This window comes from Hemiscyllium ocellatum, chromosome 46, assembly GCF_020745735.1.
Source record: "Hemiscyllium ocellatum isolate sHemOce1 chromosome 46, sHemOce1.pat.X.cur, whole genome shotgun sequence".
In the NCBI taxonomy this organism is placed as follows: Eukaryota; Metazoa; Chordata; class Chondrichthyes; order Orectolobiformes; family Hemiscylliidae; genus Hemiscyllium; species Hemiscyllium ocellatum.
This window is the reverse complement of record NC_083446.1, coordinates 926,692-998,780: the sequence shown is the minus strand read 5'-3', so window position 1 is coordinate 998,780 and position 72,089 is coordinate 926,692. Positions and strand designations below refer to the sequence as shown.

The window sequence follows — 72,089 nt, the reverse complement described above, 5'->3', positions numbered from 1 at the left end:
ATGTGTTCTTTCTTATAATGCAGCACTCAGAACCACACATAATACTCCAGCTGAGGTCTAAGCAGTGCTCATATAGGTTCACTGACATCATCCTGCTCCATGCCCCTGTTAATAAAGATTAGAATACCGTATGGTCCATTAACAGCTCTCTCTATCTTTCACCTTTGTACAAATACACTCAGGTCTTGCTGCTCTTGCACACCCTTCAGAATAATACCCTTTATTTTATACTGTCGCCCAATGTTCCTGTGAACAAAGTGCATCACCTCACACTCCTCCACATTTGAAGTAACTGCGTAGAGGCCAGTATTCCATCATCAAGTCACCTTTTATTTACTTGTGCACAGTACACGAACTGTGACTGGCCAGCCTGGAGTCAGTCCTCAACTGAGTAGATTCTAAATCCCCTGTTGATAGTTCTTTTCTTTTTCAAATTCCTTATGCTTCCCCTATACTATTGCCATACAGCTCCCCGGGTTATATGTTATTTTGTTTTTTTCCCCTCTGTCACCAAATCATCCTTTATTTTCTTGTGGCCAGTCAGCTCAGAGTCAGTTGCCTGAACTGAGGAGAACTAAACTCCTGGTAATACTTTCTTTTTTCCTCCAAATTTTTTTTTGTTTTTTTTAAAACTGAGATTCTAAATCTCCATGTTTTATTTATATATATATATCCTCACACTACCACCAAACAGTGGCAGTGCTTATTTTTCCCAGCACCTAAGTTGTGTAAGTGTAGGACACAGTGAAAAAACGAGTTCGGAAATCTATATTCATATTCCACCACCAGGAAGTGTGGAAACACCAGAGTAGCCAGTGACAGGCAGAGCCCTTCTCAACAAAGGGCAATGTTGCGTGATTAAAGGTGAAGGGAGGGCAGGGACTAAATCAAAATACAGCTGGAGGGGGAAATAAAACACTCCACTCCCCACGGTGCCCACCTCTCCCTGAAAACATCGAGGGTGGCCCAGAACTGAGGACATTCTAAATCCCCTATACATATATATATAATTTTTTTTCCTCTTTTCTTTCTTCTCCTGTTTATATGTTTTTTTTGTAAATCCCCAGTTATATTTTTACGCATTTTTTTGATTTTCCTCATTATATTTTTTTCTTTGTAAATCCCATGGTTATAGGTTTTTTTTCCTGTCACCGAATCACCCTTAATTTTCACATTCATAGTAGTTGACACTGGTCCAGGTTCCTCAGAATTAACAGCATGTCTGACACTCCTATTTATTTTATTTTTTCTTGTTTTTCTCCTTACTTCTGCCTAACAGCAGTAGTGGTTATTTTCCCCCAGTACCCATGCCGTATGTGTAACCGGTGTAGGACACAGTGAGGAACAAGTGCGCAAATCTTTATTTATATTCCACCACCAGGAAGAAAGGAAACACCTGAGAGGTCAGTGACAAGCAGTGCCCGTCTCGACAAAGGGCAATGCTACGTGATCAAAACAAGTGAAGGGAAGGACAGGGATTAAATCAAAATAGAGTAGGAGGCGAGATAAAACACTCCACCCCTGCGATGCCCATTCTCCCTAAAAGCTTCGAGGGTGTTGGTGGACACTGCACGCTCCTTCTCCAGGGACATTCCTTGGGTTATATATTTTTTTCTTTTCTTTCTTTTCCTGGTTATATATATTTCCTTGTAAATTCCCTGTTATAACAGTCAGCGAAGGTGTTCCTGATTGGCCCAATTTAACAACCCTAATCAAGGATCTCATAGTCAACAAGATTCGGCTGGTCGCTATAACGCTGAACTTCATCTGCCATCTCTCTGCCTACTCAACAACCTTTCTATGTCCCTTTGTATGTTTACACTGCTCTTCTCATGTCTGTCAATGCTTCATCCACAAACGCTGAAATTGTCCCCTGCACAGCAAGATCTGATGATTTCTATTTATCAGGAAAACTAAAAGTCACAATACTGACCCCCAGGTAACACCACTACAAACCTTCCTTCAGCCTGAAAAACAGCCATTGACCATTACTCTGTTAGTGATCCCTTAGCCAATGTTGCATCCATGTTCCTACTGACCCTTTTATTCCATGACACAGGTCTGGGGTGTGTGTGTGTGTGTGTGTCATAATTCTCTATGTTACCTCTCCAAACATCCGCAGCAAATTAGTTAGACAACATCTTAGATACAAATCCATGCTGACTCATCTGAATCAACTCACATTTTTACAGGTGACTATCGAAAATTAATTTCTAGAGGTTTGTCCGTGACCAAAGTTGAAGTGAATGGTAAGTAAATGCTGATCGTTGCCAGTGCTCCTGCAATTTCCATTCTCACTTCTTTCAATGTCCTTTGATGCATCTCTTGTGGTCCTAGTTCCTTATAACTTTAAGCAGCACCAGCTTATCAGTTTTAAACCTTTCTAATGATTGAGGTCCCTCCGCTGTTACCATAGACTGGACAGTATCTGCCTTGTACCCCAACAGCAGAGTCATAGAGCTTTGGATCATCCAATCCATGCTGGCCTATCTACACTAACCCTACTTTCCAACACTACTGCCAGTTGCCTTGAATGTCATTGAATGATGTAATCGAAACAATTTGGAAATTTACTCAGGTATGTCCTTGACACAAGAACCTGGACAAATTTAACTAGCCAATTACTACCTCACTAATCTTCTTAGGAGTTCTGGAAGAGCCATGGGGTTCAGATTAGGGACAGGTTTGGGACTGACAGAGTATAAGAGGCCGTGGGTATGGACTGGAGATGTGGAAGCAGACACGATGAATACACGATGGTGATACAGATAAGAGGAACTCATTATTCAGGATTCAGAAGGCATGGCTTTTCACTGTTATCAGAAGTTAGTGTAATTTAGGATTTGTCTGTTTCTGAAACAGCTGGAGCTGATGGGACAGAATATTTTTGACTTCGTTCATCCCTATGACCAGAGGGAACTTCAGGAGGCGCTGGGGTTTAAACAAGGTGAGAATGTCCTGTCAAACCCCTTTAAAATGAGGTGTGCCACACTGTCAGAGAGTCAGTGCTTAGGGAGCACTGCACTATCAGAGGGTTAATGCTTTGGAGTGCAGCACTGTCAGAGGCTCAGGGCTGAGGGAGTGCCACACTGTCACAGGGTCAGCGCTTAGGGAGCACCACACCGTCAGAGGGTCAATGCTTATGGAATGCAGCACTGTCAGAGGGTCAGCACTGAGGGAGTGCAGCACTGTCAAAGGGTCAGTGCTGAGGGAGTGCAGCACTGTCAGAGGCTCAGGGCTGAGGGAGTGCCACACTGTCAGAGAGCCAGTGCTTAGGTCAATGCTTATGGAATGCAGTACTGTCAGAGGGTCAGTGCTGAGGGAGTACAGCACTGTCAAAAGGTCAGTGCTTAGAGAGTGCCACACTGTCAGAGGGTCAATGCTCAGGGAGTGCAGCACTGTCAGAAGGTCAGCATTGAGGGAGTGCAGCACTGTCAAAGGGTCAGTGCTTAGACAGTGCCACACTGTTAGAGGGTCAATGCTTAGGGAGGACTGCACTGTCAGAGGGTCAATGCTTAGGAAGTGCAGCACTGTCAGAGGGTCAGTGCTTAGGGAGCACTGCATTGTCAGAGGGTCAGTGCTTAGGGAACACCACACTGTCAGAGATCAAGCTGTGTCACCTTTCCTGCTAACTTGGAGACATACTGCTATACGTAATTCCCCTGAATATAACCTCAGAAGATCTGTTCCTCACTGTCCCCTGCGCTAACACTATTCCGGTCCATATATAGGTACTTAATGTTTCCCATTATAATTACTCCATGGTGGTTACATCTGTCTGTAATTTCCTTTCAGATTTGTTCCTGTACATCCTTCCCACTAGTTGTTCGTCTCTAGATTACACTGAGCAATGTAACTACATTCTTCTTATTCCCTTTCTCGAAGCAAATTGATTCTGTACTTGAATCCTTGAAAACATCCTCTTCCTCGAGTACTCAACATTTTCCTTATCCAAAAACATCATTCCTCCTCCTTTCTCTTTACTCGCCCATCTTTTTGAGCATCTGGCGACCAGGAATATGAACTCCCAGACCAGTCTCTGTTATTGTCACAGCATCATAATCGCACAGGACAATCTGTGCCTGTAACTCCCCCATCTTATTAATTACACGCTTTGCATTCACAGCCATGCAGTGTAACTGTGATCGAATTTCAAAAAAAATGGGAGGGTAGGCAATGACCTTGCGGTATTATTACTGGACTGTTGATCCTAGACCCAGGTAATGTTCTGAGGACCTGGGTTCGAATCCTGCTGTGGCAGATGGTGGAATTTGAACTCAATCTTTTAAAAAAAATCTGGAATTAAGAGTCTAGTGATGACCATGAATTCATTACTGGTTGTCGGAAAAACTGATCTGGTTCAATAATGCCCTTCAGGGAAGGAAACTGCCACCCTTACCTGGTCTGGCCTCCATGTGACTCCAGACCACAGCAATGTGGTTGACTCTTAACCGCCCACTGAGCCAGTAGGGATGGGTAATAAATGCATGACTCTTCCACAAGACTGTTCTGAGTGGTTCTGCATTGTTGGAGGGTCAGTTCTAAAGAAGTGCTGCACTGTCGGAGGGTCAGTACTGAAAGGGTGCTACAATGTTGGAGTTGTTACAATGAGGATGAGCTGTATTGTCAAGGGGGCAGCAGTGAAGAGTGTTGCATTGTCACAGTTGTCATCTTTCAGGTGAAGTGTTAAGTTGAGGCCTCATGTGCCCTACATGTAGTTGTCACCATTACTGGATGAAGGGTAAGGGTGCTTTCCTTCTTGGAATCCTGATGAAGGGCTTTTGCCTGAAACATTGATTTTCCTGCTCCTCGGATGCTGCCTGACCTGCTGTGCTTTTCCAGCACCATTCTAATCCTGGGCTCAGTACTGAATCTGGCAGCAGCATGGTAATGATCACCAGGCTGTCATGGTAATGATCACCAGGCTGTCATGGTAATGATCACCAGGCTGTCTCTGGAACTTTGCTCTGTCACCGATTACATCCCTGATTTCACTTTGTAAGACTGAATTGGCTGGGATTGCCTTGACTGTGTCATAATTCACATGATTACTTTCTTCACGGGGTGTTTTTGCTTTTTCACCTGCTGTATAGATTTCTCAAAAGACTCGTCCATCTCTGGATAAAGCAGCACTCTCTAATGTCTGCTCCAAATGTATTTTCCACTTGTTTGAATCTACCACAGGAGGCCTGAATCTGAACCCTAACCCTCTCCGATGGGTTTTAACAAACATTTCCCCTTCACTGAGAGCACGCTTTGTGCCCTCCTCTGCACCACATCTCTGAAATCTGATTGTGGAATGGTGCAGAATAGCATATTCTCCAAGGTAGCTAGCTCTGAATGTGGTCAGTGCATCGCTCAATCTACGTTCATTCTCATTTGCCTCGTTATCCAGACAGACTGCTGGGAAGCAGCCTATCCTCAGCGCTGTTGCTTCACGTGGATTCTGCTCCCTGAGTCGCTCACACTGAGCCTTCCTTGCTCAGCAGAGCAGCAAGGATCTCTCAGGGCAGCACCCAGTCCATCCCATACTGCGCAGCCTCTGGTTTAGGGAGAATCAGAAACATAAGTTGATGATCCATCATTAACAATCAAACTCTTCCGGTCTCATGCTCAAAGCCGTTATTTTATAGACAAAAGTTTTTCATTGTCTATTGAAATGCCTCAGCCATTTAAAGCAAACATTGTCATTGGATTTTCAAAACAGTGCAGCCACATAAAACAACAAGGAGATTATTGTTGTTTTAAATCCATGTTCACAAGGATATTTTATCATGGATGTACATTTTTAATGTTACTTCATCAATATGACTATAGATTATGGATTAATTTAAAAGTTTGCAAGTTACACAAAACTTGCAGTGAACGGTGAGGAGGATAGTAAGAGAGCAGGACAGCAGAGGAGTCGGGGAAATGGGCTGATTGCAGAATAGGTTTACCAAAAGAAATGCAGTACGGTGCAAACTGGGAGGATGACTGAGGACAGGAAAACAAGCAAAAAGGTCCGACATTAAAGGCGTGAGAATTGGAATGGCCTGGAGTTGTTTCTACATAAATCAGGGAAAAGTGCATACAAGGTGTGGTGCACTTTGGTCTGAAGAACATTAATAGACAATTAGAAGATATAATTCTAAAGTGGGTGCAGGATCATTGAAGGTGACAGGACGTGGGGAAAGAATACATTGTTCTTGGTTTTATTAGTAGACTACAAGAGCAGGGAGGTGATGCTGAACCTGTATAAGACACTTGTTAGACCTCAGTTGGAGTATTGTGTACAGCCACAGGAGCCATAAAACAGGAAAGATGTGAATGCACTGGTGAGAGAAAGAGGAGAGATTTACAAGAATGGTTTCAGGAATGAGAAACTTCACTTATGAGCACAAATTTTAAAAGTTGAGTCTGTTCTCCTTGGAGAGAAGAAAACTGCAAGAAGATCTAATTGAAGTTCCCAAACTCACGTGTGGGTTGGAAACAGCAGATAGAGAGGAACTGTTCCCACTTGTAAAAGGAATAAGGACAAGAATAAAGTGATTTGCACAAGGAGCAAATGCTATGTGAAAGAAACCTATTTCCGCCCAGTGAGTAATTAGGATCTGGAATGCATAACCTGAAAATGTAACAGAGATAGATTCAAGGGAGATATGCTAGAAGGCAGTAGGTAATTATTTGGATGGAAATAATGTAGAAGGCTATGGGGAGAAAGCAGGAGACTGGCACTAAGGCATAATCTTCATTTGAAGAGCTGGAGCAGACACCATGGGCTGAATAGCTTCCCACTTCTGTGATTCTTTAAAGGGGCAAGACATATCAACACTGTTAAAAAAAAGGAGGATATAGAAGTAAGGGCATGATGACGAACCTTTCTCAATTAATGGTTTGATCTTATTTCTGGGCTCCCACTTTAGGGAATAAGTCAAGGGCAGAGATTCAGTCACCAAGAGGACACAAATTTCAGAAAGTTGTCCAAACCTCTCAAGGGTAGATGGTGGCGGTGGGGGGGGGGGGGGGGGGGGGGGGGAGTTGTTTTTGACACAATGAATTGTTCTGGGTGCCTCTTGAAAGAATCAGACTGAACCAACCTTCAAAAGGGGATCAGATAAAAATACAGCACTTGAAAAATAAATACATGTGGGATTGTGGTGCAAAGGTGACAGTACTTTCAAAGAGCCATTGCAGGAACAAAAAGCCCAATGAGCTCCTTGTGCACTGTAAGTTTCTACCCTGCAACCCCCTGGCTATACCCTGCTGTTCATAAACTAAATGTAAGTCTTTGCACAGATCCCCTCTTACTCACTGACCAACACTGACCAATCCCAACAGCTCCAAATAAAAATTCTCATCTCTGTGTTCATACCTAATCTGTAACTTCCTTCATCTCAAGCTCTGACTTCTCCCATCCCGCCAACCCTCTGAAATCTCTGCACTCCTGAACTCTCACTCAACTGCCCAATTACATCACCTTTCCAATGGCAGCCCTGCCTGCAGCCTGCAGTTGGAACTCCCTCCCTAAACTCATTTGCCTGTCTGTCCTCCTTAAAACTGTTCAACTGGACCCAATGTACCTTCACGTGTCCTGAACGTGACTGAGTGCCGAGCAGTACTGCTCGTACTCCTGTGAAACCCTTTGGGAAACTGACCCACCATTTGAAATGGAAGCTGCTGTACAGAGATCAGAATACCTCAGTTTCCTGTTTATAAGACTCTCACTTTGTGTGGTTGTTCTGTCAGGAGCAGGATCAGTCTCAGATCTGGCTGAACACGATTTTCTCTCTCAATAGAAGATGGTGAAAACACGCAGCAGAATCAGACAGCTTTGTGTACAGTGACACAGAGATTACATTTCAGGTTGATGATTCTTTTCATCAGAAATCTTCACTGCTCACTTGTCTCCCTCACTTTGCACTACCTGACTAAATTAAACTTCTCAAACATGTTCTCTTTTCATTTCTGACATCCAGAAATTCCGGTGCTCTCCTTTATGTTCTTCTGTTTGATTCATTTCATTTACAATTTTTTTGTTTCTAGAATTCAGTGATTAAATTGTGACCAATCCATTTGACTATTTGGTACAAGGTCACATTAGCAAGGGTGACAATACTGAGGGAGTGCTGCACTGTCGGAGGGTCAGTGTTGAGGGAGAACCGCACTGTTACAGGGTCAGAAGGTCAGCATTGAAGGAGCACTGCACTGTCGGACAGTCAGTGCTGAGGGAGTGCCATATTATCAGAGGGTCAGTGCTGCAGGAGTGCTGCACTGTTGGAGGGTCAGTGCTGAGAGAGTGCCACACTGTCAGAGGGTCAGTACTGAAAGAGTGGGCACCATAGGAGGGTCAGTGGTGATGGAGTGCCATACTGTTGGAGGGTCAGTGCTGAGGGAATACTGCACTGTCGGAGGTCAGTGCTGCAGGTGTGCTACATTGTTGGAGGGTCAGTGCTGAGGGAGTGCCACACTGTCAGAGGGTCAGTACTGAGGGAGCGACGCACTGTCAGAGGGTCAGTATTGAGGGAGTGACGCACTGTCAAAGGGTCAGCGCTAAGGAAGTGTGCACTGTTGGAGAGTCAGCACTGAGGGACCGCCATACTGTTGGAGGGTCAGTGATGAGGGAGTGCCACACTGTCAGAGGGTCAGCATTAAATGAGTGCTGCACTGTCAGAGAGTCAGTGCTGAGGGCGTGCTGCACTGTTGAAGGGTCAGTCTGAGGGAGCAGGCACTGTCTGAGTTGCCATCTTTCAGTTGAGGCATTATATTGTGACCCAGTCTGCTCTCTCAGGGTCGGCAGAGGGGGAAAGTTAGGCAGGATGAAGACGGGCTAGGGGTGATAGATCACACAGCTATTATGGGAAGAAAAGCAGGAATGTCATACAATCACACATTCATACAGAACAGAAGAGGCCCTTCAGCCCATTGAGTCTGTACCAATCCCAGTTTTCAGCCTTGGCTCATGGTCATGAATGTGATGATACTTCTTTACACAGCGGGTTGTGAGTTCATGGAATGCCCTGCCAGTAGCAGTGGTGAACTCTCCTTCTTTATGGTCATTTAAGCGGGCATTGGATAGGCATTTGGAAGTTATTGGGCTAGTGTAGGTTAGGTAGGATTCGGTCGGCGCAACATCGAGGGCCGAAGGGCCTGTACTGTGCTGTATCTTTCTATGTTCTATGTTCTATGTTCACCCAGCTCCTTGCGTTTAAAGGCTGGGAGGTTTTGTCCCTCCCAAGCAGTGTGTTCCAGTTTCCCATGATCCTCTAAGTGAAAAAAACCCTTTCCTTAAAATTCTACCGAATCTCCTATTCTCCACCTTATCATGGTAGCTCCTCATTACTGACAGCCCAACTCAAGGCAATAGCTGCTTCCTGTTCACCCTGTCTATATCCCACATAATTATACACGCCTCAATCAGGGCATGCCTCAGGCTCTGCTGTTCTGAAGAAAACGATTTGATCTGGTCCAGCCTCTCTTGATTAAGAATATGCTCCAGACCGGAATCAAGAATGTGGTGCTGGAAAAGCACAGCTGGTCAGGTAGCATCCAAGAAGCAGGAGAATCGACGTTTTGAGCATAAGTTCTTCATCAGGAAGCTTAATTGAGCTTACGCTCAAAACATCGATTCTCCTGTGCCTGAGATGCTGCCTGACCTGCTGTGCTTTTCCAGCACCACACTCTCAACTCTGATCTCCAGCATCTTCTGTCCTCACTTTCTTCCAAACCAGGAATCACTTCTGCTGTCCCTCCTGTTCTATCGCACCCCATAGTGGGCCTAGGGCCAATCATTTTCCCTCATCCATCATCACTAAAAACAGCTGATCGAGGTCGTTCTGACATTGCTGTGTTTGTGAGACAATGGGCTGATGTTTTTCTCTGATATAGCAATGACTACACTTCATAAGTAATTGGCTGCCAGTAGAGAGCCGAGGGACATGCTGGGGTGTTGTGTTAACAATTCAAATCCCTTTGCCTTTTGCCTGACTTTCTGCAGGCAGTGCCCTTTCTGGGTTGGTTGATGAGTTAATCTCTAACACTATCATTTTTGACTGTTTCTGAGTTGCAATTTGAGCTTTCAGTTTGTCGGTGCGGGAACTAACGAAAAGGTCTCACCACCTTGAATCAGGTTAACAGGTGGTTTTACTGAAAGACTCTCACTATTCCCTCAGAGAGACATAGTAGCCAGGCTGAATTAAAGGTCAGCTTGAGGCATGGTTAGTCAAACTGAAATGTTACTGCCAAAACTCTGAGTAGGACTGACGTCAGAGCTTGTGTCAGAGATACAGCAGCGGGGAGAGATCGTTTGGGCACTGACTCAGCAGAAATGCATCCAACAAATAAATACCTGAAACAGGGAACTCCAGGAAGCTCACAATCAGAACCATTCTAGCAGCTACATACTGTGACAAAACATGTTTCCACCAGGCTCACAGGGAGGAACACATTCCTTCTTTAAAAGTCACTCATCCAGTAACTCAGGGTCAGAACCATCACCATCTTCACATCAGAGATCTATTGTCAACAGCACATTTTCTAGGGAGATGACAGAAAGATTTTGTGCTTATGCAACATTTAACAACCACAGGACGTCTCAGATTATTTCACAGCCACTGAAGTTCTTCTTGAATGTAGTCTCGACTTTAAAGCAGGAAATGTGACAATTTGAGTACAGCAAGCTCACAGAAACAGATCCACAGAGTTTATTTTCTCACTGACATTAATGCAGGAGAATACATTGGCCCCAGGATGCCATGGAAAATGCCCCTGCTCTTCTTCCAACAGACTGAACTTTAGAGGGCAGATAGAGGTCTTAGATTAATGCTTCATGTAAAAGTGCCCACTCCCTCAGCACTGACCCTCCGACAGTGCCCACTCCCTCAGTAATGACCCTCTGACAGTGCAGCACTCCCTCAACACTGACCCTTCGACAGTGCCCACTCCCTCAGCACTGACCCTCTGACAGTGCAGCAGTCCCTCAGCACTGACCCTCTGACAGTGCGGCACTCCCTCAGTGCTGACCCTCCAACAGTGCAGCACTCCCTCAGTACAGACCCTCCAACAGTGCAGCACTCCCTCAGCACTGACCGTCCGACAGTGCAGTAGTCCCTCAGCACTGATGCTCCGACAGTGCAGCACTCCCTCAGTAATGATCCTCTGACAGTGCAACTCTCTCAGCACTGAACCTCCAACAGTGCCCACTCCCTCAGCACTGCCCTCTGACAGTGCAGCATTCCCTCAGCACTACCCTCTGACAGTGTGGCACTTCCTCAGCACTGATCCTCTAACAGTGCAGCGCTCCCTCAGCACTGACTCTACAACATTGTGGTGCTCCCTCAGCACTGAACCTCCAAACGCCCGACTCTCCCTCAGCACTGACCTTCTGACAATGCAGAGCTCCCTCAGTACTGACCCTCCAACAATGTAGAGCACTCTCAGCACTGACTCTACAACACTGTGGTGCTCCCTCAGCACTGACCTTCTGACTGTGCGGTGCTCCATCAGCACTGACCGTCTGACAGTGTGGAGCTCCCTCAGCACTGACCCTCCAACAATGGTGGATCACCCTCAGCATTGACCCTCCAACAGTGTGGTGCTCCCTCAGTACTGACCCTCCAACAGTGTGGCGCTCCCTCAGTACTGACCCTTCGACAGTGCCCACTCCCTCACCACTGATTCTCTGACAGTGTGCACTCCCTCAGCACTGACCCTCCGACAGTGTGGCACTCCCTCAGCACCGACCCTCCGACAGTGTGGTGACCCCTCAGCACTGACCCTTTGACAGTATTGTCCTCCCTCAGCACTGACCCTCTGGCAGTATTATCCTCCTTCAGCACTGATCTTCTGACAGTGTGGAATGAGTGGCAGCAAGTCAGGGCAATAAAGTATTGCTAGCAAAGCCAGCATTTATTACCTACCCCTAATTACCCTCAAGAAGGTGGTGGTGAACTACCTTCTGTAGCTTCTGCAGTCCATGGGGAGTAGGGAACCCCACAATGTGTAAGGAAGGAATTTCCAGGATTTTGACCCAATGATACTGAAGGAACTATGATACATTCCCAAGAGATGATGATGAGTGGGCTTTACAGTGGGTGTTTTTCACATGTAACCACTGCCCTTGTCATTCTTGATGGTAGTGATTGTGGATTTAGAAGGTGCAGTCTGAGGAGAATTGGTGAGTTACTATGGTGCATTGTATGTGGTACACACTGCTGCAGAAGAAAGTGAGGACTGCAGATGCTGGAGATCAGAGTCAAACAATGTGGTGCTGGAAAAGCGCAGCAGGTCAGGCAGCATCTGAGGAGCAGGAGAATTGACATTTCGGGCATAAGTCCTTCGTCAGGAATGTTGCAACTTAGCGTCACTGGTGGAGGGACTGGATGATTGTGGATGTGGGGGCTGCTTTGTCCTGGATGGTATTGAAGTTCTTGCATGCTGTTGGAGCTGTACCCATCCAGGTAAGTGGGGAGTATTCCATCACATTCCTGACTTGGATATGCTTTGGGGTGTCAGAAAATGAGTTACTTGCCAGATTTCTACACCTAGATCCGCTCTTGTAGCCACTGTATATAAATGGATAGTCAATTCAGGTTCTGGCCAACAGCAGTCGCAGGAATATTGATAGTAGGGGAGCCAATGTTGCCGATGCCATTGAATGTTAAGGGACAATGGCTGTATTCCCTTTGGTTCACGATGGTCATTGCTTTGCATTGCATGGAGGGTTTGAGCTATAGGGAGAGGCTGAACAGGCTGGGACTGTTTTCCCTGGAGAGTCAGAGGCTGAGGGGTGACCTTGTAGGGTTTATAAAATCATGAGGGGCATGGATAGGGTAAATAGACAAAGTCTTTTCCTGGGGGTGGTGGGGTGGGAGTCCAGAACTAGAGGGCATATGTTTACGGTGAGAAGGGAAAAATTTAAAAGGAACCTAAGGGGTAACTTTTTCATGCAAAGGCTGGTGCGTTTAGGGAATGAGCTGCCAGAGAGATGGTGGAGGCTGGTACAATTAAACATTTAAAAGGCATCTGGATGGGGAGATGAATGGGAAGGGTTTAGAGGGATATGGGCCAAGTGCTGGCAAACCAGACCAGGTTAATTTATGATATCTAGTTGGCATGGACGGGTGGACTGAAGGGTCTATTTCCATGCTGTATATCTCTATGACTCTAAATGTTACATCCACTCATGACACCAAACTTGGAACAAGGACTGCTTAAGTATCTGAGGAGTTGCGAATGGTACTGAACATTGAGCAATCATCAGCAAACCTCCACATTTCTGACCTTATGAAGGAAGGAAATCCATTGATGAAGCAGTTGAAGATGTTTGGGTCTAGGACACTACCCTTGGGAACTTGTAGAACCAATGGGAATCCAATCATTGTCCTGGAGCTGAGGTGACTGAACTCCAACACCAAAACATCTTTGCTTGTGCCAGGTATAACTCCAACCAGTGGAGAGTTTGCCGCCTAATTCCAGTCTTGCTTGTGCTCTTTGATGCCATACTTGGCTGAATGCAGCCTTGATGTCAAGGGCTATCATTATCACCTCACTTCTGGGATTCAGCTCTTTTGTCCATGTTTGAACCAAGGCTGTAATGAGATCAGGAGCTGAGTGGCTCTGGTGGAACCCAATCTAAGTGTCACTGAGCAGGTTATTACTGAGCAGGTGCTGCTTGATAGCACTGTTGGTGACACCTTCCATCATTTTATTTGGAGGGGAACCTGCCGGTGGTGGTCAGGTATCTGCTGATTTTGGTGGTAGAGTTTATGAATTTGGAAGATGCTGGCAAAGGAGCCTTACTGAGTTACCTCAAGATCAAGATGTCTTCAGTTTGTTTTTTTTTCATTCATTCATGAGATGTGGATGTTGCTGGCTGGGTCAGGATTTATAGCCCATCCCTAACTGCCCCTTGACCTGAGTGACATGCTCAGCCATTTCAGAGGGCAGTTAAGAGTTGCTGTAGGTCCAAAGTCACATGTAGGTCAGACTAGGTAAGGATGGCAGATTTCCTTCCCTAAAAGGACATTAGTAAACCAGATGGGTTTTATTTTTATATCAACAGGTTATATGGTGAACATCAGATTTAATTCTTCAATGAATTCAAATTTCACCATCTGCCACGGTGGGAATCACCACAGCCTGTGAATTATTAGCCCAGGAAAATTACCACTATACCATACCTCCCCTAAATTCAGCCCAGTTTTGAATTCACCTGGTCAGGCATTAATGAACATCTCCAAGGTAGTTGGGTCTGGAAACTGGACTTTCTTGTCCAGAGGTAGAGACACTACCACTTCACCACAGGAGGTCTCAGCCATGATAATTTATTATATAGTCCGTCTTAAGACTAAACACAATAAAGCACAGTATCCAGAGATAGCAGGTTCTCACCTTACTCTCAAATTAGTGAAAGATTATTCAATGCCTAATGTTGGTTGGTCTACTCCACATGATTCTCCAAGCTGTTAACAGGACAAGACAGGGTGGATAAAGATAAACTATTTCCACAGTCTGGGGATTCTAGAACTAGGGGGCAGAGTCTCAGAATTAGGGACAGACCGATCAGGAGTGTTGTTAGGAAACATAAGGGGTGAGACAGGTTTGGAATTCTCTACCACAAACAGCAGTTGTTGCCAGATCAGTTGGCAATTTTAAATGTGCGACCGATAAATTTGTGTTCAAAAAAGCTATGATGGAACATGGGCCAAAGGCAGGTATTTGGAGTTAGGCCACAGATTAGCCACAATTGCACTGAAAAGCAGAAGAGGTTTGAGGGGCAAGTCCTGATTTGTATATTTGACCAACCGTGGGCTGAGCAATGACCTGGTTCATAGTTGCTGGTGTTACTATCTTGCTCACACTAGGCAGCAGCGAAACTGATACGAACCCCTCTGATTTGCTGCCCCACATTGTCTTTCTAGAAAGAGTAGTCTTTCATGTTCACACCTTTGGGAATTAACCTTCCTGTACAGCTGCCTTTTCTTCCTCCCTGGAGTAGAGCGTTCTGCCTCAATTCATTGGCACATGCCTGACAGGCCTACAGGGAATCCCCGAACGATCTAGACAGCTCGCAGCAGCTGGCTGCACTGGCTTGACTGATTCACTGCACAATTAAAAGGTACAAAACAGAAGCAGGAAGAGGCCATTCAGCCCCTTAAGTCTGTTCCACCATTCACTATTTCCATGATTTGTCTGCTCTGTGGCCTGAACTCTTTCCTGCCTGTCCCTCACCACTCTCTGTGAGAACTCTCTGCAAGAAGAAATTCCTCCTCAACTCTGTCTTAAAAGGGAGGCCACTATCTTGAAGATGTATCTCCTGGTTTAGGAAACATGCTCTCCACAACCAGCTGGTAAAGTCCATTCAGAAACCTATGCTTCAATAAGATCATCTTTCATTCTTCTAAACTCCGATGAAAAGAGCCCAAACCTTCCTCAGAAAAGAAACTGCTCAGCCCAGGGACCATTGAGCGAACTTCCTCTGAACTGTTGCCACTGCAAGTACGTTAGGTGCCGGGGAGGAGAAGGACTGGGTACACAGCATAGACTGAAGGATAATGTTACGCTCTGAGATTATGATATTGAGAGGACCTGATAAAGGGCTTTTTCCCGAAATGTCGATTTTCCAGCTCCTCGGACCTGCTGTGCTTTACCAGCGCCACACTCTCAACTCTATTGTGAGGACCAGTTCTGGACCAAGATGTGCAGGAACAAGATATCTCTCATATTGCAATGTAGATGTCATGCCCTCCCACAAACACAGATATCCAGTGGGGTTTTAGAGTTGGCATTCCCCTTCTGGTTGCCTTCAGAACATAACAGCATCCTTCAGTCTATGAAGGAGAGAGATCGCATTTCTAAGGTACCTGTCATCACCACAGGATCTCCCAAAGCAGTTCATGACCAATTAAGGACTTGTTTTGAAATGTACTCACTTGTGTGATGCAAACACATGGCAACTAACTTGTGCACAGCAAGTTCCACAAAAAACAACGAGTAACAACTTGATAAACTATTTTAGTGGTGATGACAGCAGGATTAATATTGGCCCCAGGGCACGGGGGGGAATGCTCCCAACTCTCCTTTGTAGTGCTGTAGGATGTTTTACACCCCTGGACAGGGTGGACAGTGTTCCAGTTTAAAGCTGACTCCTCCAACACAGCAGCCCGCTGGCATCTCGAGTGGAAGCCAAGATTATGAATTCAAACTTTGTAATGGGGCTGTAGACTCAGACCAAGAGAATAGATAAGATAGAAGCAGGAAGGTTGTTCCCACTGACAGGGCATAACCTTCAAATCAGGCGGAACAGATTTAGGACTGAGTTGGGGAGGAACTTATTTACCCAAAGTGTTGAGAATCTGTCAAACTCCCTGCCTGAGAAGCAGTTGAGACTACCTCATTGAATGTTTTTAAGATAAAGATATAGAGAGATTGTTGAACAGTAAAGGAATTAAGCATTATGATGGGTGGGCGGGTAAGTGGAGCTAAATCCATGAAGAGATCAGCCATGATCTTTATTTGATGGTGGAGCAGTCTCAATGGGCCAGATGGTCTACTCCTGCTCCTGGTTCTTATGTTCTTACAACCTGTGACTGGGCTGAAGTGAGAAGGAAGAACTGCAGGCTGACTGTAGGCTGAGAAGAAAGGACTGAAAATGAGAACTATAGACAGAACAACACATACAAAAATAATGACAGAGAAAACTTACACACGGACAGAAAGAGTTATTCAACAACAGAAAAGTTAACTTTGAGCAATTAGTGCAAGAATAAAAATAAAGGAATGGGTGCGAAATGGCGAGGTATAAAATAAGAAAGCACAGATAAATTAGAGAATGTAGAGACAAACAAACCAATGAGAGAGATTTGATTGTTTAAAAGTTTCTTGAAATACAATGTGGGTCATTCTTCGGTTCAAGCATTGAGAGTTTTGTCACTGTAGGGGTGGAATTTACTGACATTATCTTCGCCTCAGGGTTAGTCAGAGCTGAACAACAGCCTACCAGTCAGAATGGAACTCATGTCATACTGAAACACAACACTTTGTTTTCACATTTCAATAATCTGCACTTGTCCCACACAGACAAACAGCCCTGAGATTAGGGAGTTCGAGAACTTCTCTACTCTGACAATGATCCCAGTGCCGGTACCAGCTCTCACCTTTCTCATGTCACTTGTAGGCTGAGCTTCTGGAAAGGGGTGGGGGTCAATGTCACAGCAGCCAGGGCATCATCCAAACTCCCAAAGGGCCTCACCCTCCATTACCTCATTCTCCAATATCTCACTGTCATCCAAACTCCCAAAGGACCTCACCCGCCATGACCTTACCCACCAATTTCTCACCATCATCCAAACCCCTATGGGGCCTCACTCTCCATTATCTCACTCTCCATTATATCTCATCCTCCAATATCTCACCGTCAACCAAAACTCTATGGGGCCTCATCCTTCATTATCTGACTCTCCAATATATCTCACCCTCCATGTCTTCACTTCCAATAATATATCCTCAACCAAACTCTTACAGGAACTCACATCCATTCCCTCAGCCTCTTAACTGCACTATCCACTACCTCACTCTCTGATATCTCACGTCCACTCTCTCACTCTCCGATATCTCTTACATCCACTTTCTCACTCCCCAATATCTCTCACATCCATTCTCTCACATTCGAACACTCTCCTACTCTCCAACACCTCTCACTCTCCAATATCTCACTCTCCGATATCTCACTCTCTATTACCTCACTCTCCATTACTCATCTCAGACAAACCCCTAAATTACCTCAGTATAACTTTAACCCTCCGGCACCTCACAAGAACCTTCAATTTAATCCACACTCAGTTCCTGACCCTAGCTCTACTAACCAGTTCTTTATATCTAACCAAATGTTGTCCGTGTCTCTGGCAGTGTTTGATGGGGACAATGTCACGGGAGCTTTACTTTCATTTAAAAGTGTACAGAAGACTTTACTTTCTGTTCAAAAGAATATAAGAAGCTTTCTTCTGTATCTAAATCCATGCTATCCCTATCCTGGGAGTGTTTAATGGAGACAGTGTAAGGAGAACCTTACATTCTGTTCAAAAGTATAGAGTGTTCTTTACCCTACAGCTACGATGTGCTGCACCTCTCCTCAATGTTTGAAAGGGACAGTGGGAGGAAATTTACTTTTAGTTTAAAAGAATAGAGAGGCTTTACTCTGCATCTAGTGTCTTGCTGTATCTATGTTTGGTCTATTCAATGGGGACAGTTTTACTCTGTACCTAACCCTGTACTGTTCCTGTTCTGGGAGTGTTTGATGGGTACAGTTTGGCGGGAGCTTTACTCTGTATCTAACCCCCTTGCTGTGCCTGTCCTGGGAGTGTTTGATGGGGGGAGGAACAGTGTAAAGAGAGCTTTACTCAGTATCTAACCCAAGCTGTCCCATCCTGGGAGTGTTTAGTGGAGGACAATGTAGAGAGAGCTTTACTCTGTATCTAACCCCATGCTGTCCTTGTCCTGGGCATGTTTGATGGGTGGACAGTGTAGATGGAGCTTTACTCTGTACCTAACCCTGTACTGTTCCTGTTCTGGGAGTGTTTGATGGGGACACTGTAGAGGAAGATTTACTCTATATCTAATCCTGTGCTGTTCTGGGAGTGTTTGATGGGGATTGTATTGGGGAGCTTTACTCTGTATCTACCCTGTGCTGTCCCTCTCCTGGGAGTGTTTAATGGAGACACTGTAGAGGAAGATTTACTCTATATGTAATCCCGTGCTGACCCTGTTTTAAAGTATTTGCCATAGCTGTAAATTAACTTTTTGCCATTCATGTATTAAGATACCTCGGACCCTCAGCATCTCAGAGCTCTGCAATCTCTCACTATTGTTTTTTATTCTTCCTATCAAAATGTCACATTTTGGTATATTTCACTTCATTTGTCAGATCATTTTTCTCTTTAAGTCATTCATAGAATGTAGGTGTCACTGACAAGGCTAGCATTTATTGTCCATCCCTAATAGCCTTTGGAAGTAGGGATGGATAATAGTTTAATCCCTCACCCTTATGAGGGAAAATGCTTTATAAATTGGTGCATCTATTCTTCAGCAGCCCATAAATGGGTTAACAGAAACCAAAACGCATATGTCAGAATTACAGTGAGATCTTATCAGCAATTGCCTTGAGTGGGCTTCACTGAGCACTGCTTCCTGTCCCCTCCCCCCGTTGCTTTCTAGTGGTTTCTGATACATGTAACAAGGGTTTTCATCAGGAACTGTGACCACTGCAGTTTTATTCTGCGTGTTACACAACCCCCATGCTCTGTGTCTCTATTTTTATCAATGTCGTCTCACCCCTTACACAGTGCACTGCCATTGGTGAGTGACAGGCCATGAGCAGATATCCGGAGGCCAACAAGGCAAATGGCAGGGAAGTCAGGAAACCTCTCTTCAGACAGTGCTTGTCCCACTCAGATCTTATATTTAGTTCAATGAATATTTACGACTGATGGCGAGATTGTAGCATTACATTGTAGCTAACCCTATAACCAGCCAATAACCCATTCTCACACTCTGAGATATAATTCCCTCTCCACTCTCTCATTCTAACACTCTGGGATGAGATTCCTTCTCTACTCCCACATTCTGACACTCCGGAATACGATTCCCTCTCCACTCTCCCATTCTGACACTCTGGAATGAGATTCCCTCTCCTCCAACCCATTGTGACACTCTGGAATGAGATTCCCTCTCCACTCTCCCATTCTGACACTCTGGGATAAGATTCCCTCTCCACTCTTCCATTCTGACATTCTGGGATGAGATTCCCTCTCCTCCAGCCCATTGTGACACTCTGGAATAAGATTCCCTCTCCACTCTCCCATTGTGACACTCTGGGATAAGATTCCCTCTCCACTCTCCCATTCTGACACTCTGGGATGAGATTCCCTCTCCTCCGGCCCATTGTGACACTCTGAGATAAGATTCCCTCTCCACTCTCCCATTCTGACACTCTGGGATGAGATTCCCTCTCCTCCGGCCCATTGTGACACTCTGAGATAAGATTCCCTCTCCACTCTCCCATTCTGACACTCTGGGATAAGATTCCCTCTCCACTCTCTCATTCTGACACTCTGGGATGAGATTCCCTCTCCTCTGGCCCATTCTGACACTCTGGAATGAGATTCCCTCTCCACTCTCCCATTCTGACACTCTGGGATAAGATTCCCTCTCCACTCTTCCATTCTGACATTCTGGGATGAGATTCCCTCTCCTCTGGCCCATTCTGACACTCTGGGATGAGATTCCCTCTCCACTCTTCCATTCTGACATTCTGGGATGAGATTCCCTCTCCTCCAGCCCATTCTGACACTCTGGGATAAGATTCCCTCTCCACTCTTCCATTCTGACATTCTGGGATGAGATTCCCTCTCCTCCAGCCCATTCTGACACTCTGGAATGAGTCTTTCCCTAACAAGAATTCTGCTAGCCATACACAGCCTGGCCAAAAAAGGACTTCAAGCTCACAACAATGCTGTTGATCCTTGACTGCCCTTTCACATGACCATGCAAGCCACTCAGTTCAAGGGTGGTTATGAATGGGCAATAAATGCTGGTCTTGCCAGCAACATTCCATGAAAGAATATAGAAAGAATGCTTGAATTGATAATTATTTCATAAGAATTCAAAGACAACTGTCCTTAGCCGGCACAGATAATGGCTAATGAAGCAAGAGATCTTCAGGATACTTGTATTTGCTCAGTTCTCCACACTGTTGAACCATTTATTTTATCATGGCTGACCCACATCTATCTACCCCACAGTCCACTGTCCTTCATCACTTAGCTCCTCAAAGAGGACTGTCCCAAATTTCCTCGCTCTTTTCTCGGAGAATCCCCTCAGGATCTTATACTGGTCAATTAAGTCACATATTAATTTTCTAAACTTTAGCAGACACAAGCCTAGCCTGTCCAGCCTTCCACTGTATTTACCTCCTTCCTTGAATAAGGAGGCCAGTACTGTATAATGGCCCTCATGATAAATGGTGCCATGACTTCCGTTTTCCTATTTGCTGGAGCTGCAAATTAATCTTTTTGCCACTCATGCATTAAGGCACCATGGTCCCTCAGCATCTCAGAACTCTACAATCTCTCACCATTCTTTTTTATTCTTCCTATCAAAACATCACATTTTGCCACCTTTCACTTCATTTGCCAGATCATTTTTCTCTTTTATTTGTTCACAGAATGTAGGTGTCATTGACAAGGCTAGCATTTATCGTCTATCCCTAATTGCCCTGGAGAAGGCGGTGATGAGATGTCGTTCTGAAAAGGTTGAACTATACTGGTCTTAGGGAGGGTTTGACCGGTGTCTGTGAAGGAACAGCAATATCATTTAAAGTCAGATGGTGCATGACTTGGAGTAAACTTGCCAGTGGTGTTGTTCACATAGATTGTCTGCCCTTGACCTTCAGCTTGCAGAGATCACAGGACCCGTTGTGTGTCAAGCAGTATGACTGATCTAAGTCATCCTACAACAAACAGATCAGATTTAAGTGCTGCAGTCCTGCTACATCCAATTGTGAATAGTGTCAGACAATTAAATATCTCAGAGAAGGAGATTTTCAATACCCCCATCCATGATGATGGGGAGGCCAGCACATCAGGGCAGTGCAAAAGACTGGACTAAAGCATTCACAACTATACTCAGCCAGAGATCATCCCCTCCAAATGTCCACAGCATCACAAATGCCAGTTTTCAGTCAATATGATTTGCTCCAAATGATATCAAGAAAGAGCTGAAGGCACTGCATATTGCAAAGGCTATGAGCCCTGACAATATTCCGGCAATACTTCCAGTGATATGCTGGCCATTTACAACATTGGCATCAAGCTGACAAAGCCAGGAAGTCCTGAACACAGGTAGCAGGATAAATCCAACCGGCCAATTTCCACGCTATCACTTGTGTGCAAAGGTCATGGACAGGGCTATCAGCTGCATATGATCATCAAAGCTCCTCAGTCAGAACCATCAAAATACTTTATATAAAAATCCATCAATGATCCTGTGGTTACATCTTGTAAAGTGAGCCATTTGTTCCTATCCCCTTTTCTTTGTTAGGTAATGAGTCTCCTACGATATCATACATTACCCCAAAAGCATGAGCTTCTATCTTCCCTCGTCATCTTTGATGTGGCATCTTGATAAAGGCCTTCTGGAAATGAGAGTGCAGTATATCCACAGCACATGTTACTTCTTTAAAGAATTCCAAAAAATTATTTCAAGGTGATTTCCCTTTCACTTAACCACGTGGACTCTGCCCTGTTGCCTTTAAGTTTTTTAAGTGTGCTGCTGTAATGGTATTAATAATAACTTCTAACATTTGATTTGATTTATTACTGTCACATGTAGTGAGATATAGTGAAAAGTATTGTTTTGCATGCTAACCAGACAAATCATATCTTACATAAATACATCAGGGTAGTAGAACAGAATGCAAAATATAGTATTACAGCTACAGAGAAGGTGCAGAGATACATCCACATTGATATATGAGAGGCTCATTCAGAAGTCTGATAACAGTGGGGAAGAAGCTGTTCTTGAATCTGTTAATATATGTTTTCAAACTTTTATATCTTCTGCACGATGAAGAGGGGGAAGAAAGGATAACGGGGGATGGGAGGAGACTTTGGTTATGTTGGCTGCTTTCCCAAGGCAGTAGGAGATGGAGTCAATGGATAGAAGACTGGTTTGAGTGATGGACTGGGCTGCGTTCACAACTCTCTGCAACATTTTCCCCATTAGAAGATTTAATTAGCCTGTAGTTTCCAGTTTCCCTCACTTTTTGAATAAATACACTTAAGAGGACTGATTTACAGATCTATGGAAAGTGATCAAAAAGTTGCACTGTTGTATGAAATGACAACAGAACTTTGACTAGTCTTTGTAATGATGAAAACATTTGATGGAATAAATGTAGAGATGCATGGTGGCTGGACCATAATTGAGGAACATTAGTGTCAGTTAGTCACAACTAAATCCAACAGGGAATTCAAGAGTGAATGCTGTGTTAAAGTCAAATGCTGTGAATGCTGGAAATCTGAAATGAAAACAAACACAATCCTGGAAATACTCAGCTGGCAGGTAGCCTATGTGAAAGAAATGGAGTTTACACTTCAGCTTATACTAAATTTATTATCGGACTGATGCTGATGGAAACATTATTTCAAAATGAAACATCAATTCTGCTTCTCTCCAAAGAGTCTGCCTGAACTGCTGAGTATTTCCAGGACATTTTATTTTAGAAGAATATGTTGAGCAGCTCATTGAAGAGGACATGGTGGGGGTTGGGGGGGGGGGGGGGGGGGGGTTCATGTGGGGCATCAACACCTACATGAACTGTAGTCACTCATACCCAGAATACACACAGGAATCTGTCACCCTACTGAACACCGACCATCAGTGATATTCACAGACAGCACATAATCATATACACACTTGGATCTTTCACACTCCTGCACACAGTCCACACTTTTACATGCTCAGTACACTTTCCATACATGCCCAGTATACATTCCACGCATGCCCAGTATACATTTTGTATACAGTCAGTACACATTGTATACACACCCAATGCACATTATACACACAACCAGTAAATACACTGCACACTCGCTCTCCTTATGCACCCAGTAAATACAGGTACTGCACTTCTCTTACACACCCGATGTTCTGTCAGTGGGCAGTGTAGTGTTGTTAAGTACCTGCACACTGCTGCATTAGTGATTAGACAGTCCATACTATGAATGAGAAATACATCCGTGTTGGTCTAGAATGGCCTCGAGACATCAAAGGCACTTCAAAAGCAGCCACAGGGGCCTGGAAGTGTACTTGGCCTTGAAGCTCTTTGACCTGCCAAGACGTACCTGACAAGAGTTAACGTATACAGCTGCCCAGAAGCAGTTAGAATTACAGAAGTGTCAACGCACCCATAGGAGTCAACAGAAAAACAAGGCGAGGACGCGAGCAGATCTGACTTTTCAAGATAGCATAAGTACTGCGGTCGCAGGAGGAAGGAAGTTGCAGTCTCATTCAGCCTCACAATGTAGCTTCAAGAGAGGTTAGTCACCCAATAAGATTAGCAAACTTAAGCAGCAGAAAGAGAGGAACAAAAGACATAAATTAAGAAAGTCCTGAGAGGAAAAATAAAACAAAGACCGAAACCATGAGATGGGGGAGTCTCAGACCTATCTGCAAAAATCCAGTGTAAACTATTTCCAACTTCATACAGCCTAGACATGGAGGGAGACCTTAACAGCAGTAGTATAAAACAACTTCGATCTCTGGTAAGTTAGTCCTTAAATCATAAAAAAAACTGTGATCAATTTTCAGCCATTCTCTAAGATAATTGATGTGAAATATGGTGGCAATTTTAAAACTCAACATGCATTGAGGTGGTCTTAGCAACACACCCCATTTAAATCCCAAAGACTCTTTATTGGAAACTCGCCCACATATCGTTAGCTGCTGCAGTGGTCAGTCTATCTAGCACATGCCAGAACGTTTCTTAAGTAGCCGTGAAGGCAGATTCAATCATTAACAGTTGAAGGTCAACGCCTGCAATATGTCAGGCTAGTCAAGTCACATTTTGTTCTTAAAGTCTGCTTAAACTCTCGCCCTTTCTTTACCTCCACGGGCCACCAGGTCTTCATCCCCATTGATTTCTTCGCTAGGTATTAGTGGCCTAGGCTGCCAGGCAGTGATGGAATTGAACCTTCATGTTCCTATCTCTTCCATTAGACTTGAAACATTTCTGGTATTTTTCTTCCAACAGACCTGCTGAGTTTCTCCAGCACTTTCTGCTGTTATTTTCCTATCATTTGAAACTGCATCCATAGCTTCAGCACTGGGAAGGAGGCTTTCAGGTTATGTTGGATTTCAACCTCAAAGCCCCATAAACAGTAGGAGCCATCATGTTAGAATTCCTGCACTCTGAGAGTGAGGATCAGAGTACACTCTACAGATGTATAAAGCAGTAAGTTACATTAAACCTATGTGGAACTAGACAATCCAGCTTCTTTGAGACCTGACTTGGAGCATTGTGAGTACTTCTTGTCTCCTCATTATATAAAAGGCTTTGGAGGATCTTTTAAAGAGATTGACAAGGATGAAACTGCAAGGTTTCACCTAACAGAAGTGACTGAACAGGCAGCGGTACGTTCAAATAGAAAACAGAAAGCTGAAGGGTGACCCAACATGGCTCTTTAACATTATGGTAAAGTGAATGTTCCCCTCACACTGGGCAGACCAGAACTAGGATGCTATTAATATTAAACAGACACCAATAAATCCATTGTGAAATTCAGGAGAACCATCTTCAGAGAGTGAGCAAAATGCGGAACTCACTCCCACAGGGAAGGATCAAGAGGAATCACATTAATGCATTTCAGGGCAAAGCTGTGTAAACACATGACAGAGAAAGGAAAAGAAGGACAGGGTGATGGAGAGCGATGAAGAGAGCAGTGGGAAGAGGAGAGCCAGGAACCTGTTGGGCCAAACTGCCTGTGGCTTTGCTAACAATGCTATGTATTATGATGTTAAAAATCACACAACATCAGGTTATAGTCCAACAGGTCTATTTGGAAGTACAAGCTCTCAGAGCGCTGCTCCTTCATCAGGTAGCAGTGCTCCAAAAGCTTGTACTTCCAATTAAACCTGTTGGACTATAACCTGGTGTTGTGTGATTTTTAGCTTTGTCCACCCGGGTCCAACAGCAGCACCTCCACATCATGTACTATGACGATAGACTGAACTACAGAGGGGTAGAAACATTGGCATATAAAACAGAGCGCTGAAGGTCGAAAATGAACATTTCGGCAATATTGTTGTGCACACTTCAAACTCCTGAGGACAATAACAGCAATTAGTACTGGTTCATTCAAATGCAAAGTAGAAGAACTTCTTTTTCAGAAAACAATAGCTGCGGACCAATATGGCAGCAACTGCAGACACCTGGAGTGTTTTGTGTGGTGTGTCTGGGGATAGTCGGAAGGATTTAGGTGGGCTGGTCCTGGAGTGTTTTGTGTGGTGTGTCTGGGGATAGTCGGAAGGATTTAGGTGGGCTGGTCCTGGGAATGAGAATCAATCTGAATGGTAAGGATGCTACCCACTGTACTGCATGTCGTGGTGATGCACAAGTGGAACAGGTCCTCCAATATTCCTCCAAAACCAGCAGTTTTCTGGGATTGTTGTGGTATTTTTAAAACAACCTGTTAATTTCACCTGCTCCAGAATCATCTCTGGAGCAGGTGCAATTTAAATGTAGGCTTTCTGGTCCTGAGAGAGCAATACTACCACCGCACCATGAATCCCTATGGTCCTGTTGGAGACTGATTGTTAATCACTGTGATTTAGCCCCACCAGATTGATTCTAGCGACGAGGCACTTCTCTTGTGAAGGGAGATTGAGCGGTTTAGGCCGACACTCTCTATTCGGAGAAGAGATCTAATTGAGTTGTATAACGTGCTGAAGGAGACTGACAAGGTAGACGGAGAGAGGATGTTTCTTCTTGTCGAGCAATCTAAAACAAGAGATCATGGTTTTAGGGTAAGGATAGCAGATTTAAAACTGAGATGAGGAGAAATTATTTCTCTCAAAGGTCACGAATCTATGGAATTCACAACCATACAGTATGGTGGATGCTGGGGATTTGAGTAAATTTAAGGAGGATGTAGACATATTTTTACTTAGTCATGGGTTGAAGGTTATGGAGAGCGGACAAGAATCTGGAGTCAAGGCCAAGATGAGATCAGTCTGGATCAAATTAAGGGGTGACCCGGCTTGAGGGGCTGAACTGCCAACTCCATCTCTCATGTTCTTATTGATTACCAGCTTATCATAAGATCGTCAGCAAAAAACTGGCCATTTTCTAACCGTGGAACACTGTGCTTACTTTCGTTTACAGAAGGAAATAGAGAATGTCTGAAAGATGGAGGTAGAAATTCACAGGAAGATGAGGGTTTCACTTCCTGAGCCATTCAACCTCAACCTGAAAGTGTCCAAAGTAAGGGTGTTGGTGGTTTCGGTATTTTACTGATACTGCCAGACCAGAATAAGCTGTGGTTCACTGGCCACTGTCTTGCCCTCTGAGTGAGAAAATCATGGATTCAAGCTCCCTTTTGGAGAATTCAAATGCATAATTCAGATTGATAATGTCAGTGCAAGTTCTGAGGTACTGCTGCACTGTCTGAGGATCAGTGCTGAGGGAGTGCCACACTGTCGGAGGATCAGTGCAGAGGGAGCACCGTACAGTCGGAGAGTCAGCGCTGAGGGAGCACCACACTGTCGGAGGGTCAGTGCTGAGGGAGCGGCGTACAGTCGGAGAGTCAGCGCTGAGGGAGCGCCACACTGTCGGAGGGTCAGTGCTGAGGGAGCGCTGCACTGATGGAACGCCAGTGCTGAGGGTGTGCCAGACTGTCAGATGGTCAGTACTGAGGGAGCGCCACACTCTCGGAGGGTCAGTGCTGAGGCAACAGCACACTGTCAGAGGGTCAGTGCTGAAGGAATGCCATCCTGTCAGAGGGTCAGTGCCAAGGGAACTCCACACTGTCTGAGGATCAGTGCTCAGGAAGTGCCACACTGTCAAAGGGTCAATGCTGAGGGAGCGCTAGACTGTCGGAGGGTCAGTACTGAAGGAGCACCACACTGTCAGAGGATCAATGCTGAAGGAGCGCCAGACTGTTAAAGGGTCAGTGCTGAGGGAGCATTGTACTGCTGGGGAGTCAGTGCTGAGGTACTGCTGCACTGTCAGAGGGTCAGTGTTGAGGGAGTGCCATACTGTTGGAGGATCAGCGCTGAGGGAACACTGCACCATCAGAGGATCAGGACTGAGGGAATGCTACACTTTCGGAGAGTCAGCATTGTGGGAGCACCGCACTGTTGGAGGGTCAGTGCTGAGTTGCTGCCGCACTGTCGGAGGTCAGTGCTGAGTTACTGCCACACTGTCAGAGGGTCAGTGCTAAGAATGTGTTGCTTTGTTGGAGGGTTAGTGTGGAGGGAGTACTGTACTGCTGGATGTGGTTTTTTTTAATGAGTGATCAAATTGAGACACAACTGTTCTCTAGTTTGGACATAATCCGTTCTATGACCACACACACACACACATCCCATTGAAAGAAGTGCAGAAGGGATGCTCCTTGTGGTCAGGTAGCTCAATTGGCTGGACAGCTGGTGTTCAATGTACAATGACGCCAATAGCATTGGTTAAATTCCTGCCTGACTTGAAGTTACCAAGCAGAACTCTCCTTCTCAACTGCTCCCTTCATCCGAGGCATGGTGACCCTGAGGTTAAATCACATTCAGTCATCTCTCTCCCTCTCTAATCAGAGCTGCCTATGGTCTGGTAAGACTATGGCAACTTCTCCTTTTCCTGACACCAAATTAATCCTTGAATCAAAAGCAGTAGAGCAGGTTACACTATCTGTCGATCTTGTCGATCATCGGCTGACATGTTTTTACATTACAGCAGGCTTGGTTAGCTGAAACGTTTGCTGAGGGGGTGACTGATGCTGTACAAAGAACAAAGACAATTTACAGCCCAGGAACAGGCCCTTCGGCCCTCCAAGCCTGAGCCCATCCAAATCTACTGTCGAAACGGTCAATTCCTAAGCATCTGCATCCCTTTGGTCCCCACCCACTCATGCATCTGTCCAGACGCATCTTAAATGAATCTACCGTGCCTGCCTCTACCACCTCTGCTGGCAATGCGTTCCAGACGCCCACCACCCTCTGTGTGAAGTACTTGCCACGTGTATCCCCCTTAAACCTTCCACCTCTCACATTGAAATGGGAGTCTTTCTTTCAGATTATTAATCAGACTGCGCCTCCTCAAGGGTCTACTTAAAGACCAGAAGGAAAGCCAAGAGTAAGGCAGAAACAGCCATGAAAGTTGCACAACTATCAAGTCAAAGAGTAATCTTCCTGGAAATGTTCCCTCTCTCTCTCTCTCAGAATCACTGAACTGGTTTAGTGCAGGAGGAAACAATTCAGCCCATTGTGTCTGTGCTCCCAGCAGGTATTTCAGTGAATGCCACTCCCCTGTTCTCTCTCCACAAATCTGTGCACTGTTCTTTTGCAGAGAACAGTCCAATTCCCTTTTCAATGCATTACACTCTGAGAGAGCACATCCTGTACCCTGACCACTCACTGAGTGACAAAGATTTTGCTCCTTTTGCTCACCAAATTAAATTTGCACAATTTTGTTCTTGATTTTTTCACAAGTAGGAACATTTTCTCGCTTAGGCCTATCGTGACTTTGCGTCCTAACAGATCGCCTCATAGCCTTCTCTGAGCTGAGCAGAGAGGGAAGGAGATTTAGGGAGGGACCGCCAAACTTTAGGGCCCAGGAAGCTGAAAGGATGGCATCACTGGAGGAGTGATTATAATCAGACATTTGCAAGAGTACATTAGTAGAAGTGTGCAGAGATCTTGAAGGACTTCGAAGAGGTTTCAAGAGTTAATGAGGGATTAGGCTATAGGGGAGATTTGCAAGCAAGGAAGAGACTTATGGCCACATAAATACAAATTGCTTTCAGCCCAACTTTTGTTTTATTCTGTTCAGTGTTATGGTGACCAGTGACATCACAGGATTACATTAAGGACGAAAGACCATAGCATACTTCAGTGTCCAATCTCTGCCAATGTCAACCACCCAATCCCACAGGTTAGCTCTGAAACACCCTGGCTGGGAAACCTTGTCACATACCAGAAATTCGCAATGTTCCACCAAGGGTAAGGGTGACATATAGTTGCTTCCAGTGTATTATTTGAGGTTGTTAGTAAGCACAAGAGATCGAGTAGAGGACTCCCAGTAAGAGCTGTTATGGAAAGCAGGACTGCTTGGGAGTCTATAAACTAATATCTGGAAAATAAGTACTATACCAGGATTACAAATCAAAAGCCACACACTGCCAATGTACCATTTCTGCAGCTGGCAACTCCAATCAACATCTCATTGATCTTGCAAATCTGGGGAGGGTGACTTAAAATCCAGTGTGAAATGATTGTTTGCACATCACTTGTTTAACTGGAGAGAGCTTTGAAACAAAAACAGAAATTTCTGGAAAACCACAGCAGGTCTGGCAGATTCTATGGAGAAAAACCAAATGCAACATTTTGAGTCATAGAGTCATAGAGATGTACAGCATGAAAACAGACCCTTCGGTCCAACCCGTCCATGCCAACCAGATATCCCAACCCAATCTAGTCCCATCTGCCAGTACCCGACCCATATCCCTCCAAACCCTTCCTATTCATATACCCATCCAAATGCCTTTTAAATGTTGCAATTGTACCAGCCTCCACCACTTCCTCGGGCAGCTCATACCATATACACACACACTACCCTCTGCGTGAAAAAGTTGCCCCATAGGTCCCTTTTATATCTTTCCCCTCTCACCCTAAACCTATGCCCTCTAGTTCTGGACTCCTCCACCCCGGGGAAAATACTTTGTCTATTTACCTTATACATGTTCCTCATGATTTTATAAACTTCTATAAGGTCACCTCTCAGCCTCCGCGCTCCAGGGAAAACAGCCCCAGCCTGTTCAGCCTCTCCCTGTAGCTCAAATCCTCTAATCCTGGCAACACCCATGTAAATCTTTCCTGAACCCTTTCAAGTTACACAATATCCTTCCGATAGGAAGGAGACCAGAACTGCAAGCAATATTCCAACAGTGGCCTAACCAATGTCCTGTACAGCTGCAACGTAACCTCCCAACTTCTATACTCAATACTCTGACCAATAAAGGAAAGCATACCAAATGCCTTCTTCACTATCCTATCTACCTGCGACTCCACTTTCAAGGAGCTATGAACCTGCACTCCAAGGTCTCTTTGTTCAGCAACACTCCGTAGGACCTTACCATTAAGCGTATAAGTCCTGCTAAGATTTGCTTTCCCAAACTGCAGCACGTTGCATTTATCTGAATTAAACTCCATCTGCCACTTCTCAACCCATTGGCCCATCTGGTCCAGATCCTGTTGTAATCTGAGGTAACCCTCTTCGCTGTCCACTACACCTCCAATTTTGGTGTCATCTGCAAACTTAGTAACTATACCACCTATATTCACGTCCAAATCATTTATATAAATGATGAAAAGCAGTGGACTCAACACTGATCCTTGTGGCACTCCACTGGTCACAGGCCTCCAGTCTGAAAAACAACCCTCCACCACCACCCTCTGTCTTCTAACTTTGAGCCAGCTGTGTATCGAGATCTAACCTCGCTCGCAGTCTCACAAGGTTGCCTTGTCAAACGCCATACTGAAGTCCATCTAGATCACGTCTGCCATCATCAATCCTCTTTGTTACTTATTCAAAAAACTCAACCAAGCTCATAAGACATGATTTCCCACGCACAAAACTCAATGACCCTTTTTCAGAGCTGTTTTTGTTTCAGATTTCCAACATCTGCAGGTCTTTATTATTTGTAGAGGGAGTTTTAATCTGTCTCTAAACCTATTCTGTCCCTGCCCTGGCAATGTTTGATAGGGACAGTGTTAGGAGAGCTTTACTCTGTATCTAACCCCGTGCTGTCCCTGTCCCCGGGAGTGTTTGATGGGGGGACAGTGTAGAGGGTGCTTTACTCTGTATCTAACCCTGTGCTGTCCCTATCCCCGGGAGTGTTTGATGGGGGGGACAGTGTAGAGGAAGCTTTACTCTGTATCTAACCCCGTGCTGTCCCTGTCCCCGGGAGTGTTTGATAGGGACAGTGTTAGGAGAGCTTTACTCTGTATCTAACCCTGTGCTGTCCCTGTCCCCGGGAGTGTTTGATGGGGGGACAGTGTAGAGGGAGCTTTACTCTGTATCTAACCCCGTGCTGTCCCTGTCCCCGGGAGTGTTTGATAGGGACAGTGTTAGGAGAGCTTTACTCTGTATCTAACCCCGTGCTGTCCCTGTCCCCGGGAATGTTTGATGGGGGGGCAGTGTAGAGGGAGCTTTACTCTGTATCTAACCCCGTGCTGTCCCTGTCCCCGGGAGTGTTTGATGGGGGGACATTGTAGAGGGAGCTTTACTCTGTATCTAACCCTGTGCTGTCCCTGTCCCCGGGACTGTTTGATGGGGGGACAGTGTAGAGTGAGCTTTATTCTGTATCTAACCCCGTGCTGTCCCTGTCCTGGGAGTGTTTGATGGGGGGGGCAGTGTAGAGGGAGCTTTACTCTGTATCTAACCCCGTGCTTTCCCTGTCCCTGGGAGTGTTTGATGGGGGGACAGTGTAGAGGTGCTTTACTCTGTATCTAACCCCATGTTGCCCCTGTCCCTGGAACTGTTTGATGGGGGGACAGTGTAGAGGTAGCTTTACTCTGTAACTAACCCCATGCTGTCCCTGTCCGGGGAGTGTCTGATGGGGATAGCGTAGAAGGAGTTTCACTCTGTATCTAACCCTGTGCTGTTCCTGTCCCGGGAGTGTTTGATGGGGACAGTGTAGGGGGAGCTTCACTCTGTATCTAACTCTGTGCTGTCCCTGTCTTGGAGGCAATCTGATGGTAAATCTTGTCGCTCAAGACATTATGAAATGAAGAGAAAAATACTTCATTTCCTATTATCATTGTCCATCATCTAGTGAGCAGAATACTTTGTTAAATGATTAATTATTGCTGTCATGGGTATAACTGAGATTCAAATATTTGTAAATGAGAATTACTGAGAAATAGAGAGGCTGATGCTTATCTGCTCTTTGGTTAAAATTCATTTGAAAAGGCACACCATCTGGTTTCCCCACGTCCAGTAATATTGTCTCAATGTCGGGGAACCTCTTGCTCCATCCATGACAATGATAATTCGATATAAAACATTTAACCAAACTGCTAATTTGAAAACTCTTTTGATGATTCCAATGAATAAAATCTCTCAGTCAAGGCCTCAAATATGGATCTCAGTCTGTGTTTACAGGAGTAACAGTGAGAATGTGAGTGTGTGTGATAGACATTGTGCGGGAAAGAGAGAGAGTGTGAGAGAGAGGGTGTGTGAGAGTGAGTGAGAGAGAGATAGGGAGTGTGAGAGAGAGAATGTGAGAGAGGGTGTGGGAGAGAGAGAGGGTGTCTGAGAGACAGTGTGTGTCTGTGAGAGGGAGTGTGAGAGAGCATGCGGGACAGAGTATGTAAGAGAATGTGTAAAAGAGGGTGTGGAAAAGAGCATGTGTGAGACAGAGAGTTTGTGTGAGAGAGGGTGTATGACAGGGTGAGAGAGGGAGACATGGTGTAACAGAGAGTGTGTGGTAGGGACAGTGTACGAGACAAGAAAGAGTTTGTTTCTGTGTGGGACATGCACATGCGAGAGTCACAGCTTGTGAGAGACTGAGTGTGGAAAAGAGAGAGAATGTGATAGTGTTAGAGAAACAGTGTGTGAGGGAGAGTGTGTGTGAGGGAGTGAGAAAGAGGGCCTGTGAGAGTGTATGTGCGAGATACAGGGCGTTTGGGTGTGAAAGTGTGGGTATTTGAGAATGTAAGAGAGGCTCTGTGAGCATGTCAGTGTGTGTGTGAATGTGAGGGTGTTTGAGTGTGTGTGAGAGACAGCATATAAGTGTGAAAGTTTGGAAGTGTGGGAGTGTATGTGAGGGAGGGAGAGTGTGTGTGAGTATAAGTGTGTATGAGAGAGGATCTGTGAATGTGAGAGTGTGTGTGTGAGAGGTTGTTTGAGATGATGAGTTTATGTGAGAGAGCATGTGAGCGTGTGTACCCCCCTACATACACATGTATACACACACATTCAAATTCTGACATTCAGCCCCTCCTGTTCAGCCGCCCACCCAGTGAATGTTAAGTCTAATTGATTCATGGCTAATGCCTCTGCTTTGTTTCAGCTCCCAGCTCTGGTGACTGATGACCTGCAGACTTCCTTGGCATACACAAATTAGCCAGAGTGGGTTCAAGCCATGGGTGAGCAACAGCTGAACCAGCCAGAGACCAGCGAGGGAGCGGGACTGCTTTATTTTCAACGTCACCAAGGGCAGTGTGGCCCTTTGCCTGGGATGGACAGCAGCCTCTCACACACACTTGGACTGGAGAGTGTCCCAGAGTCAAACTCTCCTGTCTCATCCTGCTTCGAACCTGACCCCATGGAGGCTGGCAGGCTGGAAATGGGTGGACACAAAGGGTTGGAGCTGACTGGGAATGCTGGCTGGGATCACTCCGACATCAGCACCCAAGTAACTGTGAAGCAAGAGCCCAGTGATCCTAGGCTGGTGAGGGCAGCAAGTGGGCATACTTATGACCTCCTCGAACAGTGCGAGGAGCAGCTGCCAAAACGAGCGGATGGGAAGTTGGACTCATTCAACAAAGCCTTCGCGAACCGACACTCTCTGGGTCACAGCTCCAGCGTGACTGGCAACTACACACAGAACATCACACTGCGGCAAATGCTCTTGCAGAAAGCACCAGCAGAACGCTACCCTCAGCCCAGAGTGTCTCAGCACATGCCATGCATGCCCACAAACCAGCAGCCCAAAGTCTTACTTCCGCAGTCGCTGCATTATAGCTACCCTCAGCTGCGGCGCATGGCAGGGCTGCAGCAGCAGCAGCCTCCCACTGTCGGCCAGCAGATGGTGCATGATATCGTGCAGCAGCCCGCCATCCAAATGCAGCAACATCAGCTCCACAAACCCTCAGGTGACACCAAACAGCAGAGTGACAGCCAGCACCAAATGGGCCCCTACCACCAGGTACAGCAGCCAAGTCATCATCAGTTGTTGCAGCACATGCAGATTAGCAGGGAGCCTGTCCATCCACACCAGTGTCAGCCAGGAAAGTTCGAGCAATTCCACCACTCATTCAATGCACCTCCTCAATTCCTGTATGGTGAAAGACAACACTACAGGGTACAAGCGCAGCAGAGAGAGACCCTGACACACCAGCTCTACCAGCAGCCCAGCCACAGCTCACCAGGTACTTCTGTTTCTCCTGGAATGTATTTGGCTTCATAATGTACTGCTGCCTCCGAGCACAAGGAACCCGAGGTCAATTCCACTCTCGGGCGACTGTCTGTGTAGAGTTTGCACATTATCCCCGTGTCTGCAGTTTTCTTCCACAGTCCACAGGTTAGGGTGGATTGTCCGTGCTAAAATTTCCCATGGTGTCCAGGAATGTGCAGACGAGGTGATTTAGTCATGGGAAATGCAGGGGTACAGGGATAGGATGGGGTGTGGGTCTGGGTGGGATGCTTTTCGGAGAGTCGGTGTACTCAACGGGCCGACAGGCCTGCTTCCACACTATAGGGATTATATGATTCTATGTGTGCTGATTGTTACAGTGAGTGATCTACAAGTATGTTGCTAGGAATAGAGGGTTTGAGTTATACAAAGAATATGGAGAAGCTGGGACTATTTGCACGGGAGTGTAGGAGATTAAGGAGTAATCTTATAGTCGTTTATAAAATTATGAGGGGTATAAATAAGGGGAATTGCAAAGGTCTTTTCCCTACAGTTAGGGAGTCCAAAATTAGAGGGCATAGGTTTAAGGTGAGAGGAGAAAAATTTCAAAGGGACCCAGGGGCACATTTTTCACACAGAGGATGGATTGTGTATGGAATGAAGTGGTAGATGTGGGTATAATTACGGCAATTGAAAGACAATTGGACAGGCACATGAATAGGAAAGGTTTGGACATAGGTCAAGCACAGGAAAATAGGACTAGTTTACTTTGGAAAACCTGGTCAGCATGGACAAGTTGGACCAAAGGGTCTGTTTCCATGGTACACACCTCAACGACTCTATAAGAGTGTTACAGTGAAGATATCTATCAGAGAGTTACAATGAGTGAAGAAGGTTATATCAGAGTGTTACAGTGAAAGAAGTGAGATGCATCACAGGGTTAACAATAAAGAATGTAGAATGTAATAGAGAAGGATGTGGAATTTCGCAAAATGTTAGTGAAGGATGTAGGATATATTAGAGGGTTAATAGTGAAAGATTTGGGATATATCAGTGTTACAGTGAATGCTATGGGATATATCAGAGTTACTGGGATGTACAAAGTTAAAAATCACACAACACCAGGTTATAATTCAACATGTTTATCTGGAAGCACTAGCTTTTGGAGCACTGCTCCTTCATCAGATGGTTGTGACTTGTTGAATATTAACCTGATGTTGTGTGATTCTTAACACTGAACAGTGTGAGATACATCAGTATGACAGTGAACATTATGAGATACATCAGTATGATAGTGAACAGTGTGGGATAAATCATTATGACAGTAAATGGTGTGAAATATATCAGTATGACAGTGAATGGTGTGAAATATATCACTATTACAGTGAATGGTGTGGGATAGATCAGTATTGCAGTGACGGGTGTGAGATATATCAGCATTTCAATGAATGATGTGGGATATATCAGTGTTACAGTGAATGATATGGGACATATCATTGTTACAGTGAACCATGTGGGATATATCAGAGAGTTACAATGAAGGATGTGGGATATATCAAGAGAGTTACAGTGAATATGTGGGACATATCAGTATTACATTGAAGGATACTGGATACATCAGTATTACAGTGAACACTGTGGGATATATCAGTGTTACAATGAATGATGTGGGATATATCTGTGTTACAGTGAAGGATGTGGGATATATCAGAGAGTTACAGTGGAGGATGCCGGATATTTCAGTGTTACAGTAGAGGATGTTGGATATTTCAGTATTACAATGAACAGTGCGAGATATATCAGAGTATTACAGTGAAGCATGTGGAATATATTATCAGTGTTATTGTGAAGGATGTTGGATATATCAGTGTTACAGTGAAGGATGTTGGATATTTCAGTATTACAGTGAACAGTGTGAGATATATCAAAGTATTATGGTGAAGCATGTGGAATATTTTTTTTTAGATTACATACAGTGTGGAAACAGGCCCTTCGGCCCAACAAGTCCACACCGACCCGCCGAAGCGCAACCCACCCATACCCTTACATTTACCCCTTACCTAACACTACGGGCAATTTAGCATGGCCAATTCACCTGACCCGCACATCTTTGGACTGTGGGAGGAAACCGGAGCACCCGGAGGAAACCCACGCAGACACGGGGAGAACGTGCAAACTCCACACAGTCAATCGCCTGAGTCGGGAATTGAACCCGGGTCTCAGGCGCTGTGAGGCAGCAGTGCTAACCACTGTGCCACCGTGCCGCCCAAATATATTAGTGTTATTGTGAAGGATGTGGGATACATCAGAGTTTTACAATGAAGAATGTGGAATGTTATTGTGAAGGATGAGTGATAAGATGTAAGAGCAAAAGTAGGCCATAGGCCGATCAAGTTCACTCTCTCATTCAATGTTACCACAACTGATAATCCTCAACTCTGATTTCCTGCCTTTTCCTCTGCAATAGTGTTAGGTGCCCCTCCTGGTTTAACATCTGTTTATGTTAGCCCTGAATGTATCAGGAGTGTTAGAGTGAAGAATGTGGCATTTGTCAGGGTCCTCCAGTAAAGTATTCAGGGTGTCTCCAAGGATTTTGAAAAAAGTGAAGGAGCAAATTACTGCAGATGCTGAAATCTATAATGAAAACAAAAAATGCTGGAGATCACAACAGAGTCAGGCAGCATCCAAAAAAATGATTGCCATAATCTTTCAATCTCTCTGGAACTCAGGGAGGTACCAGAAGACTGGAGAATTGGAAACATTACAGCCTTGTTTAAGAAATGGTGTAAGGATAATCCCAGTAATTACAGATCAGTCTGTTTAACTTTAGTGGTGGGGCGACGTCTAGAAATAAATATTGAGGATAGGATTAACAAGTAAATTGAAAAATGTGGCTCGAATAGTAACAGTCAGCAAGGATTTCTAAAGGGGAAATCCGAAATAACTAACTTGTTGGAGTATTTGTAAAAGGTACCAGAAAGGCTCGATGTATGTAAGACTGTTGATGTGGTGTACATGGATTTCAAAATGGTGCTTGATATACTGCCACACAACAGACTTGTCAGGAAAGTTAGGGATAGAAGCCATATGGATACATAACTGCTAGAAAGGCCCAGCAAGTCTGGCAGCATCTGTGAAGAGGAATCAGGGTTAACATTTCAGAGTAACATTTCAGAACTGATTGAAACTGAAAGGTGAGACCTGCTGAGCCTTGCCAGCAAGTTCAGTTTTAGTCTTTGATTTCCAACATCCACAGTTCTTTCGGCTATTACTGATACATAAATGGCTGAATGATAGGAAACAGAGAATAATGATCAATGTATAATTTTTGGTGGAAGGTTTCGAGTGAAATTTCTCAGGATTTGACATTGTTTGCAGATGAATGACACTTGGAAGAATTGTAAACTGTGAGGAGATGGTATGGAATTCCAGAAGCACATTGACAAGTTGCTGGAGTGGGCAGATAGGTGACCAATAAGGTTCATGCACTTTGTTAGGAAGAACACTGGATGACGATAAAATAGGGAGCGCAATTCTAAAGGGGGTGCAGGCCAGAGGGATCTGGGTGTATATGCATACAGATCATTGAAGATGGCAGAACAGGTGGAGAGCAGTTAATAAAGCATACAGTATTCTCAGCTTTATTAGTAGGGGCACAGAGTACAAGAGCCATAAGGAGGTGATTTTGAATTTGTATAAGACGCCTGTACCTCATCTGGAGGAATGTGTACAGTTATGAGCATCACATTATAGGAAAGGTATAAATGCATTGGAGAAAGTGCTGAAACAAGTTACAAGAACGGTTATAGGAATGAAAGACTTTAATTTTGAGGATAGATTGAAGCAGCTGGGAGTGTTTTTCTTGGAGAGAAAAAGCCCAAGAGGAGATTTGATCGAGGTTTTCAGGCTGGGTACGGTAGCTGGAGAGAAACTGTTCCCACGATACGGCATAGATTTAAAGTGATGTGCAAACCTTCACGCAGCAGCACAAAGATGTGATCTGGAATGCACTGCCTAGAAATGTGGCGATGGTTCAATCGCAGCATTTAAGAAGGGCACTGGATGATTCTTTGGCTGGAAATTGGGTGCAAGTGTCTGGGGAAGAGGGAGGAGATTGGCAGTGAGTAATGATGTTCATTTGTAAAGCTGGTGCAGTCACAATGGACTGAATTACTCCCTTCCGTGTTATAACGGTTCTGTGATTTGAGCTGAAAAATGTGTTGCTGGAAAAGCACAGCAGGTCAGGCAGCATCAAAGGAGCAGGTGAATCGGCATTTCGGGCATAAGCCCTTCTTCAGGATTCCTGAAGAAGGACTTATGCCCGAAATGCCAATTCTCCTGCTCCTTTGATGCTGCCTGACCTGCTGCGCTTTACCAGCAACACATTTTTAAGCTCTGATCTCTGGCATCTGCAGTCCTCACTTGCTCCTGGTTCTGTGATTTAACTGGTTGTCAACTAGTGAGGAGGTGGTATGTGTGACAGAGCATTAAAATACAACCCTTCAAAATCTCAAATCATAGCAAGAGGTGGCTTCTCAATCCACCTATTCTGTGTCCAATCAGATCCAGCCTAATTCTGTTACTCAACTCCATTTACTCTGTTTTTTTGATAAATATCTGATTCCTTCAGCCTAACAAAAATCAATGTCAGTCTTCGAATTTTAGTGAAGGCAAGGGAAGATGGAAACCTTCGTGGAATACCAATGTGGGATATTGTAGAGTCCTGTTAAATTTTGTATACAATGGCTACTGCAGGCCATTCAAATCAACTGCTCTGTGCTGTTTATCTGCTCGACACAAATTTACTCCCACCCCCCTTCATCTTCCCTTCTCCCCCATAACATACCCTTTTGTTCCTTTCTCCCTTGCATTTATTTAGATCTCCCTTAAACCTATATGTGTCTTGACTAATCACAGGCTATAACTTAGCTCAGTTGATTTCACCTTTACCTTCAGGTAAAGTGCCTCAAAGTACTAGTGCCTCATTGGCAGAAGAGTTTTCCTCCTCTTCATCTGCTTATTGAAGACTTTTAAATGTGAGGTTTTGTCAAGCAGGGGAATTCTCTCTGGTCAACACTCCTCTCACAAGCAATGTTACCCCAGTTCCACATTGCACACTGTGTTTTGGAAGATCTTCTGGATATCCAACCTAATGAAGAACATTCAATCAGCTGTGTGAAGTAGTAAGGTCCAATGGATACGCAAAGTTTAATAAAGAGAGGTAAACCAATCTGATCAACTGAACTGACAATACTATTAATGTCCTAACCTAGAGGAAGTTTTGAGATATGAAAAATTAGGCATAGAGATGTTTCCATTTGCAGAAATAACTGAACCGAGGGCATAATATATATAAAATGTTCACTACCATATCCAACAGATAAATTTAAGAGGATAAATGAACGGAAGAGTATGCTGATGGGGTGAAATGAAATAGAATGGTGTAGTGTTTGTGTGCAGTGTAATCACCAACACAATGCTGTTCGGCTGAAAGGCCTATTTTTTTCACAGACCTGAATGTGTTCAATCCACCCACTGATGACTGATTCTCCTCCTTGTGTTTCAGTGCAGAGTCCTCAGCAGCTCAACAACTCTCCCTCCATGCAGTACACAATGGGCTGTTCAAGGCAGGAGCTGGAGAACGGCGAGCACTCCACATGTGCAGAGTTTCAGGGTCCACTGAACATGCCAGTTGTCAAGGAAGTGGGATCACAGGCCTGCCCACCGGGCATCTTCTGGCAGCAGGTAGGGGCACGTGGAGATACAGCATTCCTGTTTGAAGCACTCACTCTGATCCACACGCTGATATCTCGTCTTGCTGGAGGAAGTCAGTCACAGATATTAGGTTCAATAGTTTCATTGTTTTGTCTTCTCTTTTTCGCCTGCAAGTCATGACGAAGGTGATCACATGTGAGTGAGAAGGGAGTGAGTGGTGGATTGGGCACCATCCCCACTTTGACCTATCTGAACTTGCAAACCAGGTGACATCTCTCTATTAGTTTCCTTACTTGGCTCAATATCACCAGGTTAAATGTAAAACCCTTAAAATAAAACTTGCAGTTCTATGTGCCTTTAATGTAAGAGAACTTCCCATAGGAATGTCATCAGTCAAAATTAGATATCGCACTATGACAGACATTACCACAAGATTGATCAAAAAGGTAAGTGGAAGCAGTAACTTCAAGAAAGAGAGAGATGCAGAGACGTTTAGGGAAGAAATTCAGAGACTAGGCTCCAAACAGCTGAAACCAATGGTGCAGTGAAACAAGAAGACGTGCAAGACGGCAATGAAATGAAACGTAACTACTTTATTCAAAAAGGGATGAAGACAGAAAACAGGAAACTAAAGGCTAGTTAACATATAAAATAGAGATGTTATAAGCTACTATTTAAGATGTTACAGCAAGGCACTAGAATAACACATGGTAATCAGCAGCGTTAACATGGTTAACTAATTTGTTGGGGCTCTTTGAGGAACTGGCATGCAGTGTGGGTAAAGGACAGCCAGTCAATGTACAGTACTTAGATTCCCAGAAGGCATTTGATAATCTCCATATCAAAAGGTTATTAAAGAAAATAAAATCTCATTGTGTAGGAACTAACATTTTGTAGGGATAGAAGATTAGCTAGCTAATAGGAAACAGTGTTGGCAACTCTATAAATGGGTCATTTTCTTTTGCAATATGTATAAAGTGGTGTGCCACAGGGATCAACGATTGAACCTCAATATTTTATCATTTATTTCAATGATTTGGATAGAGGGTCCAGTAGTAAATGGTAAATTTGCTGATCACAGAAAGATCAGTAGGGAAGTGAGTTGTAAGGAGATTACACCAAAGGATTACAGATAAAGTGAGTGACAAAGCTGTAGTGGGGAAAGTAACATTCATGTCACACAACTGTCAGGCAATGAGCGTCTAAGACAGAATGTAAATATTGCCCCTTAAGGCAGGATGGCATGGTGGCTCACTGCTGCCTCACCAGGGAACTGGGTTTAATTCCACCCTCAGGCGACTGTCTGCGTGGAGTTTGCACATTCTCCCTGTGTTTGCGTGGGTTTCCTCCAGGTGCTCCAGTTTCCTCCCACAGTCCAAAGATATGCAAGTTAAGCAGATTGGCAATGCTAAATTACCCAGAGTGTCCAGGGATATGCAGGATAGATGGGTTAGCCATGGTAAAAGTGAGGTTACGGGGTAGGGAGCAGGTATGGATGGGATGTTCTTCAGAGGCCCAGTATGGAATTGATGGGCCAAATGGTCTGCTTCTCCTCTGTTGGGTTTCCATGATATTCAATGGGTTTGCCTTCACTGAAACAATCCTCAACATATCAGAGGTTACCACTGCCCAGAATCATGCTCCAAGTTTGTGAAAGATGGAGATGGTGATGGTTTTTGATTAGATTAGATTCCCTACAGTGTGGCAACAGGCCCTTCAGCCCAACAAGTCCACACCGACCCTCCGAAGAGCAACCCACCCAGAACCATTCCCCTACATTTACCCCTTCACCTAACACTATGGACAATTTAGCATGGCCAATCCACCCTAACCCGCACATCTTTGGACTGTGGGAGGAAACCGGAGCACCCGGAGGAAACCCACACAGACACGGGGAAAATGTGCAAACTCCACACAGACAGTCGCCTGAGGCGGGAATTAAACCCAGGTCTCTGGTGCTGTGAGGCAGCAGTGCTAACCACTGCGCCACCCAGCCAGCTGAGCCTGGATGTAACAAAACATAGAGGGCCAGAGTCTCAGTACCAAACGGGCAGATATCACCTCAGGCAGCACACACCAGTGACAGAATACAGAACCTACATGATCTGTTGGGCTCAATCAGATCACTGGCCCACACTGTGGTTTGGAAACTGAATGAGTGTAGGAGTGAATACATAATGAGTTCATTCAAATGCACTTTTACGAGCACTATGGAGAGATAATGATGATGAATTGTTTTTGTTCTTGCAGGCTCACCAAATTCCTCAGGCCTGTGCGAGAATGTCAGACCAAAGGTAATGCATGGCACTGGAGGGAACTTCCTTCTCCAACCCACAATACAGTGACAGTCAGTACCAGTGACAGGCTTTGCCTGATCTTAATGGGTTCATACCCAAGGTAGATGTTGGTGCGAGTTGTCACGAGTGTCATGGCAACTAATTTTAGATTAAACTTAAGCTGAAAGCAGAACAGAACATTATTACTTTTCCACTCTGTACTGAGAGGAGTGCCGCCTATAGAGATTGCTGTATTGCTTGTGGAGTCAGCTGTAATGTTTCACTGAGATAGTTTTATGCTTAAATGGCCTGTTCCCCTTAAGTACATTGTTAAGGTACTCTCTGTTGCAAAATAGTCTCTGAGTAGTCACATCCTCAGATCAATTAAGATGAATTACTGAGATCTCTATTCCCAAGTTGTAGAGTCATACAGTCATAGAGGTATACAGCACGGAAACAGACCCTTCGGTCCAACTTGTGCATGCTGACCAGATATCCCAACCTAATTTAGTCCCATTTGACAGCACTTGGCCCATATCTCTCTAAACCCTTCCTATTCATATATCCATCCAGATACAAACTTCCTCTGGCAGCTCATTCCATACACGTACCGCCCTCTGTGTGAAAAAGTTGCCCAGTAGGTCTCTTTTATAGCTTTCTCCTTTCACCCTAAACCTATGCCCTCTAGTTCTGGACTCCCGACCCCAGAGAAAAGACTTTGCCTATTTACCCTATCCATGCCCCTCATAATTTTGTAAACCTCTATAAGGTCACCCCTCAGCCTCTGATGCTCCAGGGAAAACAGCCCCAGCCGGTTCAGCCTCTCCCTGTAGCTCAAACCCTCTAACTCTGGCAACATCCTTGTAAATCTTTTCTAAACCCTTTCAGGTTTCACAACATCTTTCCGATAGGAAGGAGACCAGAATTGCATGCAATATTCCAATAGTGGCCTAACCAATGTCCTGTACAGCCACAACATGACCTCTCAATTCCTGTACTCAATACTCTGACCAATAAAGGAAAGCATACCGAACGCCTTCTTCACTATCCTATCTACCTGCAACTCCACTTTCAAGGAGCTATGAACCTGCACTCCAAGGTCTCTTTGTTCAGCAACACTCCCTAGGACCTTACCATTAAGTGTACAAGTCCTGACAAGATTTGCTTTCCCAAAATGCAGCACCTCGCATTTATATTTAACCTTGCTAACCAGTATCCCATGAGGAATCTTGTCGAACACCTTACTTAAGTCCATATAGATCATCTCTACTGCTCTGCCCTCATCAATCCTCTTTGTTACTTCTTCAAAAAACTCAGTCAAGTTCATGAGACACAATTTCCCACGCACAAAAGCCATGTTTACTATCCCTAATCAGTCCTTGCCTTTCCAAATACATGTAAACCCTATCCCTCAGGATTCCCTCCAACAACTTGCCCACTACCGATGTCAGCACTGCACCTTCAGAGGGTTAGTGCAGAGGGAGTGCCACATTTTCAGAGCGTCAGTACTTTGGTAGTGACACATTGTTGGAGAGTCAGTGCTGAGGAAGCGCACATTTTGGTGGATCAGTGCTGAGGGAACATTGTACCTTTGCAAAGTCAGTACTGAGGAAGTGACGCACTGTTGGAGGATCAGCACTGAGGGTCAGTACTGGGGGAGTGACACACTGTCAGACGGTCAGTATTGAAAGAGTGCTGCACTGTTGGAGGTGCTATCTTTCACACAAGATGTTGTCACAAGGAACCAACTGCTCTCTTGGGTGAATGTGAAAGACCTAAGAACTACTGTTGGAAGGAAAGCAGGGGAATTTTGCCTGGTGTCCTGGAACGTCCTTAACATGGCAACACAAGTAGATAAGGTGGTCAAAAAGGCATATGGCATGCTTGCCTTTGTCAGTCAAGACATAGAGTATAAAAATTGGCAAGTCATGTTGCAGCTGTATAGAACTTTAGTGAGGCCTTATCTGGAATACTGTGTACAGTTCTGGTGGCCACATTACCAGAAGGAAATGCATCCTTTGGAGAGGGTACAGAAATGATTTACCAGAATGTTGCCTGGTTCGGAGGATGTTAGCTATGAGGAGAGATTGGACAAACTTTGTTTGTTTTCACTTGAACGTCAAAGGATGAGGGGTAACCTGATAGAAGTTTACAAGATTATGACAAGCATGGATAGAATGGGTATTCTTTTACCCAGGGTAGAAATGTAAATTACTGGAGAACATAGGTTTAAGGTAGAAGGTGATAGGTTTAAAGGAGATGTGAGAGGCAGGTTTTTCAGACATAGAGTGGTAACTACCTAAAACGTGCTGCCAGAGGAGGTGGTGGAGCATGTACAACAGCAACATTTAAGAAGCACCTTGACAGATAGACAGAGAATAGAGGGATATGAACTCATATGGAAAAAGGTTTTTAGTTTAGAAAGGCATCACGTGTCCGTGCAGTCTTGGTGGGCTGAAGGGCCTGCTCCTGTGCTGTAGTGTTCTTTGTTCTTCTTTGAAATCCCCTCAGCCGAGAGGGTTAAACAGATTAGACATTCAATATGACAGTGCTATATGTGGGAGTCTGCTGTGTGAAATCAGCTGCTAATTACAAATTTCTAACAGTCGGTACTCTTCAGAAGTGTTTGTTTGGCTGTAGTAGATTTTGAGACGTGCCATGCTGGTGAAAGATGTGATATGAAATGCATTATTTTTATTCTTTCTTTGTCGCACAGGAAAGGGATGGAAGAGAAGGCAGATTCCCCATATTCTTTCACCTGTGGTTACTGCAAGGAACAATTCCACAGCCTTTCAGCCCTACACATTCACACAGGCAGTAATGGATGTATGAGGACATCTCACAGTGTCAGCCAGGTCAGTAAACACCACAACAGGCAGCACAACAGCTCGCTACCTCTCACTCTGTTGCTTACTGTTTCATTAAAATCAGCAGCTCACATGAGAGGGCAGGGTGAAGAGGACAAGTGTTTGTGCTAGAAATGGGAATAACTTTTCACTGGAATGGTAAGAAGCAGCTTACCAAGAGGCTTTTTATGAAAGTTTGTGAGAAAACAATAACTTGTTGTTAGGCATGAATAAGTCTGAGCTGTGGAAGAAAAGGAGACAGGACAAGGAAACTGGGCTATGATAGGCATTTTCAATTAAAATGTTAGCATGTGCATGATAACTGAACAACATTACAATGCTGGTCAAATTAAATCACAAAGACAAAATATCTGATACCTCTAATCCACATCCAGCAGGAGCTGAGGAATTGCAAAATGGGAAAAGGATGTGAGATAATCTTAATAATTCACACTTAAAAATTACTTTCATTGTGGAAATGTGTGTTCCCAGCAAAGCTGGTATTTATTATTCACTACCAGATACCCTGGCCTGAACAAACCTAGCTCTGATCTGCATCTTGTACCCACCTGGGAGAAACTGAGGACTGCAGATGCTGGAGATCAGAACCGAGAGTGTGGTGCTGGAATCAATGTTTCGGGAAAAGCCGTCCATCAGGAAAGGGCTTCCTGATGAAGGGTTTATTCCCGACGTCGATTCTCCTGCTCCTTGGATGCTGCCTGACCGATGCACCACACTCTCAACCTTGTATCCACCTCCGAGTTAGAAAATCAAGCTTAGAACAAGCACTAGCAGAGACCAAACATTAATTTGATTTTACACCCCTGCCCATGTCTCCTTGCATGACACCTTTCTCCTATTCAATGTACAGAGAGTCACAGACTCTTGCAGCACAGAATGAGGTCATCCAGCCCATTGCATCAATAAAGGCTCTTTGAAAAAAGCTGCCCAGTGAGTCCTGCCTCTGCTGCTTGTGTGAGCTAGCTGAATGTACTGCATTCCCATCAGTTTGGAGCTTAGTGATGTAGTTCAGTGAATTGTAGACAGCTCACCACCACCTTCTCAAGGGCAACAAAGTGAGTAACAAACACTGGCCCAGCCAGTGACATCCACACTCCATGAATGGATAAAGGGACTGTTATTCACAAGGTCCAAACCAGCGGTCTTCTTTCTAACCCCAAGTTATGAAATCTCTCTCAGCTTTGCTGAGCTTTTATGCTGCTTCTTATTGTTATTGTACCATGGGGTGCGTCACCTCTCAATAAATAGCTTTGAGATCTACCCAGTGACCACAGAAACAGAGTATCATACAGGCAGCTGACTCACCAGTGTATTGCTTGTGTTGAATCTCCCTGACATTGTAGTGTAAACTTTCACGAATGATTATATCATCTCTGCAGGTCTTCCACAGTGATTCCCCCAGAACCTGCTGCAAATTTTATTCTGATTAATGTCTAATAGCAACATCTTAAACAAAAACTCTCTCAAACTGGCAACAAAACCCTGGCATTTAATATTGGCGTGCTCTTCATGGAGCCAGTAACTTGCCATAGAATACTGGATTGATCCTCGAGAGGACAGGACATTGGCAGGGCGATGGGATCAAAGGAGGAGAAAGTGAGGTCTGCAGATGCTGGAGATCAGAGCTGAAAATGTGTTGCTGGAAAAGCGCAGCAGGTCAGGCAGCATCCAAGGAACTTCCTGCTCCTTGGATGCTGCCTGACCTGCTGCGCTTTTCCAGCAACACATTTTCAGATGGGATCAAAGGGCAGGAATGGGATCTAATTGGATGACTCTTTCAAAAGGCCTGCACAGATTCAATGGGCTAAATATCCTCCTTCCGTACTGTCTCATTCTGTGAAGGCAGCTCAATACTCAAACTCTTATAGCCCATTGTGTCTATGTCCTTTGAAAGGACACTGCTGATTTATTCCACATTCTGTCCCTTTGTGGATAATCCTGCATTATTCCTCACTGCCACCTGTTCAAGTCTGTTTTACAATTATTTATGGATTCACTGAGGTACAGCATTGCATAGTATGACCTCTCACTGAATAAAAACAGTTCTAATAATCTCTAGACCTTTTGTCCATGATCTGAAATCCCTGATCTCTGGGTTGGTGAGCCACTGTCCAGAAGGAATAGTTCTTCTCAACCTGTTCTATCAGAAACTCTTGTCACCTTCAAAAACAATATTTCAGTCACCTCTAAATGTTCTTCATTCCAAGTCCCAACTTTCCAACTTCACTGAAGCCCCTCATCCTTGCTAACTTCCTGGTAAACCTCCTCCATGCCCATCAAATACCTTTACCATCCCTGATGACATCCTTCCAATCTCCTCTGAACTGTTTCAAGTACCATTTCATTTTACCTGAAGTGTTATGCCCAGAATAGTTCACAATCCTCCAGTTGAGGCCTAACCAGTGATCTACAAACTTTTGGGACACCGTGGTGTTTGGAACCCACTGGTTCTTATTGACGATGAGATCCTTGATTGGGGCTGTTAACCTGGGACAATCAGGAAAACCCTGGCTGACCAATATAACCAGGAGATTTAGAATCCCCTCAGTCTAGGGGACTGACTCCATGCTGGCTGGGCCACAGTCAGTGTGTTACTGCTGCTGTTGGTTTCTGAATTTTTAAGGAGGACCTGATTCCTAAACTGGCTGGTTTACAAAGCCAGTTTCGTTAACTGGTATTCCTGGAAAAAAAAGAAAAATATAACCAGGAGATTAGAATCTCCTTAATCAAGAAAAAAATATATAACCAGGAGATTTCTTCTTAGTTCAGGGGACTGACTCTGAGCTAGCTGGCCACAGCCAATGTGCTGTGCACAAGTAAATTAAGGGTGACCTGGTGACAGATACCGGCTTTTGTGCAGTTATTTCAGACATTCTCTATTTCTATTCTCCATAGATTTATTTATAAGACAGGTGATGCAGTTGCGATATCACTGGATTAGTAATCCAAAGAGTCAGGCTAATGCTCTGGGAACTGTGTTTAAATCCCACCACGGCAGCTTGAGTTTGAATTCTGTGAATAAATCTGCTATTAGTCGCTGTTAACAAAAGTCCATTTGGTTCACTGATGTCTTTCAGGGAAGGTAATCGCCATCTTTATCTGGTTTGGCTTATGTGTGACTTCAGAGCCACAACAACGTGGCTGAAACTCAAAACTGCTCTCGGAAATATGAACACACAACTTAGGAGCAGCAGTAGGCCATTCGGCCCCTCAAGTGCACTCATTCATACAATAACATTGTATCTGGGTACCCTTTCACTTTGTTGCTGATGAAGAACCAAACTACAACTGGTGTTGAGCAATAGATGCTGATCTAGCCAGTGACGCCCTCATCCCATGAATGAATAGATAATGTGCAAATGTGAATCATACTTCAAGCCTGACTGGAAGTCTTACATTTGTTTTCAGCATAATTACTAGCACAGCCAGGGTTATTTAGCAAATGTCATTCAATGGCAGAATCACACCTATTTTTGTACATATTTTGAGTTTTGCCAACATAGCTTGGCTAAACACAATTAGCACATTCTTCGTTGGAACATGTTGTTTGATAAAGTCCAATAGTTGTTTGGACAGACGACATATGTTGCTACACTCTCACTAAAGCTCATATAACACATGACTCAGTGAAGTAGAAGGCTTGATAGCATTGTGCTGTTAGCGGAAACGACCATTCATGAGTTTACTACGAAGTTGCAGCCTGAGATGATTCACAGTAAATATTGTCATCTTCCCTTTCAGAGTAATCAGAAGTAGACCAGATACCTTCTAAGGGCAAAAGTGACAGGTTTAGACTATTTTATGAATTTGTGTGAAGCACAGGGAGTCATGATTTGATCAGGGTAACCACTATTGCACAGAATAGCTTTGCTACGTCCTACCTCAGCATCAAACTTGCAAAGGGACCAGATGGCTAGGGACCTATTCAAGGAGTTGCCAACAAATCTGACCTTGAAACAACTGGAACTATAGGAATCCCAATATTTATTTGCTTGTGAGCGTAGACTTATGGTAGACAATAACAGAAAACACTGTGTCAGAATTTCCATCGACCATGTTGATGGAGAATAGTTGGTTTGCTCCATTTCAAAAGTGAATTTAAACACAGAATACAATCTATTAAAGGTATGGGTCTTCTTTAGAATACATTGAAATGATACATTAACTCTGTTTCTCTCCCTAAGTTCTGCTTACACATGCTGTGTTTTTCCAGCCCTTTCTGTTTTTATATCAATAGGTAAACCTGTTACAATATTTCGAATAATGCATCTCTTCCTTCGTGACTCCTTAGTTTAGGACCTAGGAGTTCAGGTACACAAATTCTTTGAAGTTTGAGTCACATGTACATGGTGTGGTTAAGAAGCTATTTAGCACACTTGCCTTCATTGCTCAGACCTTTGAGTAAAGGCGTTGGGACGTCATATTGAACATTGAGGTTTCTTCTGTATCCAGTTCTGGTCGTCTTGTTACAGGCAAGATGTTATTAAGCTGGAGAGGATCCAGAAAAGATTTACCAGGATATTACTGGGAATGGAAGGGTTGAGTTAAATGGATAGGCTGGGACTTTTTTCATTGGCGCATAGGAGGTTGAAGGGTGACCTTACAGAGGTTTACAAAATCATGAGTGGTAAAGACGAGTTTTTTTTTAATGATGAGAGGAGAAAGATTTAAAAAGGACACGAGGGGTGACATTTTTACACAGAGAGTGATTCGTGTGTGGAATGAACTTCCAGAGGTGGATGAGGCTACAGTTAACAGATTCTGGATCAGTGGTGCTGGAAGAGCACAGCAGTTCAGGCAGCATCCTGCCTGAACTGTTGTGCTCTTCCAGCACCACTAATCCAGAATCTGGTTTCCAGCATCTGCAGTCATTGTTTTTACCTACAGTTAACAGATATTAAACTAATTGGCCTGTGGATTGCTCTTTCTGTCTCCTTCCTTTTTGAGTAAAGGAATTAAATTCACTATTTTCCAATTCACTAAATCAAGGGAATTTTGGAAAATTAAAATCAACTTAACAACTATCAAAATATTGGTACATTTAAGGGAAAGCTGGATAAAGAGATGATTGAGAGGAATAGAAGGATGGTGTGAGATGAACAGACGTTGGGGGAGCTATGAAGGATAAGCACCAGCATCATCTGGCTGGGTTGAACAGCCTGTTTCCATGCTGCATATTTGATGTGACTCGATAAAGACTTCTGCTTCTTTTGTAGAATGATGGAGAGAAACTCTTAAGGGATGGCAGTCACCTCTCCCCTCCCTTCACAGCTACTTCCATGTCAGTGAAGACCGACAGATGCAGGCAAGATACCTTTCTGGCAGAGAATCCAGGCTGCTTCCTGCCTGAACAGGACATACCAACACTTAGCCGAATAGCTGATGTCTCAGCACAGGAGGTGGATCTGCTTTCATTGTTATAACCCTGACTTTCTTTGCTTGTTATTTCCGGTTTCCTCTCCTACGGACTGGCCTCTGCTACCCTGTGCCAAAATGATAGGCGAGTCCACTGGAGAAGCTACTGAGAAATCCCTCTACTTCCAATTCCATAATATCACCCGACTCCACCCCTGCCTCAGCCAAACCTCGTGTCTTGATTATCCCAAAGCTGTCCAGACAGCCATCCCAACTTCTACCCTCAGCAGCTTTTAGTAGGGACAGAGTTCCAGATTTCCACTCCCTTTACCTGAAGTTGTTCTTCCTGACATCACCTCTGAATAGCTTGGTACAAATCTGGCCATGATCTGGGCTTCCTCCTGCAGACGAAATTAGTCTCTATCATCTCTTTAATCACCTTAAATGCTTCAATCAGATTACCCCTTAATATTCTATAGTTGAGAGGATGGAGGCAATTGTACTGCCCTGGTTAACTCTGCAGTTGAGGAGCAGAACCTGGCACCTACTGATTTGTGAGTTAATGTTTCACATGTACTCTCAGTTATGATTCAGTAAGTAGCACTCTTGCCCCTGAATCAAATTGAAAGTTCAAGCCAGACTCCAGAAACTGGAGCACTAACCGAGAATCCTGCGCTGCTGTTGGTGCCACTTCGACATGAGTCAAAGCATACATGCAGCTGTTTCCCGAGGGTTCGAAAGTTACCATTTACCCTTCAGCCAACATCACAAAAATCTGACACCTCCTCACGATCAAATTGCTGTCCCTGGGAATGTGCTCTGTGTGAACTGGTTCCTTAAGTTTTGACACCCCAAAAAGTACTTTTTTTTATCTGCAACTCCTTTTGGGATGTTCCAAAGTGGTGAATGGGTGAATGGAGGTTACAAAGACCCATACCTTACTTTTAGGCAAGACATAAATTAAGATTTAAGGGCAACAACATTAGTAACATTTGTAACTCTGGATATTTTTGTGTTATTCTACAGAATTCTGAACCTCACATTCCCAAGTACCATCCTGCCATCATGTATCGAAGCTATCTCCGTTCAACAAGCACCATCACTGAAGAGCAACAAATGTCTTCCCCAGAGCCACCCCATTACACACCACTGCCAATGCTTAACCCTAACCGCAAGAGCTCAGGCCTGTTCTCCAATCTCAGTACCACAGACACCAGCACCAATTCCACACCAGCGCTGTTCACCTGCAGTCAGTTCAGTAAGTATCCACCCTGCTCCTCAAAGCAATGGCTCTTCCAATTGCACAAATATTGCTCACACCCAGGAACCCATCAAGGTCCCGAAACTGCAAGTATACCTAATGGGTTATTTTGGAATGACAGATGAGCCTAAACATGTCTCCATCGATCTCACAAAGTCACACTTTCTATAATGGGTCTCAGAATGGCCACTACTTATGTAATATTTTGCCCAATGGTCTTGAGATGTGGAAACTATTGACATGGTCTCACTAAGGCTCAGCTAAAACAGAGCCAACAGGGTAAAAGTCACTGTTTATTCAGAAAGCATGGGATCCTTCACTGAGTAACTGAGATTTGACTCAAGTGTACAGGATCCTGAACGGTTTTGTCTCGATTCATGTGGAAATAATGTTTCCTCTGATGGTGGAACTATGCAGCACTGTCTAAAAATTGCTTAAGTCAGACATAGGGATAAATATTCCCTTAAAGAATTGTGCAGCTTTGGAATGCTGCCGCAGAAGGAGGTGAAGGATAGGGTCATTGAATATTTTTAAATCAAGACAGATAGATTCTTGTTAGACTGGGGAATCGAAATATCAGGGTGGCATGGGAATGTGAAATTCAAAAAACAAACACAGCAGTTTATTCACTCACGCAGCAGGCTTGAAATGGATTATCACTGCTCCTAAATTGTATGTTCGTTAGGATCAATAACTGTACAGTGTCTCTATTTATTCAGCAGGGTAACTCGCTGTGTAACTGTACAGAGTCAGTGTTTATACAGCAGGGAAAGGTTCATTCACTGTGTAACCGTACAGAGTCAGTGCTTATTCAGCAGGGTAAGGGTCACTCACTGTGTAACCGTACAGAGTCAGTGTTTATACAGCAGGGTAAGGGTCACTCACTGTGTAACCGTACAGAGTCAGTGTTTATACAGCAGGGTAAGGGTCACTCACTGTGTAACCGTACAGAGTCAGTGTTTATACAGCAGGGTAAGGGTCACTCACTGTGTAACCGTACAGAGTCAGTGCTTATTCAGCAGGGTAAGGGTCACTCACTGTGTAACCGTACAGAGTCAGTGCTTATTCAGCAGGGTAAGGGTCACTCACTGTGTAACCGTACAGAGTCAGTGTTTATACAGCAGGGTAAGGGTCACTCACTGTGTAACCGTACAGAGTCAGTGCTTATTCAGCAGGGTAAGGGTCACTCACTGTGTAACCGTACAGAGTCAGTGTTTATTCAGCAGGGTAAGGGTCATTCACTGTGTAACCGTACAGAGTCAGTGTTTATACAGCAGGGTAAGGGTCACTCACTGTGTAACCGTACAGAGTCAGTGCTTATTCAGCAGGGTAAGGGTCACTCACTGTGTAACTGCACAGAGTCAGTGTTTATTCAGCAGGGTAAGGGTCACTCACTGTGTAACCGTACAGAGTCAGTGTTTATACAGCAGGGTAAGGGTCACTCACTGTGTAACCGTACAGAGTCAGTGTTTATACAGCAGGGTAAGGGTCACTCACTGTGTAACCGTACAGAGTCAGTGCTTATTCAGCAGGGTAAGGGTCACTCACTGTGTAACCGTACAGAGTCAGTGTTTATTCAGCAGGGTAAGGGTCATTCACTGTGTAACTGTACAGAGTCAGTGCTTATTCAGCAGGGTAAGGGTCACTCACTGTGTAACCGTACAGAGTCAGGGTTTATACAGCAGGGTAAGGGTCACTCACTGTGTAACCGTACAGAGTCAGGGTTTATTCAGCAGGGTAAGGGTCACTAGCTGTGTAACCGTACAGAGTCAGTGTTTATACAGCAGGGTAAGGGTCACTCACTGTGTAACCGTACAGAGTCAGGGTTTATTCAGCAGGGTAAGGGTCACTCACTGTGTAACCGTACAGAGTCAGTGTTTATACAGCAGGGTAAGGGTCACTCACTGTGTAACCGTACAGAGTCAGGGTTTATTCAGCAGGGTAAGGGTCACTTGCTGTGGAACTGTACAGGGTCAGTGTTTATACAGCAAAATAAGGATCACTCACTGTGTAACCGTACAGTCGGTGTTTATTCAGCAGGATAAGGGTCATTCACTGTATAATTGTACCAATTTCGTATTTATAATAAACATAATTCATTACACAACTATACAGAGGCACTAGCTATTTAGGAAAAGTATTTTGCATTGTGTAACTGCACAGATTCTATTTATTCACTATAACGATTACTCTGTTTAAATGTATAGTCATTGTTCATTCACATTATGGATTACTCATTGTCTAACAGTTCATAGTTGAATTCACTTACTCATTGAAAAATATATTTCTTTGAACAGATGGATTTGAGTTTGTGCATCAGAACTGCACAGCAACTGTGAACAATCCTTTTCCGTGAGTATTACCACTACCAATCTGAAACTACTGCCATGTTGTCAGATAGATCAACATTTTAAACAAAACTGGGCCATCAGTTATTCGATGCTGTGTAATATGAATTCTAAATATCACTGATAGGGATAGTACTGGGCATTTGATATCCAAAAATATGTTAATCTGTGTTGGGTGTATGGGATATAGGGTACAGTGTGTGTTTATCTGTGCTGGGTGTTCAGGGATACAGGATACAGTGTGTGTTTATCTGTGCTGGGTGTACGGGATACAGGATACAGTGTGTGTTTATCTGTGCTGGGTGTATGGGATACAGGATACAGTGTGTGTTTATCTGTGCTGGGTGTACGGGGATACAGGATACAGTGTGTGTTTATCTGTGCTGGGTGTACAGGATACATGATACAGTGTGTGTTAATCTGTGCTGGGTGTACAGGGATACAGGATACAGTGTGCATTTATCTGTGCTGGGTGTACAGGGATACAGGATACAGTGTGTGTTTATCTGTGCTGGGTGTACAGGGATACAGGATACAGTGTGTGTTTATCTGTGTTGGGTGTACGGGGATACAGGATACAGTGTGTGTTTATCTGTGCTGGGTGTACGGGATACAGGATACAGTGTGTGTTTATCTGTGCTGGGTTTAAGGGATACAGGATACAGTGTGTGTTTATCTGTGCTGGGTGTACAGGGATACAGGATACAGTGTGTGTTTATTGGTGCTGGGTGTACAGGGATACAGGATACAGTGTGTGTTTATCTGTGCTGGGTGTACAGGGATACAGGATACAGTGTGTGTTTATTGGTGCTGGGTGTACAGGGATACAGGATACAGTGTGTGTTTATCTGTGCGGATTCTACAGGATTCTGTGGTGTTTTCATCTGCTTTGGGTGCACAGGATACAGGATTCAGTGTGTGTTAATCTGTGCTGGGTTTGTCTGTCAATGAGAAGCTAAAAGGCATTACTGCCGTGTGACCAGGAGATTTTCAAGGTCAGTTTCCAGGTGACACACTGACAAACAGCACCTCTACTGGCTAAGAGGGCTCTCTCACTTCAGGCAGAATCTAAGCAAGAACCAGTTTGTATTCATTTTGCACCTGTCCCATCTGCAAAACATCTTGTTAAAAAAAACCCACAATGATCAGATATTCTGCAGAGGCACAAATTTGACATCCTAATTATTAGAAAATATTCCTCTTTTTAGTTTGAGTTTTGATTTGGTTCTTATTTTAATGTTTGTTACCTCTGAATAATTTAAATAGAACAGAAAGGCCGGCTGTATCCAAGTATTGAGTGATTCAATAGATCACTTCACGTACCTCAGATGATATGGAATTCCTAGCACAGAAACAAAGCCTTTCGGCCCATCTGCTGGTGTTCCACCCCCTCCTTCCAGTCCATCACTACATCCTCGCTACGTCTCCCTTTTGCTTTTTTCAGCTTCTTGTTAAATGTATCAACACTGTTCACCTCAATATTCTATGTCAGTGCAAGTTCCACATTCTCGGAGCAAAGATGTTTCTCCTGAATGGATTTTTTTTTAATGTCATATATTGAGTGCCCTTTGGTTCTAGTCATCAATGCTCTCTTCAACAAGTTGTACACTGCTATTGCTCCTTCAGCCTTTCCTGACAATTACAAGCTCTTGTTCCAGTAAAACGACTTTTGTACATTCTCCACTACCTCAATGTTCCTTTTATCATCTAGAACTGATCATAGTGCCCCTAGTGGGCAATAACCAAGGCACAACTGCAAGGTTTCAGGCAGTTTCCCTGCCTTTCAGTTCCATCCCTTTCGAAATGAACCCCAATTCTATGTCTACATTTTTGACAGATGTATTAACCTGCGCCTCTGCTTTTTGTGTCCGTTCGAGCATCATCACCGGCCCCAGCCAAACCCCAATCCCTCACTGTACCTCCATCTCATTTACATTCTTTTTAAAAGGTGATGAGCTTTTTATTCTTCCAGTCAAAATGTGAAATATTAATGATCTTGGAAGTACCTTTAGACATTCTGTCATTAGTTGCCAGGATTCCCAGACGACTTCCTCTGCTTCTTCCTGCTCAGTAAGAGAGCGGAGAGGTGCCTCCTGACAATTTACTGATTAAAGAGCAGTTTTTCTCTCTCTCCAGCTGCGTAAATATTGGGCCTACTTTCCAGGCTGTGATCCCTGACTTCATGGAATCTTCCCCAGGTGAACAGGACATACACAAGGCAGATTTGGTGTGGAAACCGTGGAAGGAATTGATGGAAAATGAAAAAATACAAGAGAAGGGTAAATTAATACTTTTACTCACTGTCTACCACTTTACTAACATTTAAAATGGATGGCAACCTATATTGACCATTTACTATCAGTGTCCATTTTAAAGTTGCTGCTTATAAGCCAAGTGCTGTCTATGTTCAGGTGCATACCAGCTGCATTTATGCACTTGTTCACACCTTGATAAAGAGCAGTCAGTCCCAGGACGTACAGAAGAAATAGGAGTTGGCAGCTACCATATGACCCTTCGAGGCTGTGTCACCCCATTTAACTTAACCATGGCTGTTCCTCAACCTGATTCCCACATACCTAATGTCCAAAATCCTAAAAACCCCAGTCGTGGACATACTGCATGATTTAACATCTACAACCACTGGTTAAAGAATACCAAAGAATTCACAGCACTCTGAGTGAAGAGATCGTTCTATACCTCAGTCCTAAACATCGACTGCCTTACCCTGAGTACATCGGTGTTAAGAGCTCCACATATCTCAGGCCATAAAGACTGGTTTATGTGCCAGTTGACATCTCCTTCAGGTGGACTGAACCTTTTTATTTCAAGTATATACTTTATTCTTAAATATTTTTTGTTAGTACATACAAACGGTCCTAAAACAATTCTATGCAGTTCTTGTGAAGAAAAAACAAACAGCACATTGGAATATGACATTGCTCAAAGCTTCCATGAAAGGCATTTTCTGCTCACGCAAGGAACAATTCACATTCACTTTGAGGCAATAAGAGGATCTGATAACTGAATGGACGCTCATTATACATTATGCAAAGTTCTCAGATGGTGGCCTTTTCCCCACTGCACCTTGGCGGCAGCTGCCCCAAGCTTTACAACGTCCCTCAGCATGTAGTCCTGATCCATGGAATGTGCCAGTCTGCAACATACCTTTGAGATCAACTCTTTACATTTCCTGATAGACTTGTGGTCAAAGGTGTTTTGTCTTCAGGTGAACTGAATACAACAACAACCACAAGTAAAAGGAATACCTAACTGATGGCTGATTATCTTTTTGCGCACTGACACTCCTCCCCTTTAAGAGATTCATACTGAACACAGCTTATATAAAACTGCAGGCAGAATAAAACAGGAAAACCACAGGAGTAAGGTCACTCTGCTTTCACTTTCAGCTGTGGTTCAGTGGATCTGAAAGAAGGGAAGGTGAGGCATTGTTAGTCAAGGACAAGTGTTATAGTGGCAGAAAGGACATTTAAGGACTCATCTACTGAGGTAGTGTGGGATGAGGTTAGAAACAGGAAAGGAGAGGTCACCCTGATGAGATTTTTCTACAGGCCTCCGAATAGTTCCAGAGAGGTAGAGGAAAGGATAGCAAAGATGAATCTGGATAGGAGCGAGAGTAACAGGGAATTGTCATGGGTGACTTTAACTTTCCAAATATTGACTGGAAATACCAAAGTTTGAGGACTTTAAGATGGGTCAGTTTTTGTCCTTGACTAACAATGCCACATCTCCCCCTCTTTTACCTTATTCCCTATTCTTACTTAAATATCTAAACCCCAGAACCTGCAACAACCATTCCTGTCCCTGCTCTATCCATGTCTCATTAGTGCTTCACTGCTTGTAATTTTTTGGAACATCCAGTATCATGAAAAACATTTAAGAATATAAACGTAAACCACTACTGATGCAAGGAATCTGAAATAAAAACAGGAAATACTTAGTAGGTCTGTAAAAGTGAAGTATTTTTGTAAAACAAGGAGGTTTGAAGAATCAAGATAAGACAAAGAACTGCAGATGTTGGAAAGCAGTGAAAAAAGGAAATTGCTGGAGAAACTCAGCAGGTCTGGCAATATCTGTGGACAGAAAGCAGAGTTTTGAATCCAGTGACCCATCTTTTAAACCTCTTCAGACTGTTTTGAACAAGGGTCACTGGACTCAAAACATTAACTCTACATTTTCTACACAGATGCTGTAGACCTGCTGAGTTTCTCCAGCAAGTCTGGTTCCTGATGAATCAAGAGTTGATCCGATTTCCTTTTGTGGAAACCATTTTGTGAATCCTTTCCAATGGTTTGCTCTGTGCTTTCAGTGGAGGACCTGCTGAACATGGCCTGTTCCAGTGTGCTGCCAGGTGGAGGACTGAACCGAGAGTTCACCCTACACTGTCTCTCTGAGTTAAATGGAGACATCATGGTAAATATACCCACCTTATTTTTTCTGGAAAATATTTTGACATGCAGTGATTTGTGATATCCTGTACAGTAAATGTAACATGTGAACGGGTGACGTTGGACTCTGTTGTTCCCAACGTTCTCTCGCACGGGGGTAAGAAGTCTTTGTTGAGTCCAGGTCCAGGTTGGGTGTTTAAGGCCTGGATAAAGTTTTGATACCAATCATATCCTAAAGGCTCAAGGAGCTGACTGGCTTTATATATTTTTCATCAGCCTGTTCAGACATGTATGGAATAATGGAGACTTGAACCCAAGCCTCCGAGCCCAGTGGCAGGGACACTCCTATTGCACCACCTGGTTAATCGAGAGATTCATGAGGGTTTAGCATAATTTTCATGCATTTGGGGACATTGGATTTAGAAGCCATTAGGTGAATCAGCTATTTGAGCCTAATCCATTATTCACTGGAATGGTCAGAAGCGAGGAATCCTGCAGTGAGTAACTCACCTCCTGACCCCCCAAAGCCTGTCCATCATCTACAAGGCACAAGTCAAGAGTGTGATAGAATATTCCTCACTTGCCCTGGAGGGGTGCAGTTCCAAAAACACTCAAGAAGCTTGACACCATCTAGGACAAAGCAACCCACTTGATTGGCACCACATCCAGAAACATGTACTCCCTCCACCACCGATGCTCAGTTCACACGGCTGCTACCACCTACAAGATGCACTGAAGAAATTCACCAAAGATTCTCAGACAGCACTTTCCAAACTCACAACATTTCCAAGTAGGACTACTAGTAGGACAAGAGTAGCAGATACATGAGAACAGCACCAACTTCAAGTTCCCTCTGAGCCACTCACCATCCTCACTTGGAAATATATTGCCGTACCTTCACTGTCACTGGGTCAGAATCCTGGAATTCCCTCCTTAATGGCATTGCAGGTGGATTTCAGTGGTTCAAGAAGGCAGTTCACTGCCATCTTCTCACAGGGCAGCCAGGGGCAGGGCAATAAAAGCTGGCCCAGCCAGAAATGACCACATCTCACAAACAAATAAAACACATTTTGATCAGCTCATAGATGGCCTGATTGTGGTCCAACTTCAATTTCCTGTTCACCAAATAACACAACTTCCTTGTTTACTAAAACTCTAACCCAACCTTGAACAAACTCAGATTTAATGACAGAACCTCCACCACCTTCTGTCAAAGATAATCCCACCGTCTAACAACCCTCTGAGAAAAATAATTCTTGTCATCTATAACCTAAAAGAGAGACTCCTTATTCTTAAGTTCTCAAAGTCTCTCCTGCATGAGAAAACATTTTCCCATATCAACCCCCATCAAGACCATATATGTTTCGATAAGATCATCCCCCATTTTCTCCTGAATTTCAACAGATAGAGGCTTAGCCCAATCTTTCCTCATTAGATAGGCCATTCATCCTAGGAGTTTAGTTGAATGAACAGTCTCTGAACTGCTTCAGTCCCAAATGTATCCTTCTGAAATAAAGAGACCGGAATTGTACTCCTTACTCAAGATATGGTCTCATCAGGGCACTGCAAAGTTCCCTATTTTTACATTTCACTCCTCTTGCAATAAATACCAGTTTTCCAATTGCCTTTCTAATCACTTGCTAAACTTGCATATTAACCTTTTGTGATTATGAGGACAGGCAGATTCCTCAGTACCACTGGGTTCTTCAATCTATCTTTCTCTTTAAATCATAGACTGTTTTTCTATTCTTCTTGCCAAAACATACAAGGCACATTCTCATTTACCTAAGTTGTACTACATCCACTAAGTTAGATCCCTTTGAAGACACTTCATCTCCTCTTGAACCTACTTTCCAATCTAGTTTGATGTCATCAACAAAATTAGCTATTGTACATTCCATCCCTTCATCTAAATCATTGAAAGAGCTGGAGATCCAAATAAAGACCCTTATGTGCTCAATGCTGCTAGTTTCCAAAGGCCATTTTTAAAAAGACCCACCATTCTCAACTTGTCCAATTGATAAAGTCTTTTTTTGTGATCAAAGGCTACATTGGAAATGCTGCTACTGAACAATGGGGCCCGTCCACCATCCCATCGACTGGCTGATTACCATTACACAGGTACAGTATCAGAGAAACACTGCTGAATATTTATCAACAAGTTGCATTCAAAATCCGTATTGCATGGCTACAAGAGAATCGAAAAGCACTGTGCATTTATATAGGGTCTACAGAGTAGGAAAATGTCTCAAGGAGCTTCACACTTACCACAGTGTGCAAAACAGGAGTCATGGGAATTAGGAACAAAACTCTACGCTGGTTGGAGTCATATCTGGTAAAAGGGAAAATGGTTGTGATTGTTGGAGGTCAGTAATCTAAGCTCCAGGATAGGAGTTCCTCAAGGTAGTGTCCTAGATCCAACCATCTTCAGTTGCTTCATCTATGACCTCTCCTCCATCAGAAGTTGAGAAGTGGGAACATTCACTGATGATGACACAATGTTCAGCATCATTCATGACTCCTTGGATATGAAGCAGTCCATGTTTAATTGCAGCAAGACCTGGACAATATCCAGGTTTGGGCTAACAAGTGGCAAGTAACCTTTGCACGACACAAGTGCCCAAGCAATAACCATCTCCAACAGGTGAGAATTCAATGGCATTACAATTGCTGAATCCCCTAGCAATATCCTGGGGGTTACCATTGACCAGAAACTGAACTGGACCAGCCATATAAATACAGTGACTACAAAAGCAGTCAGAGACAGGATACCTTGCAGCAAGTAACTCACCTCCTAACTTCCCAAAGCCTGTCCCACCATCTACAATGCACAAGTCAGGAGTGTGATGGAATATTCCCCACTTGTGTGGATGAGTACAGCTCCAACAACACTGAAGAAACTTGACACCATCCAGAGTAATGCAGCTCCCACTTGATTGGCTCAACTTGCACAAGTCACTACCTCCATCGTCAGTAGTGGCAGCGTGTTCCATCGCCAATGCCTCTCAAATAGCACCTTCCAAACCCACAGCCAATACTGTGTAGGGGGATAGGGGCAATTCCCCCAATCAAGTTCCTCTTCAAGCCACTCACCAAAAGACTTGGAAATATATCCCTATTGCTTCATGGTCACTGGGACAAAATCCTGGAACTCCTTCCCTAATGGTATTGTGGGTGTCCCTACATCCCACAGACAGCAAGGGCAACTAGAGATATGTAATACATTCTGGGTCCAGGCAGCAACACTCATCCCATGAATGAATAAAAAAGATAATTTGACAAAAAGTTGTATAATATTAGGTCAAAGGAGCAGGTTTTATATCCTTCATCAAGGAGAGAGATGGGAAGATTGATGGAGAGGGTCCAGAGTTTAGATTTAGGCTGCTGGAAATAGGGCTGCCATTGGTGCTGTGAAGTAGATTAAGCAGGCAAGAGAGGCCAGAGTTACTGAAACACAGAATTCTGAGGGTTGTAGAGCTGTAAGAGCTTAGACACATAAGAAGCAAAGCAATGGAAGGATATGAAAATAAAGAACGCCGAGTTAGAGGGCTATGGAGGGATTGAAACACTGTCAGAGGGTCAAAGCTAGAGGAGTATAGCATGGTTGGAGGGTCAGTACTGAGGGAGTGGCACACTGTCAGAGCATCAGTGCTGCACTCTCAGGGAGTCAGTGTTGAGACAGTGGTGTAGGCCAGCGCTGAGGAAATATTGCACAGTTGGAAGGTCAGTGCTGAGGGCTGCTACACTGTTGGAGGTTCATGGTAAGGGGATGTTGCACTGTCGGAAGGTCGGTGCTGAGGGAGCTCTGCACTGTTGGAGGGTCAGTGCTGAGGAAGCTCCCAACTGTTGGAGGGTCAGTGCTGAGTGTGTGCTGCACTGTTGGAGGGTCAGTACTGAGAATGCACTGCACTGTTAGAGGGTCAGTGTTGAGGGTGTGCTGCACTGTTGGAGGGTCAGTACTGAGAATGCACTGCACTGTTGGAGGGTCAGTGCTGAGGGCTGCTACACTGTTGGAGGGTCAGTGGTAAGGGGATGTTGCACTGTCGGAAGGTCAGTGCTGAGGGAGCTCTGCACTGTTGGAGGGTCAGTGCTGACGGAGCACTGTACTGATGGAGGGTCAGTACTGAGGGTGTGCTGCACTGTTGGAGGGTCAGTACTGAGAATGCACTGCACTGTTGGAGGGTCAGTACTGAGAATGCACTGCACTGTTGGAGGGTCAGTACTGAGGGTGTGCTGCACTGTTGGAGGGTCAGTACTGAGAATGCACTGCACTGTTGGAGGGTCAGTACTGAGGGTGCGCTGCACGTTGGAGGGTCAGTACTGAGGGTGCGGTGCACTGTTGGAGGGTCAGTACTGAGAATGCACTGCACTGTTGGAGGGTCAGTACTGAGGGTGCGCTGCACTGTTGTCATTCAGGTGAGATATTAAATTGAGAATAGATGTAAATTATCCTGTAGCTACTGTGATAAGAACAACAAAGGTGTTTCCCTCTGTTCAGGGCCAATATTTATTCAAAACACCAAAGCAGATGATCAGGCCCTTTTCATGTTCTTGTTCATGGCACCTCACTGCGTATACTTCTTACATTTCATGGTCCCCACATTTCAAAAATGTAGTTAATTGGCTGTAAAGTGCTTTGGAGGGGATCCTGAGATTGGAAAAGACACCAGAGAAATACATTTTTTCCCCCTGCTTGGGTCTCTGTCATCGGTTTTGAATGTCATTCTAAATCAGAGACAGGAGGAGTAATTTCGACCACCAACCAAGGGTGTTCAGGAAGTTCAGGAGTGCACCTGCTTCCTGCTGTTGTAGTGTTTTGGTGCAGTAACAGCCTGCCCCTAGAACAGCTTCGTTCCAGGTGAGCAACTTCTCAGTATATTCATAATTCAGAATCGTTTATTCTTTTTCTGACAGGAAGCAGTAACTGGACTCCTAGTGAACGCAGAGTTTTTAACAAAGCTTTCGGGGTGCACAGGAAAGACTTCCACATGGTTCAGAAGATGGTATGTGATGAAGAATTCAGGGCAGGGGTGCTGTTCAGATTCCATTTAAAACTCAAGATTTTAATTTGCTGCTTCCAGAGATTTTAGCACAAAATCACAGACTGCTAACAGTCAGCACTGAGGGAGTGTCGCACTGTCGGAGAATCAGTGCTGAATGAACACCGCACTGTTAAAGGGCCAGCGCTGAGGGAGCACCACACATTTGGAGGGCCAGTGCTGAGGGAACGCCTCACTGTCAGAGGGCCAGTGCTGAGGGAGCACCGCACTGTCGGAGGGCCAGTGCTGAGGGAGCGACGCACTGTCGGAGGTTCAGTGCTGAGGGAGCTCAGCACTGTCAGAGGGTCAGTGCTGAAGGAGCACTGTCTAGCCAGCCCTATCAGAATCCTTTCTGTTTCAATGACATAATCTTTAATTCTTCTAAATTTCAGTGAATACACACCCAGTTGGCAAAATTTCTCTTCATACAAGGAATTATTTGGTAGTTCTATTAATGAGAACATGGAATTTCTTACCAGATAGGGTGGATAAGGTCAAGTACAGATTACATTTAAAAGGGGGTGAAGGTGGGGCTCAAAGGAATAGAAGAATAGAACATACTATATAGAACAATACAGCGCAGAACAGGCCCTTCAGCTCTCAATGTTGCGTCGACCTGTGAACTATTCTCAGCTCGTCCCTCTACACTATCGCATCATCAACCATGTGCTTATCCAAGGATTGTTTAAATCTCCCTAATGTGGCTGAGTTAACTACATTGGCAGGTAGGCATTCCAAGCCCTTACCACTCTCTGAGTAAAGAACCTGCCTCTGATATCTGTCTTAAATCTATCACCCCTCAATTTGTAGCTATGTCCCCTCGTACAAGCTGACGTCATCATCCTTTGGAAAAAGACCCTCGCTGTCCACCCTATCAAACCCTCTGATCATTTTGTATGACTCTGTTAAATCCTCTGTTAGCCTTCTTCTCTCCAATAAGAACAGACCCAAGTCTCTCAGCTGTTCTTCATAAGACTTTCCCTCCAGACTAGGCAACGTCCTGGTAAATCTCCTCTGCACCTTTTCCAATGCTTCCACCTCCTTCCTGAAATATGGCAACCAGAACTGTACAAAATATTCCAAGTGTGGCTGCACTAGCGTTTTGTATAGTTGCAGCATGATATTGCGGCTCTGGAACTCAATCCCTCTACCAATGAAACCTAACATACTGTCGGGTACATTTAAAAGGGGGTACAGGTGGGGCTCAAGGAATAGATGGATATCTTTATTGGTGGCAGTTGACTTGAGTGTATGGAAATACATGAGTTCTTTCTGTGCTCTATATTCAATGTATCTTACATGGAACCTCACAATAATGCATCAATGACCACCTTCTGTTGCATTATTACAGGTGAAATCCAAACTGGTTACACAGTGTGTTGAGTATTACTATAACTTTAAGAAGATCCTCAAATTTAACAAGAAATATCGCCATCGAGCATCAGATACAGATGATGATTGGAACAATATCTTCAAACAAGACACTGACTGTGAGGTGAGGCTCCAATTATTACAATGGAACAGGTGGTTTGTATGTTGTTGCAAATGCTCCCAAGGAAGATACAGCATGGGTCTAGATAGACAGTAAAACTCTCTCTACTCCTTTAACTGAAAGTAAAGCTACCTCAACACTGTCCACGTCAAATACTTCCAGGACAGGGGCAGCAGGGTGTTCGATACAGAATAAAGCTTCCTACATTCCCAGGACAGGGACAGCATGAAATTAGACATAGAATAAAGCTCCCTCTACACTGTCCTCATCAAACACTCCCAGGACATGGCCAGTCCGGGGTTTGATACAGAATAACGCTCCCTTTGCCATGCATTATAATCCTAGCTGATGTTATTACTGGATAAGTCAGATCCCACAAAAACAGAAGAGGAGCAGCAGTAGGCCATTCAGCCCTTTGAGCCTACTCTACAATTCAATATGATCATGGCTCATTATCCTCCTCAGCACCCTGTTCTTGCTTTCTCCCCATACCCATTGCTCCTTTTAGCATTAAGATTAATACCTAACTCCTTCTTGAAAACATTCAGATCTTTAACCTGAACCGCTTTCTGTGGCAGAGAATTCCAAAGGCTCACCACTCCTAGTGAAGGCATTTCTCCTCATCTCAGTCCTAAATGGCCTAGCCTGTATCCTGAGACTGTGACCCCTGGTTCAGTCAACAGGAATATTCTTCCTGTGTTTTCCCTGTCTAGTCCTGTTAGGATTTTATAAGTTTCTATTCTTCATTCTCTAAACTCCAGTGAACTTTAACTGATCCAGTCTCTGTTTGTCCTGCCACCTCAGACTGAAATCTGGCTTGAGAGATCATATTTGATTTGGTTTTAATGAACTGGACTCTTACTGAGACAAATGCACTCAATGTTACTGTCTTTGTTTTAATAATAAAACAGAAGTTTGTTAAGCAAGAAAAAAGATTTAGGGTGGCACGGTGGCACAGTGGTTAGCACTGCCGGGTTCAATTCCCGACTCAGGTGACTGTCTGTGTGGAGTTTGCACATTCTCCCCGTGTCTGTGTGGGTTTCCTCCGGGTGCTCCAGTTTCCTCCCACAGTCCAAAGATGTGCAGGTCAGGTGAATTGGCCATGCTAAATTGCCCGTAGTGTTAGGTAAGGGGTATATGTAGGGGTCTGGGTGGGTTGTACTTCGGCGGGTCGGTGTGGACTTGTTGGGTCGAAGGGCCTGTTTCCACACTGTAAGTAATCTAATCTAATAAAACTGGATAAACACATTTACTTATAATACAAAGTACAAGTGTAATGCTATTTACCCATAATCTCTCCTTTCCAAATTTAAAACAAAATCTCTCATACAGTACCATACAGCAAAACTTGTACAGTACTCACATCAGAGTCCCTTTCTTCAACACCTTGATTGGTTTAAACTGATTGTGATCTTTAACTCCTAGACTAGATGGTGTATACTTGGAGTCAACATACCCAGAGTTTAAACAAACTCATCTTCAAGCCCTCTTCATTTCAACACTTCCATTCTGGGATGATCACTAACTCCTAATCCTGAGATAAATGATTTTACAATATTATCCACTTCTTAGGAGCGCTCTCAGTTTATATCAGAACTATCCAAATCAAACTGTCCCAAGGCCTATATCGGTTTGTGGTGAGTTAGCACATATTGCACAAGGTAATTGTAATTCTCCAAAGCCTGCTCACTTTCTAAAGGCACCAGACAGGTGTGTGATGGAATACTCCCCACTTGTTTGGATGTGTGCAACTCCAGCAAAACTCAAGAGATTTGACAGGATAAAGCAGCCCACCTGATTGACACACTCTCCACCACTAATGCTCAGTAGCAGCAGTGTGTACCATTTACAAGATACACTACAGAAATTCATCAATGCTCCTTTAACAACAGCTTCCAAACCCACAACCAGTATCATCCAGGAGGAGTAGGACAGCACATACATGAGAACGCCATTACCTGCAAGTTTCCCTCAAAGCCACACACCATCCTTGCATGGAAATATATCTCTGTCCCTTCAGCGTCAGGGGGTCAAAATTGTGGAACTCCCTCTCTAATAACACAGTGGATGCCCCTACACCACACAAACCGCACAGTTCAAGTAGATAGCTCAAGACTGCTTTCTGAAGTACAATGAGAGATAAGCAATAAACAGTGACGCTGCATGGGATGCCCACATCCCGAAGAACTGCGTAAAGGTCTGAACAAAGAGTGTTGCTGTTCCTATTCATGTAGTCTTTGAGAGTACACTCTAGAATTGGGCAAGGAATTTCATTAAGTGTTGAAATGGATGTATCCATGATGCACATCCATGGGCAATTGTAGTTTGTATCATTATATTTTAGACCCAGAATGTTTCTAAGTTTTTGCTGTTTCATTTGAATTCAAAGCAGCCATTTACCAGTTCTCAATCAATACAGCATGCTCACAGAGTGGAGAGAGAGGTTCCTTGCCCCACAGTCATCGGCAACTTTCCCTGCAAACAATGTGGCAAGTAAGTGTACCTGTCATTAGCCATACGACAGAAAGAGAATCATAGAGATACAGACAGGGGAAGAGAGAGAAAAAAAACCATGGACACACAGCAATAGAAACATGGGAAGATCAAGGATATAAACAGACAGACACAGACAGAAACAGAGATGTTGGCCAATCATCAACATGGGCAGAGACAAACACCAACATAAACTCATGTCACTTGGGGACTGGTGGGAGTCTTAAAGAGACTTTCACCAGGGGACTGAGGAGAGCCCTCTCTCCAAATTCAGCCTCCTTTCTGATCTACCCTGACCCTCTCGTGCACAGTCTCGCTGCCCCACACTGCAATCCAAGGCTCTCAACCATAGTTCCCTTGTTGACCACCAAGACAAGGAACAGAGGCATAAGCAAGAGCATGGACAGGAGCAGATATCAGATTCAGACAAGGGCAGAGACACACAGACAGGGTCAGAAAGACAGGCACAAACAGAATGGGACATATAGACACAACAGATGGACAGAAACTTTCGCTACATAAAAATCAAGTCAGTTCTACTAGAACAAACATAAGTGGGCAAAATCACAGATAGAATGTTTATCTTTACTGTACCGTACAACACAAGATTCCTTATTAATTGTTTTTAAAAAATATTTCTGTCCTCCTCAAACTTAAAACAATCCAGGATGTTTTACAAAATCAAGAGTCGAAACGCTCACATGAAGATCCACAGGCAACAGGATGACTGGCAGCACCGGTCTCAAGATACCCTTTATTCTCCAGTCACGTACACAGGGGCAACGCTGGGCAAATTGACTACCACTCCTCCTGCCTACCCCAGCTGGGACAATAGGGAGATCCAGGAGCAGCTGGAGGCCATGTCGGAGGCTATGACCTGTACGAGTCAACCCCCACTGTTTCACCAGGATGTGAAACTGAACCTCGCCAAAGAAAAGTGCCAAAATATTTTCATATAACAAACTCAAAGAAATGCAATTCTTTGTAATGCACTAACTGTGAAGACTTCAACCCCTCTGGGTCTTAAACACTTGTGTGTACAGACTCAGGCCAAGACTTGTGTTTAGCATCAACAGAAACTGAGCCCCTTTTAGCAAATCAACATTTACAGAATTGGGGCAAAGGATTTTATTCATTATTTTCTCACTGATGCGTGACATTGAGATTTTTTAATAATGTAGCATACACAAATATCTATTTTAGTTAATTCTGCCATCCCCTCTTCTCAATGGTTAGCACTGCTGCCTCACAGCACCAGGGACCTGGGTTCAATTCGAGCCTTGGGCAACTGTCTGTGTGGAATTTGCACATTCTCCCTATGTCTGTGTGGGTTTCCTCCGGGTACTCTGGTTTCCTCCCATATTCTGAAGATGTGCAGGTTAGATAAATTGGCCATGCTAAATTACCCATAGTGTTCAGGGATGTGTAGGTTAGGTGCATTAGTCAGGGGTAAATGTAAGTAATAGGGTAGGGCAATGGGTCTGGGCACGTTACTCTTCAAAGGGTCAATGTGGACTTGTTGAGCCAAATGGCCTGTTTACGTACAGTAGGGATTCTATAATCTACTCCTCTCCCCTTCCCCAACCTCATTGTAAAGCTGCTGCAGGGATTTAGAGACCAGTTCTAATACCACATCATACAAATGTCTCTCGTGTAAAAGCAATGGCACAGAACATACACTAAAACATCCGTTTCACATGGTAAAAGCATTCCCTAGACATCTTGGGAGGTGCAGTCCAAAAGCTTCTGTTCAACTTGATTCATATGAGCCAATGAGGGAAGAAAGGGTTTTGAATCCTAATGCCTTGCTCAGCACCAATGTAAATGCATACTATTTGGATTTGGGGGAGGCGTCCTAAAAGAGGCTTTTACCAGAGGACTAGGGAGAGCCCAGTCTCTCCAAATTCAGCCTTCTTTCTGACCTACCCTGATCCTCTCATGCACAGTCTCACTGCCCCAAACTGCAATCCAAAGCTCTCAGCTACAGTTTCTTTGTTGACCACCACGATAGGGACAGTTTCCTCCTGATGGTACTCTGCCAAATGAGCTCTCAATTAGAACAGAGGGTTGGGCATTCAGCAAGCCGACCTCCTCCTGCACACTGCTTTGGAGTCCAATGGTACAGTCAAGATGAATCTGATGATCCAACACTCTCAGGTTGGAAATGATGGCAAACTGATGGCTTAGAAAATTTCACTCCTCCACGGATTATATAATAAATCCCTCGTAAACTTTAAACAAGGTTGTTTTTATTATAAAGATCAGGTCGTGTTCCTAATTGCATTGAACTTTATGTATCAGAATCATAGAACAGATAGAGGCCATTCAGCCCATCAAGTCTACACCGACACGAAGAGCAATCCACCCAGACTCACCCTATCCCTACACCTACCTTGGCTAATCTAGCTAGCCTGTACATTCCCTGGGCCCTACGGGACAAAAAGCATGGCCAAACCACCAAACCTGCACAAGGGGGTGGTGTATCTATGGAATGAGCTGTCTAAGGAAGTGGTACAGGCAAGTACAATTACAATATTTAAAAGATATTTGTACAGGTACATGGATAGGAAAGGTTTACTTGGAATACTGCATCCAGTTCTGGTCGCCCTATTATAGGAAAGATGTGGATGCTTTGGAGAGGATTCAGAGGAGGTTTACCAGGATGCTGCCTGGACTGGAGGGCTTATCTTATGAGAAGAGGTTGACTGAGCTCGGACTTTTCTCATTGGAGAAAAGGAGGAGGAGAGGGGACCTAATTGAGGTATACAAGATAATGAGAGGCATAGATAGAGTTGACAGCCAGAGACTATTTCCCAGGGCAGAAATGACTAACACGAGGGGTCATAGTTTTAAGCTGGTTGGAGGAAAGTATAGAGGGGATGTCAGAGGTGGGTTCTTTACACAGAGAGTTGTGAGAGCATGGAATGCGTTGCCAGCAGCAGTTGTGGAAGCAAGGTCATTAGGGACACTTAAGAGACTGCTGGACATGCATATGGTCACCGAAATTTGAGGGTGCATACATGAGGATCAATGGTCGGCACAACATGGTGGGCTGAAGGGCCTGTTCTGTGCTGTACTGTTCTATGTTTAGAGGAATATGGGCCAAACATAGGCAAATGGGTCTAGTTGAGTTTAGAAAACCTAGTTGGAATGGATGAGTTTGGCCAAAGGATCTATTTCCATGCTGTCTGACTCTATCTTTTGACTTAGGAGGAAACCAAAGCACCTGGCAGAAATCCACACAGACACTGGGAGAACATGTAAGCTCCACACACAGTTACTCAACAGTTACTCAAAGCTGGAATCGATCCCAGCTACCTGGCCCTATGAGGCTCTATCTTTTGACTTAGGAGGAAACCAAAGCACCTGGCAGAAATCCACACAGACACTGGGAGAACATGTAAGCTCCACACACAGTTACTCAAAGCTGGAATCGATCCCAGCTACCTGGCCCTATGAGGCAATCGTGCTAATCACTGTTCCACTGTTTCTCAGGATATCATAAAAAATATTAAAAAAATACAAAATTGCATTGAAATACTGTACAAAATATAACGTTGACTGCCAGGCAAAATGTTTGGTTTTACATTTTATAAAGAGATTTTACAAAAGCAGCTGTCTGCATTCACGAGAGTTTCAAGGAATGATGGACATAACATTATAACACTCTTACAGGGCTGACAGGGTGGACATAGATGTTTCTCCTGGTTGGTTAGTCTGGAACAAGGGGAACACAATCACAGTATGAAGGCCAGGCCATTTAAGGCTTACATTAGGAACAGTTTCTTCAGAGGGTGCTCAATCTTTACAAGTTATATTGTAGAAGCTCAAATCACTTTCATGACAGAAATTTAAATGAGATAATGCAGGAGAGTGTCATTGAGACAGTCAGCAGTAATCTAACTGAATGGTGGACAAAGTGAGGGCTGCAGATGCTGGAGATCAGAGTTGAGAGTG

The 72,089-nt window shown here is 44.2% G+C and overlaps 1 protein-coding gene across 1 annotated transcript; it reads left to right on the top strand.

Annotated features, from left to right (window-relative positions):
• The first annotated feature begins 33,887 nt into the window (after nt 1-33,887).
• On the top strand, nt 33,888-69,556 carry LOC132836165 (transcriptional-regulating factor 1-like). Its single transcript, XM_060855493.1, has 14 exons — nt 33,888-34,896; nt 40,447-40,625; nt 42,846-42,889; nt 45,588-45,726; nt 50,955-51,137; nt 52,120-52,351; nt 54,652-54,706; nt 56,839-56,981; nt 59,030-59,133; nt 61,154-61,229; nt 64,023-64,111; nt 65,499-65,642; nt 68,029-68,132; nt 68,800-69,556. The coding sequence occupies exons 1-14, from the start codon at nt 33,888-33,890 to the stop codon at nt 69,089-69,091; spliced, it is 2,793 nt and encodes a 930-aa protein (XP_060711476.1). The 3' UTR covers nt 69,092-69,556.
• Nucleotides 69,557-72,089: the final 2,533 nt, after the last annotated feature.

What these genes read in the sequence shown, in the direction of transcription:
- LOC132836165 (XM_060855493.1), top strand. Translation starts at nt 33,888, where the DNA reads ATGGGTGAGCAACAGCTGAACCAGCCAGAGACCAGCGAGGGAGCGGGA. An exon ending in AGTTAAATGGAGACATCATG is followed by an intron (nt 59,134 to 61,153) that starts GTAAATATACCC and finishes TTGTGATCAAAG; the next exon opens with GCTACATTGGAAATGCTGCT. An exon ending in AACAAGACACTGACTGTGAG is followed by an intron (nt 65,643 to 68,028) that starts GTGAGGCTCCAA and finishes TTGAATTCAAAG; the next exon opens with CAGCCATTTACCAGTTCTCA.